The 72,089-nt window shown below is 37.4% G+C and overlaps 3 protein-coding genes across 6 annotated transcripts in view; all 3 read left to right on the top strand.

Annotated features, from left to right (window-relative positions):
• LOC121375885 overlaps positions 1-3,813 on the top strand; it is a 6,027-nt gene extending 2,214 nt beyond the window's left edge. The window contains exon 4 of the mRNA XM_041503571.1: positions 59-3,813. Coding sequence (XP_041359505.1) covers positions 59-293 — 235 coding nt within the window. The 3' untranslated portion in view covers positions 294-3,813. The remainder of the gene's footprint in view (positions 1-58) is intronic.
• An 11,743-nt stretch (positions 3,814-15,556) lies between these two features.
• On the top strand, positions 15,557-45,022 carry LOC121374222. Of its 3 annotated transcripts, XM_041501219.1 has the most exons (12): positions 15,557-15,640; positions 19,740-20,413; positions 21,688-25,029; positions 28,360-28,605; positions 29,612-29,985; positions 31,897-32,124; positions 35,746-35,970; positions 36,961-37,158; positions 37,503-37,582; positions 37,983-40,944; positions 42,611-42,722; positions 43,453-45,022. In XM_041501219.1, the coding sequence occupies exons 2-12, from the start codon at positions 19,747-19,749 to the stop codon at positions 43,848-43,850; spliced, it is 8,832 nt and encodes a 2,943-aa protein (XP_041357153.1). In that variant the 5' UTR covers positions 15,557-15,640; positions 19,740-19,746; the 3' UTR covers positions 43,851-45,022. The 3 variants fall into 3 exon arrangements, with proteins under 3 accessions (XP_041357153.1, XP_041357154.1, XP_041357155.1); XM_041501220.1 differs by lacking the exon at positions 31,897-32,124; XM_041501221.1 differs by lacking the exon at positions 42,611-42,722 and having other exon boundaries at positions 43,453-43,647.
• An 11,949-nt stretch (positions 45,023-56,971) lies between these two features.
• The window catches only part of LOC121375347 (serine/threonine-protein kinase DCLK1-like), a 29,789-nt gene continuing 14,671 nt past the window's right edge, over positions 56,972-72,089 (top strand). The window contains exons 1-3 of one of the 2 annotated variants that reach the window (XM_041502758.1): positions 56,972-57,385; positions 69,992-70,716; positions 71,985-72,081. In XM_041502758.1, coding sequence (XP_041358692.1) covers positions 70,003-70,716; positions 71,985-72,081 — 811 coding nt within the window. In that variant the 5' untranslated portion in view covers positions 56,972-57,385; positions 69,992-70,002. Of the gene's footprint in view, positions 57,386-57,638; positions 57,970-69,991; positions 70,717-71,984; positions 72,082-72,089 lie in introns of those variants that run through there. The other variant, XM_041502757.1, reaches the window with a different exon arrangement.

Below are 72,089 nucleotides of genomic sequence, written 5' to 3'. Positions count from 1 at the left end.
ATCATCGTCATCGTCATTATCATCATTATTATTATAATTATTATTATTTCATTTTCAGCGTCTCTATCGCAAGATATCAATGTGAGACCCAGGTATATTCGTTCTGTGACCAACAAGCAGGGGAGATAATGAGGAACTTCTTTTACGCCGGACTGCCTGGTCGGTGTCGTCAAAGTACGGGAGTTGTCTCCCGTTACACGCAGATGTGGGGAGGCGCAACTGTCTCACAACTAGCCATCAGTCTGATTTCTCTCCCAGTCTTAGTGATGTTCAAGCACGTACTAGGCTTATAACCAAACACAAAGACTGTGTGTTATAGTTACATTTTAAAATAAACGATTAATACACTATTGTTGGATAATTCAGATGTAGTATAGGGCTGTCATGTTTACAAATGTCCCTGTCGTTTACATTGTACTTATTTATTATCAGATACGATTCCGTTTAAACTACCCAACGAGCAATAACTGACGTAGCCAGTAAGGGGGAGAGGGTAGGATAAGGTTATGCCCCCAATCACATTATTTTCTCCACCACTTTTTTTTATTTGTCTATTGCTCGAGATTGATAGACGGTTTGGTTGCGTCCCCCCCCCCCCCCCCTTTTCCCCGCAATGAATGTGAATGCCCTCAGTATAAAATCCTGACATCGCCTTTGCAAGTAATTATTATAGTTTTCAAAATAATATAGGAAAGCTTGATAGATAGTATGTATTTTTAAAAACAAACTCGCGAATGTATTTAATTAACTATGAGGAGGTGCAGGCGAAAAAGTGACAGAAATTGGAAGCCCGAATCACCTCTGAAGATAATACACTGGCCTAGCCAGCTGAAAATTCATTTATTATGTAGTTGTCGGACCCTCCCCAACAGTTGCTGTTACCTTCCTTATGGTGTCTTTGCTCACAAAAAACGATGTCATGTACGTGGGTAAACGCGGGTAAACGTAACGGCTCTGACGAAGAAATAGAAAACACACCACCTACTGAAACTGGTACACGTACTGTACAAAACTAGGTGGTAGAGTATGATGAATAAGATATTGGGAATACCATAATATAACGAGAGGACATTCGTCAGATTTAATACATGAGTATTCAAACTTCCTGTACAAGGATTTTGCACGAGTGTAATTGCGTTATGGCGTATAATACATAAACACGATATACATGAACTACACAATGTGGAATCTTATAAATGGAAGTTTAGTGTACATGTACTATATGTATGGGGGTGTTTTATTATTAAAAAATAATATTGTTCTTATTTATTTGTATTGCTGCCTGTACATTCCTGCATTCATACAATGCATTAGCCAGGATGCCAAAATACAGGAAGTATTTCAAGAAAAGTAAAAGAATATTGGAAACACAATTGGACACCTTTTTAGAAATTACCAATGTTAGAAATAGAGAAGTTAAGAATGCTTTAGTAACAACAATTCGGCGCCTTTATAACAGGACTTAGTAACGGATGTATATAACAATCATCACATTCTACTTATTGTCATGGTATAGACTACTCAAATATGACAAAATTAAACTGAAACAAATTATTGTGATAGCATGGTTCTTGATTAATGTCAATGGATCTTTCTACATTGACGTTAGGAGGGTGGCAATATTGCAATTTTTTTTCACAGTTAAATGATCTTGTTAAGAGCGTGTAGTGCTAATTTAAATTTCCAGAAATACTCATTTTTACTAAACCGATGTTATGAAGCAAACATATATATCAGTACATCATCAATAGCATCAACGTCAAATTATTAATGCTGATGTGTTTTTGAGATAGTATTATTGATACTACAGTTAGAACAGTATACATCATTTATTAATTAGTATTATAGTTTTATTTAATATTTTATAATGTTTCATTTCTATCATAAATACCTGTATATAACAACGTTCATATATTATTTTGTTCATTGACAGTTACGTTATTAATATACGTGTATATTCTATTGGCCACTCTTTTTTTTCGGTAATTAGGGTATTTTATTTGTAAATGATTTCGTGTAAATATGCAACTATATGTTTATCGCCCTTTTGTTTTTAGTACTTGGGTTAGTGTAGTAAGAAGCAAACAAGTATAGTTTTAAAATATTACGACCTTTTCATAATAATTTTCTGCATAACACCATATAATATGGTTTATTTTTGTATCCTTCAATTTCATATTATCGAAATGTGTCAATAGTTTTAATGACTGTGTAGAATTCACAATTGAAAGAATACTTTGGAGTGTTAGACCCATGTTCATCAAAGAAAATGCAGAAATGAATGTTTTTAATGCAGGTGCGGATCCGAAGGACGCTCGTCCTCAATTTGTTTGCCAACGTAAAAAAGAAGCAAAAAGAAAGCATGTTTAAACACCTCTTACCATGTCCAACGCCCTCTCATCCACCCCTCTCCCATTTCACTAACCCATAGATCCGCGCCTGTAATCGTTTTTTTTTCTTCGTTTTTTTGTAGCGGTTTCATATGTTATTGATACCGGGTCCGGAAGGCTGTAATCTACTCATAGAAAACAAAAAGCGTGGCCCCCACTCGACAAGTTTTTCATGCATAGATTATTAAACTGCCAGTTACCAAGGTTTTCCTTGCATGTTACAAAGCAGGTTACCTTTGTACATCATGCACTTTTATTTAACATTATTATTTAAAATATCACTATGCGTTTTTCATTGGTTTTTCATAAACGATAGGTCTGCGGTAACGTTTTACTACTGACAAATTAATAAAGTTTGTTTTATGGGTGGTGGCTGCGGGAGGGGGATGGTAAAAAGATTGCTTCTAACTCAAAATGTGATTATTTATGGAAAAGCCTTGATGTATTCACACATCACGATACTCATTTTGACATACAGACACATGCGCGGATGCACGCGCGCACGCACACACTAAATCGAAAACTATATCTTGGCTAATATGACAAACCAACATCGTCGTTACAACGATAATCCATATTCGTGTAGAAGTATACAGATACTGAACATACGACCTTCACAAAGATACTGCAGATAGTACTCAATACAGTTTACTTATTTCACATAACACTTTAGAATATTAAATGAGACCTTCTGTGATGGTTGACGTTATAGTACAGACATATTTTTATTTTAAAATATTTGTATTCTGGTCACTATTGCATCCAAATAGATCTTGCTCTTATGTTCATATCAGATGGTCAGAAACTACTTGTAATTACCTGTATCTGGCGCATCAAAAACGTGCATTACTGTAACGTCAGTAAATGGTCACCAAAAACCATTTATGGTAGTCTGGTGTACTTTCATTGCAGTAAATGGTAGCTTATATGAAACTAACAACAAGAGATCCTTGAATACAATAGTGAACAAAATACAGGCATTTAAAGTTTTAAACATTTGGCTGCAACTGTAACACCAATCACTGTGGTATTGCCCAAATTATACATTCAGTAGAATACAAATATTGACTATTATCTGTAATGATGATGATAATTTATTTATCTGCACGTACTGATCTTAACTTGAGGTATTTTATATTGCATGGTAAACTGTTTCCACAATATCACTCCACAACAGGGGCGTGCGCAGGAAACTTTTGCAGGGTGGGGTCGAGGTGTCTGGCGAAGCCCGACACCGCGAGCGGCGCAGGCGCGAAGCCCGTGGCGGGGGGTCTGGCCCCTTCTAGGGCTATTCTGAGGTGTTTTCTGCTGGCTAGCCGAGCTGCTTTCTGACCACATTCACAGGAATGTAAAAAATCGGGATATGAAAAAAAAATTCGCCTTCAAACACCTGCATAATGTATTAAATCACTTTTGTTTCGTCTTCTGTTGTTTTTGGTTTCTTTTTGGTTTCTTTTTTTATTTCTGTTAACATTTTTGTACAAAGATAACTTTTCTAAGAGATAGAGACATACACATACACAGAGGGAGGGAGGGGGAGAGAGAGAAAGAGAGAGAGAGAGAGGGGGGAGGGAAATAAGGAAGGAATATTTTCTTTAACGACGCACAACACAATTTAAAAACTCATTATATGGCGTTGGACATTTTGTTAAGGACCATACAGATAAAGAAAACAAATCCGCAGCCGTCACGCAATGGGCTAGCTACTCTTTCTGATCAAGGTCAAGGTCAAGGTCAAAGGGTTTTACGTGCACGTTCAGAGCAAGCTGTTGTAGCGCACGCCTGTCGTGGGCACAGTTGCCGGCCTTGGCCGGCCTCTCTGTCCAAGACAGGAAAGTTTCTGATCAACAGCAAGGGATCTTTTATATGCAGCATCCCACAAACAGGACATTCGATACCATATTATGTAGCTTTGTTACACCAGTTGTAGAAAACTGGCTGGATCGAGAAATCTGACAAGTGCTTTACCACTGGGCTACGACATGCCCGGTACCACTGATAAAGCCTTTGTGAAAATGATACCCATACCCGAGTTCAGGTTGCTGCTAGGAGAGATACTTCAGAACCAAATCCACCAACATTAGATCCAACTAAATATCTTTGATAACGAAAAGTGACTTCTAAATCTCTTACACCAACGTTCGTCCCTTATATCTCGCTGGCCTCGAAGGAATTGCTGCAATTGATAAGATGATCCTGTGACGGTGAATCTTCATGCAAAAAAACACATTTGTTTTGTGTTGCAAGAGTTCCAATGTGGCATGTAGGCCAACAGTTTTCTGCGTTTAGTATTTGAACGTGACCAGAATTGCTCCAATGACCGAATCATGCAAGTTCAGCTGTCAGAAACAGGATAAGGATGAAGAAGAATGAGTCAAATATATGTGCAAGACAACTGAAATATACTGTATTTAAATACTCAAAATAAACTGTAATAGTTTGTAACTAATACATTTATCATTTGGTTGCGCTAACAGAGAGACCACTGAAATAGTCACATCACAAGATTCTTTTTGGCAATATATAGTATCATATTATTTAATATATATCTCAATGCTTCAAATAATTCTTGAATTAAATTCTTTATTGTTTAAAACATACAAAAATATATCTAATTCGTGCGTCTGTCATATTTGGTTACAGAGATACAGCACTTTGGTTATTTTTACACTTCTCGCTTGATGCGCGGTCGGTCTGGGATCGATACCCGTCGGTGGGTCCATTGAGCTATTTCTCGCTCCAGTCAGTGCACCACTGCTGGTATATCAAAGGCCATGGTATGTGCTATCCTGTCTGTGGGATGGTTCATATAAAAGAACCCTTGCTACTAATGGAAAAAATGTAGCGGGTTTTCTCTCTAAGATTATATGTCAAAATAACCAACTGTTTTACATTCTATAGCCGATGATTAATAAATCAATGTGCTCTAGTGGTGTCGTTAAACAAAACAAACTTTCGTTTACCTAATGATCCTGGCGTCTTGCTGTCTTTACTTAAATACATCTATATTCATTGTGTTTTATCTTTTATCCTTAATACCATCACATGCTGATTGGTGTGGATGGGGTTGGAGGAGGCAAAGGAAGCTATGGGTGCCCATCCCTTTTTAACAGACACTATATAATATTTCTTATGAAACAAACACTTATTCCTATCTCATGGTCCATTCCTTGACGTGGTGAGATAGCTTACATGTCTCAATAACTCTGAGAGCTATGCCAGCTGGAGCATCAGCTCCTGGTAGGGTCACCCAAGCTGGACTGGTCAAAGGGTAGAGACTAGACTAATATGGACCGGAAAGACAGAGGATGTGAGTCAAGAAAGACAACTGTCTAGGAGAAGCAAACTCCAAAATCAAAACTGGGCTAGAGAGACTCAGAATTCTAGTAAAGAAACTCTCCGGAGATGGAAAACTCCAAACTCAAACCAAGTCCACTGAAGTCAGAGTACAGAAACTATGAATAAGCATTAGCGTGGAAACCGAAAGGAAATGTCTGTACATGCACCAAGATCTATGGTCATCATCAGACATTTATTCCGTATGAAATATAGTGTAATAAAATTTCGTATCCTCTTTCAAGCTCACTGAACATTGCGCACCTCACCTTTAAAATTCTGATTAAGTCCTTGATATCATAAAATCGTATAATGCATGCATTTGTTGTTCCTTTATTCAATGAATAATGCACATAATGTATATATTTTCCTAAATTAAGTATATATACATATACATACATATACACATACATACATACATACATACATACATACATTAGGTAACATATAACCAGCATTAATGCAAAACTATTATTACTCGGGGTATAAATATATATGTAGGCCTATAGCCTACACAATGTAAAGCGTTGTGGTGGAATACTGAAGAAATTTGATGATATTCGTATCTGACAATATATCTAAAAATAACTGGAAATAATACAAATGCGATATCAAACAACAAAATTTACTTTCAATGTAAACTGCTGAAAATAAAATCGAATGAAAGGTTATTCAATTATAGCCGACCTAATAGAAGCCAACACGATGTGGCATTAATTTGTCTATGTATTTGGTGGTGGAGCATTTATTTTATAATTTAATGTAGGCTATTACCAAAATGTAATACCTGTTTAGACAAACAGTGTTTTATTATTAAAGTGTTAATTCACGTGTTTGTAATAAAAATGAATGAATGAATGAATGAAAAAGAAAATTAATGAAGTATCTGCTATTGCACTAGTACTGATGTACTAGTATATAAACGAATGAAAGTCGATACAAAAATCAGCGGATCCAGGGGCAATCTGATTAAAATTAGTTCTTCTGCAGTAATAAACTCTAGATTGTATACTAGTATAAACAGATTTCATGGCTATACCATCCCGGTTGTTTTTTTTTGTCTTGAAACGAATTTTATATAAAATTTTAATTTAAAAATAGTTTCCGGCATACTTCGTAATTCACCCGAATCATTTCGTATACCCTCGGCATAATCCCAAATGTTTTCAAATTCTTTTCAAATCACTGGCATGATTTTGCAAGTAAGGTTTTGATTGGTCGCATGAAAGGTCAACTGAACATGAGCTCCAAAGGGCTGCTGTTAGTGGAGCTAATTTTAATTAGATTGATCCAGGGTAGACATGAGGGATGCGTCCCCCCCCCCCCCAAAATAAGACGTTCAAGTGCCCTTTTTGTTTGTATAAAAATTGTTCTGCATGTAGGCCTAAGTATTTTTAGCTGCATGAAGTTAAGTTGTACTTGTATGCGCAATGGCTTGCAGATGTGTCTGTGTTTCTGATTCTCAATGGAGTTCAGTGTTCATCACATTGTCTAACGCGAGTAATGAGCGCCTTAACTGTGCGTGATCAAAGTTGCATAATGATAGCCTAATAGTTTTTGCTTTAAAATTGTATAGATCTTCAAATTTACTAATTAACAATAGGCTCTGTCATCTTTATGTATTTCTGCACTACCAAAACCGAGCCATCCTTATAATAGTGCCCTTTAAAGCTATAATTTACATGTGTCCCTTTGTAACGGTTTTTTTTTTAATGTGTAACTGCCCTACCAAGACCGACCCGTCCCTAGAATAGTGCCCTTTAAAGCTATAATTTACAAGTGCCCTTTTGTATTGTTTTTATTAACTGCCCTACCTAGACAGAGCCGTCCCTAGAATAGTGCCCTTTGAAAAAAGTGATCAAAGTAAAATTACAATGAAATATATGAGTCATACTTATATAGGGCCTACGAAGCAAAGTTGATTCTATGGCGCTTTTTTCGGGTCCCCCATCACCCATTATTCCGCCCCTGGTTATATCGATGGCGGTCAACGCTAAAATTCACGATATAATGAATCAAGAGTAACTCTTCTAAATAATAATTTTTGACTTATAAAACTCCAAAAGAGGAACTGATCACCGTCTGAAAATGGGTAATTTTGCTATCAAGATGCCAAGAAAAAACCCAACATTCTTGGGTTATAATACTATGCAAAATAATGCTTAAAATAGTTTTAAAATTATTGTTTAAAAACGGGCCTGCAAACGCATATAATAATCTCTATTAATGTAGCTAGCGGTCCAGAAAATCACAGCTGGTCATTTAGTGTACACTTCGGAGTTCCATTCGTACACTGTGGCCTACCAGTGGCGTAGGAAAGTCCCAAAAAGTGTGTGTGTGTGTGTGGAGGGGGGGGGGGGGGGCACACTTTTATATTTACACTTTTACACTATTATAAAGCAAAATATCTTAAAAGGGGGGCACCTCTTGCGCCCCCTCCCCCCCTCCCCCCTCCCAGCTTCCTACGCCAGTGTACATACACAAACGCATTCATATTATCTTCAAATATTGAAGCTTTTAGTAAGATGCCCTTTTAACGAGTCAATGTTCCCCATTTTTCTTGCCCCCCCCCCCCTAAAATATGTCCTGGATCCGCCCATGAAAACGTATGGTCAAAACCAGTGTTTCGAGGTGTGGTAAATCGTATTCAAACAATTTCACGAGTGGTAATTCATGTTCGGTGCGTGTTCGTTCAACGCTTTTCCGTGTACAATGCGTCGACCTAAATTTCAATTTTCGCACGAGGTCGGCGACCATCCACTTAGGTAATTCGAACCACAGATTCTCTGCTGAAAAAGGAACAACGCCTATATAGTTTTGGAAAATACAACTACTAGTATTTAAATATCGCCGATAAATAAAAGAGTATAGATGGTCTAACCGTCATTTTCCTTGGTTTTCACATCATGTTTGTGACTCATGACGTATTATTACTGGTTCTAGGTTGTACTATACCAAATAAAATCCCATAAGCGACAACGTTAACGTATGTGGTTAAAAGCACTATATCAACCAAACTATCAACCCATACATATCAGTACTACAACCCTCCCTCAAAGTATTAACTGGAAAAAAGTGGAAACTGTCTTGGCTAATTTTCTATTCAATAGGATGTTTTTACAACACATCTAGTTTCACACCAAATTGTAGTACTTAATTTTACAGGTACTCTATATATGTTTGAAGCAAAAGGCTACTTGACATAGTGGTACTAGATGAAACAAAGTTGCACACATTTTGTACCCAGATGAAACTTCTTTTCTTTTTTTTCTTTTTTTTACAACAATTACCACCTATGGCAAGACTTTGACCCAGCCGAATGTTATTTGGTTTAGTACTACCAGGAAGGAAGGAAATGTTTTATATAACAACGCACTTAACACTTTTTATTTACGGTTATTTACGGTTATATGGCGTCGACCACACAGATATTGAGGGAGGAAACCCGCTGTCGCCACTTCATGGGCTACTCTTTTTGATTAGCAGCAAGGGATCTTTTATATGCACCATCCCACAGACAGGATAACACATACCACAGCCTTTGATATACCAGTCGTAGTGCACTGGCTCGGAACGGGAAATAGCCCAATGGGCCCACAGACGCGGATCCAGGGGGGGGTGTCGAGGGGGTCTGGACCCCCCCCCCCCCCCCCCATGCTCGTGACCAGAGAGTTGATCTTGACAACGGGAATATACTTCAAATCCATCTAAAGCTATGTTCAAATATGAAAATTTCCTATCGAGGGGGGGGGGGGGGGCCTTCAAAGGCTCAAGACTGGACCCCCCCCTGCTAAAATTCCAACGGGGATCGATCCCAAACCGACCACGCATCAAGCGAGCGCTGTACCACTGAGCTACGTCCCGCCCCCTAGGGAAGAGGGATTCATCTCAGATCTAAATCCTAATTAATTTAACTCTGCATAGTTTTGTATACCCCCTAAAAAAAAAAAAAAAATAATAATACATAAAAATAATAATATAAAAAAAAAAAAAAAAAAAAAAAAAAAAAAAAAGATTAATAATAATAATAATAAATACAATTTAAAAATTACCCATTTAATTTAAAAGTACCTTTTTCTAGCTGGAGACGACCCGATTTTACTTTTTTACACTTCAGTTATTTTATCCAACGACGTGGTTCAATCCTGCGACACAAGCACATCGACGAGCAGCTTCTCGTTATATGTACGGGATAAAGTCTATGTTCCCTCAGCTAACCCTAACCCTGACCCTGAGGGAACATAGAGCTGAAGAACCCTAACCCTATAACCCCAAGGGAACATAGAGCTAAGGAACCCTAACCCCGAGGGAAGATAGAGCTAAGGAACCCTAACCCTGACACTAACCCTGAGGGGACATAGAGCTAAGGAACCCTAACCCTAACCCCGAGAGAACATAGAGCTGAGGAACCCTAACCCCGAGGGAACATAGAGCTAAGGAACCCTAACCCTGACACTAACCCTGAGGGACATAGAGCTAAGGAACCCTAACCCTAACCCCAAGGGAACATAGAGCTAAGGAACCCTAACCCCGAGGGAACATAGAGCTAAGGAACCCTAACCCTGACACTAACCCTGAGGGGACATAGAGCTAAGGAACCCTAACCCTAACCCCAAGGGAACATAGAGCTAAGGAACCCTAACCCCGAGGGAACATAGAGCTAAGGAACCCTAACCCTGACACTAACCCTGAGGGAACATAGAGCTAAGGAACCCTAACCCTGACACTAAACCTGAGGGGACATAGAGCTGAGGAACCTTAACCCTAACCCTGAGGGAACATAGAGCTGAGGAACCCTAACCTTAACCCTGAGGGAACATAGAGCTGAAGAAGACTAACTCTAACCCTGAGGGAACATAGAGCTGAGGAACCCTAACCCTAATCCTGAGGGAACATAGAGCTGAGGAACCTTAACCCTAACCCTGAGGGAACATAGAGCTGAGGAACCCTAACCTTAACCCTGAGGGAACATAGAGCTGAAGAAGACTAACTCTAACCCTGAGGGAACATAGAGCTGAGGAACCCTAACCCTAACCCTGAAGGAACATAGAGCTTAGCTGATCCCGTATGTACTACCCAGTATGTGGGATGATGCATATAAAAGATCCCTTGCTGCTAATCAAAAAGAGTAGCCCATGGAGTAGCGGGTTTCACCTCTTATTATATGTGTTTTTTAACCATATGTCTGACGCCATATGCCCGTAGATAAAATGTCTTGAGTGAGTCGTTAAACAAGCCATTCATTTCTCTCTTCTTTTTTTCTTTCTTTCTTTCTTTTCTTTTACACTTTTGAAACTTTTGTACTGCTCTGTATAGAACAAAAAAAAACTCTACTCTTCCCAAAAGATATCTTACGATGCAGGGGCGGCACTGGCCGTACCACCTTTTTAATCGGTTATATGTGTTGTATCTGTGAAAATGTCCTTCACAGGTGAATTTGAAAGGAGAGTAACGCAACCTCGAAACGTACTACTATTTTGTTTTACAATGTGCGGGCCCTTTGATGATTCTGTTTGACAAAAAAAATTCTTGTAGTTGCTCATGAATATCAGCATTTAGAAAATTACTTCTTCTACGTTTTGTCAATACGTCAGGTTTAATGACATAATCATGGAATTATTTTATTAAAATCTGAGATCAAACTGTTAGTATCTGAATTTGTTGGGGAATACTATTTTCAAATTCCTTTAAGTCATTATTACATGCACAGTTAAACATGTCTTACTATTAGCCTTTTTTAACATTCCTATGGTAGCTGCTTGACCACGTATATTACATGTATATTATTTCTTCACAGAATCAATAATAGCACTTAAATTATTTTTGAATGCATTGAAAATTATCATTTAATTACACATTATTACAACTTGTCAAATAGTATAAAAGTATATAATTTGTATTCATTACGGCGTATTTTAAACAGACTATATCATGGGCAAATCCAAAAGAGGGGACCAGGGACATTAAAAACATTCAAGTGCACCTTTTTAAAAATAGGCCCTAAATTGTTTTATTTCACTAAGGCCAAACGTTTGTTGAAGCCCCCTTTTTAGGAATTGGCTCAGGCTAAATATTTCCTCCATCTCTCTCCCTCTCTCTTTCTTTTTTCTCTCTCTCTCTCTCTTTCTCTCTTGCTCGTTGTATGTGAGTGAGAGAGAGAGAGAGAGAGAGAGAGAGAGAGAGAGAGAGAGAGAGAATAAATGAATGAATGAATGTTTAACGACACCCCAGCAAGAAAAATACATCGGCTATTTGGTGTCAGACTATGGTAATGCAAACAAATAAGGTTATGATCAACATCAATATAAAAATTCAAGATTTAAATAAAAACAGTGTAAAGAACTGTGCAAAAATACAAATATCACAGATAGATACTGACGTTTACTCAAAATTTCAATTTGTGCTGTATTGGCCATTCTCAAAGAAAATGTTACACCCCTGCACCACGGTGAGGTTACAGCACGCGCAGGGGAGAGAGAAAGATATATATATATATATATAAAAGCGTACAAGAAAGAGGGCATGGGAAGGTAACTATCTCCCTAGTGTTGGGCGGGGCGGGACGTAGTCCAGTGGTATAGCGTTTGCTCGATTTGCGGTCGGTCTGAGATCGATCCCCGTCGGTGGGCCCACTGGGCTATTTCTCGCTCCAGTCAGTGCACCACGACTGGTACATTAAAGGCTAATATGAAATTTTTGTTTAATTCGGGCAAAAAGCAGCCTGCCTCCCCCCCCCCCCCCTACCAAAAATGGGAGCTCGTCAGTAGGCTACGCCTATGGAGAGAGAGAGAGAGAGAGAGAGAGAGAGAGAGAGAGAGAGAGAGAGAGAGAGAGTGTGTGTGTGTGTGTGTGTGTGTGTGTGTGTGTGTGTGTGTGTGTGTGTGTGTGTGTGTGTGTGTAAATAATTATAATAACATGTTGCTCTAATAATGGGTGGTTAAAATTATGGATGTTTTAAAATTATCCAGTCTAAAAACAGTCAGACCAATTTTTTTTTTAAATTAATGAAAGTACAAAAGCATAGGGCCTATATGTATAATACAACCTTTGCAATTAAGAAAATGCCTACGACAAAAGAACAACATGTAGTGGTGGAAAAACTTAATAAAGTCCACAGCAAAAAAAAGAAACAAAAAAAGTGCCGTAAATAATTTAAAATCCCACAGCAATCTCCACGGCATTGTCGATTGCCGTGAGCGGTTGCAGGTCTAGGGTTGATGATATAGTAACACGCGTTATAATCACTGAGGCAACAGTTTTACTTTTGGTAAATTAGTTAGCTTACAGGTGCGCATTTTTATTTCATGTAAAGCGGGGTTCATTGTTTTTGTTCTAGCTACGCAAGGTGACACAACTCGACTGGTTTACTGGGATGGACTGTAGTAACGAATATTAATAGTGTAGGAATGCCAAGCTCCAGTTCTTTTTGAAAAGGTGTGTACCATTTCAAATAATTTGTATTTTCTCCTACTAAGTATAGCTTCTATATCATAACATTTGTTTTTCTTAAATTATGTAGTAGACTATATAGTTTAGGCCTATGGTTGTCTCCTATAAATGTACTTTACAGTACAGACGCCATTTTAAGCAGATATAGGAAGCTTGTTATTGTATGTAGGCTACTATTACTAAATTCATTGTCAGTTTCGTACGTATACTGTTTGTTAAGTATATTAGCATCATGTTTGTAACTACTGGCATTATTTCTCCCTGTAGTTGCACACTACGGTGTCGGTGACTGTTTTTATCAGCAATACGGAGATACGTAACATGTAACAACACATGTGTGCAAGCAGTGAACATATAGAAGGCCTATCATTGTCGGGATAAATCGGTGCGATAGTGTAGCTATTTCTATTGATTTTTTCCTGTGTTCTTGTATTCGTTACTACCTATAAAATTATTCAGATGTTGACATTAATAGTAATACTGCTTGCTTAGATTGTTCGTTTGATGTTGGCTTATTAGAGAACACTAATATTTGATCAAAAATATAGCCAAGATTTCGACAGGTTATTTCTGTTGTTAGGAGTCCATAACGGCTGGCCTACTTAGCGATTTTCTGTCATGTGACACTACACGTGGCTTGGTCTAGGCCCAGTGAATTACCCATACTGCATTACGCCAACACATTTTTATTTTGCAATATGGCGGATATATAGTAAGTTAGACTTTGATAAATAATTTTGGTCTTATTCTTGCTCGTGGTAATTCAGATTTTCACCCGACATCAAAGTTTGATTCATCTATTTATATTCTAAGTATCTGAAATAGACGCGGCTCGCATTTCAGCGCCGTGCGACGAATACTGCTGAAGAATGTTAACGCTATAAGGCAGTGTATAGTGTTGGATAGTCGCTATAGTCTATAAGCGAATAACACTGCCAGTTTGTTTGATGTATGGTTACCAAGTTAGCACACTAGTGTACTTTCGAGGAATATCACCATGTAGTGATCGTTACAAACATCAGACTTAAGGGAACTGACATAGTCACAACTAAGGATAAATGTAACTTTGTGGTTCCGTGTTCCCGCCTTGTGAAGCATTATGTAGTGCGGCGGTCTTCATATAACGGGGATGTGCGCTTGTACGGTTTGGTCGGAATACTCGATTAACGTGAAAAGCGAACACACATTGATTGCAGTACTTATAATGGAATAATTAATATTCATAATGTCGTGTGGGTTATAATGCACGCAATGAAGTTCTGCATACATCTTAAGATAAAAAAAACAAACACATTTTAGGATGTTCGAATTAAATGAATCATTTGATAAATTTTGGAATGACTCAAACTGATCTAATGGAAGGTGGTCAGAATGTCTTGTTTGATAGATGTATTGATTACTTTTATTCTAACATTATACATACAAATTAGATAGCATTGTTTTTGTTTGTTAAACATTAGAACTTGTTAAGTATAAATTATACTTTACTTTAAAAAAACCCAACAACAAAAACCCTAACAAACAATAAAAAGTTAAAGAAACAGGATCAACTACAGGATATTTCCAGGAAGGGGTGCAAAATTAAAAAAGAACACCTGCAGTATTCCAAAGTAGTTGACACTAGTTAACAAGTTGAGGATTTCCACAGTGCCTTAAAATTCGGGCTATGGGTGTAACACATTTAAGTATATATAAAGGCAGCTTCTGTAAAATCATGTTTAAAAACAAACAACAAACCTTGTTAGGCTATAAAACTAAACCGATTAAAACCCTGGCAGGAATGCATTGTTTTGACAATTAAACAGATTTTTATCAAAAGTGGCATTGCCCCAACCCCATCCCTCAAACTATAAAGTACTTTTGGTTTTGGTCAGCTGGAAAAGACCATATAATATTACTGTGCCTGGATTTCTATTTTATTACTGTTTTGATTTGTTTGAAAATCCATGAGTAATATAGCAGACAGAGATTTCGGTGGCTGCTGCGACACCAGTTAACTGCCACCTACCTTTAATGCTTGCAATTATGCATCTCACTGTCTCACATATATTGGGATTCGGCCTACTTTAAAAAAACAACAAAAAAACAACAACATCCTACTTTCAAATGTAATGAACATGTTGTTACTGCCCCACCCTCAAGTTATTTTAGTCTAGGTACAGTCCTGTTTCAAGTGTTTGGTTGGCCAAACTAAAGTAGTGGTGCCTAACAAGCTCTTGCATCCTTCATATTTAATTTAAAAACAAAAACAACTAAGGCATAACATGTATTTGTACCAAATATTTATTGATGTGTATAAAAAAAACCTTTTAAAAGACCAAACCATCATTATGTCATGAGGATATTAACAGTTGTAAACAATAATTTGTTTTGCTTTTCAGATTTTATAAGTTAGTTTGATGATAACACAATGAGGATCTCCTTTTTAGTTTTCCTGTTTGAAATCTTTTTCAACAAGAACTAAGGTAAGTTGCATGTTATCGTAAGTTCAATATATGTTGAATGAATTATATCTTGAGAAAACATATATTGGTTAGATTATCTAGGTGTTAAGTGTAGTCAGTTACAGCTGCATTTCAGAAGGTGATATATTTTCAAGATTACATTGGTTTTCTTTTCTTTTTTTCAAATCTCTTTCATATATATTTTTTAATCTTTAATAAGCTTTGTGATATATAGCATTGGAAAGCTAAAATGTTTATTTTTTTGTATATAGCAGTGCTAGTTCGTGATGGTCAGAAAATTTCGCCAGATTATCTCACAAATGCTAAATCTATAACTATTTTGCAACAAAATAATTATTACACACATTTTTTTCCGCCAAATTAAAATAAAATTCGCCAAAAGTTTCTAAAATTTGCAATTGGCGAATTTGGCGAGTGGCACAGCTAGCCCTGTATTGGGACACTTGTCCAGTGGAATTACTTTGTTTCAAAACTGACCAAACTAACATTTGGTTAAACAGTTCAATAACTATTAACAATAAAGGTAATAATTAATAAACTGAACAATATTTACATGTTTTTATAAATTCTATATGCGCTTAATAAAAACACAGGGCTAGGTGAAAACATAATTCTTTAAATTGTCTTACAGGATCATCAAACTTCATACATGCTAATATAACCTGGGAAGTAATTTGGTCCTCATATAACCTGCTTTTTATGCAAAAGCAAATATATACATGTAGAACAACATTTGTGTCCATCAAATTGTTCATGACCTGCTTTTTATGCAAAACCAAATATACATGTAGAAAGAAACTTTTGTTCCTCAAACTGATTTTCTTTTTAAGACATGACATTTGTGTTATGTAGAGCAAATCTCCATGTTCAAAACATGATTATCAAATTTGATGTAGAACTAACTAGTATGGCACTGCATCTTCAGAAGCCAGTGTTGAATACCATAACTGGGTCACTGTGACCTACTTTTCAAGCAACATGAAGTGAAAGGAAGGACTTGGGTCAGCCATTATCTACTAGTGTACTAGATGCTCTTTGTTAAAAAGTTAACTTTTATTTAATGACACTAGTAGAGCATATTGATTTATTAATCATGATCAGCTGTTGGATAATTGTGACATGTAGTCTTAGAGAAAACTTGCTGCATTTTGTTGTTAGTTGGGAGAGCAAGGTATCTTTTATATGTACTTTCCTACAGACGGACACTATACTGTTTGATGCAGAATCATCAGACTTGGTGTAGGATTATTTTTGCTGTATTAAATTTTTATGAAAATCATACATACATACATTCATTGTGGGTTGGACGCCCCCCCCCCCCCCCCCCCCCCCCCCCCCCCCCCCCCCCCCCCCCCCCCATATAAAATCCTGGTTATCAGTGTTTTTGCCAGAAAGAAATTTTTGGGTATAGCACTATGGAATTGAATGTTTACAATGTGTTATCTGCATGCACCTGCTGTTCCCCCAGAAAGAAAATGGGTTAGGTTTAGGGTTAAGGTATCATACAGTAATGATAAGAGTCATTAATTTTGTCAAATGGTTAACTTAAAAAAAAAAATATCTGCAAAAAAATTTGTGTATGGCACCATACCCGTTTTACCCCGTGGCAGAAATCCTGGCTGTGCCAGTGTGTAGTAATAAGTGTGTGGTAATACTTTCTTTGAAGATAGTGTGACATGCTATAAACAGGTCACAATACTACACATTTTAACATTAATGAATGCAGCCTAGTTTACCATATGCTGCCAGATATAAGATTGCACATTTAATGTAACATTGAAGATCATTTCAGAAAAGAATGGTCATGTATAACATTTTCTGATATGTTTTTAGTGAGAAAGTCATTTTAATGTCTTTGAGTATCACATACAACACTGAAGATTGTTTAAACTGGCGAAGGTTACCATGCTTCAAAATTGATACATAATGACTGTTAGTGAATCAATAAAATGCTACCTTAGTGCAGTATTGTATTCTGTTTTGGGTTTTTTAGTATAAATTGAAAAGGCTAACATGCTATGCATAAATTTTGTTTAATTATATTTTGATCATGGTACTATGGTAATCTACCATTAACATTTGGCAAAAGTAATGTCGATATTTAGTTTCGTTAATGTTCATGTATGATTATGTTTCAATTATTTTTTGGCCCGTCTAGTGTTAATTGTTATATTTTATGATGCATTTGCAAAATTTAATTATAGTGTGGTAAAGTTGGGTTGATGTTTGTTTTCTTTAAAATCTTGAAGCCTTTACTAGATGACTCATATTTACATGTAGTATTTACATTCACCAAGTTAATTAGTTTTTCAGCTGCACACCTAAGACATTAGGCAAAATCCTTACATAAATGACCCCAAGGCAATGTCAAGGTCATTTTGAAGTTGGTTTTGATTGTTTCCAATTAATTGTTGTTGTTGTTTTCAATCATGATTAGGATGTTTTTCATTTCATATTTGATATAAATGCTCAGCAAGTGAATCTTTCAATTATCAAATAATTGATAATCAAAACACAATATGCTGTCTGATAATCAATGGCACAAGCATCTTTTGTCTTCCATTTTAATTCAATCATAGTATGACTTTATGTAATATAAAAATTAGTGACAACTATGTTGACATCAGGACAAACAATATTAAATTATATATCATCAAAGAAAAAAGATTAGTTTAATTTTACATAAAATAAGTTTTGAAGTTCATATATCAGTTAATACAAGTTGTAGAGAACGGCTTGTCAGTTTTTACCATTTTCTTTTGGATTAAAATGTGAGAAGCATATGAATGAATTTCACACCTTGGTATTCTCATATATAGTAAAAGAACAAGATAGATATATTTCATAACAGAAGGAAGTTTGAAACAATTTTAAATTTAACCTGCTAAGGAACACATTGTAATTATTAGTCCTCTACCAGTTTAACCAGAGGGGAATATAGGTCTGTCTGTTCGTCTGTTCCACATATAGTATTCTGGATGCTTTTTTCACAATGCTATGAGATATTGTGTATAGCTTTATCATATACTAGTATGGATCAAGTTTGACTGTCATGACAATTTACCCATTTTTGAGACGTGGCCCCATGAACATAGGAAATATGGAAATTGTTTTCTGGACATGTCTCTCCCTCTTCTCTCCCCCCCCCCCCCCCCCCCCCCCCCCAATGCCTCAAGATATTGAGCTGAAATTTTGTGTATAGCTTTATCATGTACTGTTACATGTATATCAAGGTTGACTTTCTTGACGATTTACCCATTTTGGACAGTTATGCCCCTTTAACTCGGTAGATACAAAAATTTGTTTTCTGAAAAAAAATGTGTGTGCAGTGCCTCATGAAATTGAATTGTGAAAATTTGTTGGGCGCAGTATGAGACATGTATTGTTTGTAACGGTAATAAAAGTAAATATTAGGAAAGATTGTTGGACAAATGCTCTGCCCATTTGTTTAGAAACTGTTAAGCATTTATGTCGTATAATTTATGTTTCATTATTATAATTTTTATGGTGTGTTCATTGTACCAGTTTTATACTATCATAACATCAGTTATTTTAGAACAACACTCTTGCATTTGTCCACTATATTTATTTACATGGCAATATTTTCTATAGTTAATGAGACAGACTTGATGTTGCAATACTTCCTGAGAATCATACCATAATTGGGACACTGGCCTATTTGTTACATTTGAAAATTGATATTTACAGTGATTTTATTAATTAGACATAGTTATATTAAATTATGTAGACATTTTTTTTATTGTAACACACAAACACATAGTGATATCAAATAACTAATATTATATTCCATAAAGAGAATTTTCTTTACCACCTGCCCCCCTCAAAACCCCCCCCCCAAAGCAACAAAAAACAACAATAGTGTGTATGAATATCATGCTAGATGCATAGACATCAGAAGATGCCAGCAAAATCTAGGTATGGGATAGTTATAAATACTCTTTTTCAATGGGAGGGGTCGTGCATATTTTGGCCACCTCAGTTTCAGGTGACTGTGCCCCCAAACCTACCACGTTTGAAAGATGAGACTCTTTAAAATAATAAGAGTCACTAGTTATATATATTTTTTGTTTGCTTTCAGAAATCTTATGGCAAGAACAAAAAGGCAGGTTTTGCTGAATGCAGCTAAGAAACAGCGACGTCATGGCTTGTTGCGAGAAGCTGCTGGTATCATTGACACGCCACAACAATGGGAAACATTGAACCAGGGACGTCAAACCAGTGGATACGATAAAAATGAACTTCACAATACGAGTCCAGTGCTGAGGAAGGCTGAAGGTGTCAAGAGAGATCTGGAGAAATCATTTGGCAGTGAACAGAAGCAGAATGTCTGGGTTAACGAGAGTCCAAAAGATGCCACTCGAAATGAAAGAATTGAAACCATTACCTCATCTTCGTGTTATCCAGAAAAGAAACTTTCCAAGCGTAGACAGTTGGATACATCATATTCCCCATCACTTGGCAGCATCCGACAGCTCAAGTTGACAGCCAGGAAGTCCACACATTGTGAGAAGAAAGCTGAAGCAGAGCAGATCATAGCTGCTTTGATGAACTCTCCCCACAAAACGCCAAACTATTCACCTCAAGATGTATGTCCTTGGACTTTCACAAACTCTAAGGATGTTGGTGATCTCAGTCCAATCTTGCCCATTTCCAGCAGCACTCCAGCCAAGAACACAGCCAGGAAGTCTATGTCTGGATCTGTTGGACCAGTCTTCACCACCAAGCAACGAGCCAGAAAGTCCATTTCTGATTGTGAGAATTTAAAAAAAATAGTCATTCATCATTCTCCATTCTTAAACAAACACAGCTTATGAAGTAGTATTTGCCATAAGTGTTACTTTTAATGAGATGTGGTAACTGTCTTTTTGCGTGTTTATTTTCCATATATTTTTGTTCTACAGCAGGCATTAAAATTAGTCCTAAATAAAATATTTTTCTTACCTACCGAACATATTGTTTTTTTAACATTTAATAGCCAGCAGCTTATATGTCTGGCCAAGTTGGACTGTATTAAGGCAATTATGGCTGTTTACTGCACTGCACTTGCAATATTAATGTAGTATCTTATGATTTAACATTTTACTTTTATTCATGTATTGTGATATGACTTACACTATATATAGACATATTCCATTAACTACTTAGATTGTACAAACATTTTAATTAGCTATTTTCTTTTCATTTTTAATAATAAAAAATGGTTGAAATCATATTCATGATAATTGCTAGGAACACTACACCCATGGTGCCATGTGTCATATTTTGTATAGCCATCACTTCTTTTGATATTATTACTCGTATTTTATGTCTTCTCATAATGTCTTAATGATGTTAGTTTAATTTACACATTGTACTGGATATGTTTCAGTCCTCAAAATTTGTGATAGTAGTTGGCAGCCCCTCAAAAAACTGTTGCAGAATTAATCTGCAACAAAATGTTTATCATGATCTGGCATTTGCAAGATGATCTGAATTTTAAGTGTTCTACTAATGAAGAATAACCTATATGATGGTAGCAGTGATAGAAATAAGCAAAACTGTTCACTAGTCCACCGGACAAGTACATCTAGAAATCTACTTGTCCGGCAATCTTTCACTTGTTCAAATAAATGGTTTGTTTTATACAAGTGCAAGGACAATGTTTTTTACAGCTCAAAATTAAACTGCATTGAACATTTTTACTTGTCCCTAGGAAAACCAATGAGGTAAAATTTGTTTGTCCAAGCACATTTTAACTTGTCAGAACAAATGTACAAGTGCTTATTTTGAACACTGGGTAGTCGATTTCTAATCCAAATGTTACAGTTACCATGAAGTAAAATACCACTGATCAATTATCTGCTTAGATTTAGGTTAAAATAAACTTTCTTTAGTTGAAAACCTTGTTACATAGAGGCTGATCTAAAATTCCTTGGATGAAAAAACATGGAATTGGAAAGAACAATTTGAACTGTGCTTAACAGTTATGGTTAAATGTAGATTGTTATTGTTACCCGTAAAATAACACCATTTAATTTTGTTTTTAGATTCCTCAAGCTTTTTTCATCAAGTGCTGGCTGAGTCAAGTGATATTGATGAGTCTGAATCTGTTTACCTGAAAGTCTTTCCTAGTGTACATGAAGCTGTCCTGACATTGCCTAAGTGTGAAAAACTTCCAGTGGCTCTTGTATGCATAAATGATGTCTTAAGATCTCCAAACAGTCCATCAGGGTCAAGTGTGGTGGAACAACCAAGTTCGCCTAGAAAATCGTCCCCACGAAGGTCAACATCTGCACAGGATGACAGCTGTTCAATACAATTGTTGAAACCAGCAGTAAAAATTAAAACAAAGCATATCCAAAAGAATATTTTTGATCAGTTTGAAAGTGAAATAAAGCGGAGTCCTAAATGTTCAAAGTCAAGAGCTTCTGTTTGTGGATCAAAACTTGGCAGCAGTGATGAACATTCCCCTATTAGTAAAACTGTATGTCTTTCAAAGAAATCTGCAGGGAAGACTGATGTACCAGGTACTCAAACACGGTCACCCAGTCCAAGAAAGGATGTTATTGAGTGTTCAAATAGCCCAAAAGGCGATCATTGTCTCCTTGGTGAAACAGGGAAAACACAAATTTCAAGCAGCTCTACTATTCACTGCTTTTCAGAGGGAAAGGACAGAAAAGGTGATATTAGGCTTGCTTTTGAAAAGATGATCAGAAAGCATTCGAGTAGTCCAAGATGTGATAACAGCTCCAATGTAGATGAAAAGAGTCCAAGGAGGAGATCACCAAGGAGAACAGGGATTGAAAGAGATGGAGCTGCAGTATCATTGCAGCAAGGCAGTGAAAGTGAGTTCTTACAGGCAGAAAACAAAAACAGCAAATCTCCTACGTCTCCTCCTGTGCCTGTAAAGCAGATTCAGTCACCAAGTGATAAGCTCTCACCAGATACCTCAAGGCACAAAGATGAAGCAAATGAACAAATGTGCAAAAACAGTGATTGCAAGCCAGATGGTTGTAGCATGCGCACTGGTAGGAGCAAGAAAAAACTGTCACCATTTAGTAACAAAAATATTACAACAGAAGATTCGTTGAGGACTCCTAAGGAACTTAAATGTCCTGAGCAGTCTAGTACTGAAAATGTTGATGAAGATAATAAGAAATACAGTGGTTGCAAAAACAAATCTGACAAAGATTCAGAAAAATTAAAAAGTAGTGCTAATAACAGTTGTGACAATGTGATGAAGTGTGGTAAATTATTGGACCTCATATCTAGGGTTGGTAGCCGTCTGCAAGACTCTGGTTCAGCTGACTTTCTAAACGAGCTCCCTGACTCTCAAGATGACTCCTCATCCATATCGTTGAACACTAGTGATCTTGTTGAAGAGGAATCCTTGGACACATCAATGGAAATCCAATCCTCGGTGACATCAGATGATCAAACAGTTGATAGTTCAATGTCTGATAGTCGGGTCATTAGTAAGAATTCTTCAACTAGTGAACAGTGTGTTAGGAAAAGTCCAAGGAGAAAGGTCTTTCCAGATGAATGCAACAAAGCTAAATGTGATAGATTAGAAACAGATTCTTCAAAAACTGAAGATCGCATGTTGCAAATATCTGATTACTCTCCAAAATATGTTCTTGACTCTAAGAAATTAAGTAAATGTGATCTGTCTGGGTTACTTCAAGAGAATTGTGATAAAGGAACAAAAGATGGGCTGAAACCCAGTAAAGTTAAGCTGGAAAATGATACTGATGTAGCTTTCAGATGTCATTCAGAATTAAGTCCTAAAGTGAAAAATTCTCAACTGCATGCAGTAAGTGATTCATCCTTTGAAGGTGCTTTTCTGGCATTTACAAAAATAGAAAAAGAGAAGTTTTCACCTAAAATCAATCTAAGAAATTTAGAAAAAACTAAAACTGAGTCATGTCACAAAGAATCGGTGGCAGCGAATTCAGAGTCCAAATCACAAAAGTGGGCTGGATCTGCTAAAACAGTTGAACCATCACCCCTTGATGTACTGTGCAAACCAGAAAAAAGCAATGCTGACAAAAGGTCTGCATTTGTAAGTGATGATCTTGAAAACTTTTTATGTAAGGTCAAGAGTGATTCACTAAATGTGGATCAGACTGGTTTGAAAACAGGACTTGCAGGCATTTCTGATAATACAGATATTGAAGACAAAAATCTGGCAGCCTTTGAACCTGATTTTGATGAAATCGAAGGTGTTCTTTTTCTATCATTTGCCAATGAAGATGCTTTGAAAGCTCACATAGCTGTGGAAAAGAAAAACCATTGGGACAAAGATTGCAATTATTTTTGGGGAATTTCAAGGTATAAAGCATTTGAGAAGCAACGAAGTGAAAATAAATCTTGTGAAAAAAACCCTGTGCTTCGAAACTTGCGTGGAAAGCACATGAAATGGAAAAAATACAGGAGATTGTTACAAAGAGAATTAAATATTTTAAAAAGAAACCAGCTTCAAACTTCTATGAAAAATTATGCTAAAGTGCCAAGCAAGACTTCCGACATAACAAAGATTAAAGGATGGAAGAAGAAGTATGGTGGTAGGAATCATTTTAAGAGCAACATGGGGTTGAACGTGTATGCTTCAGGTAAGATTCACTGGAGGACAGAAGCTCGGCTGTTGCGCAATATGAAAGCTGATGACATCAAAGCTTTGGGCATAGAAATCAAGAAGAAGCGGCGCAAGAATGTTATTTTTACAAACCGGAAACGCACAACAAAAGAGTTTGAAAACAGGTCAGATGATCTGCAGGAGGCTAATGATGATGACATGGTTCTTTGTGAGGTAGAGGATACAGTCTTATCATCTGGACACTCTTCCAGAGGAAGTGACTGTGAATACATATATGAATCCGATCACGCTTTGGAAGATGCCTCAGAGTTTAAAAGACTCGGTGTTGTTAAATCAACATGCATTAGAAAGGATTTTGTCAACCAGTTCCATTGGGATGAGAAAGATGAACAAATTCAGAAAAAGCTGGGAGGTCGTGTGAGAAATAGACAAAAGAAAAATGATCCTCAGGACATGAGAGGAATGTTGGCAGAGTGTGGTGAGACTGCTTTCCCACTTTTATCTGATGTTGCTGATGTTCCAAGGAAAAAGAAAAGACAAAAGTTTATTCCATTTGTAGTTCTGAGTAAGGCAATGGTCAAAGAAGCTGTGAAAGCATTGTTTGGAGAAGCAGTACAACCAAGTCGGAGCACACAGCCTAAAGAATTGAAAACATCATTTGTAAAGAGTGACACTACATCTGGTTCAGACCATGAGACTGTAGCTGGAAATACGTCCATGGAAACGGTGGAAGCTGTAGAATCATCTGATTCCAAAAGTCAAGATCATTCCAAAGATGAATGTGATAAGCCAGGTTTGAATTTTATTCTTTTACTAATTTTCACAATAAAATCTTCATTTAGTCACAGAAAGTATATTCCATGAATCATTTTTAATCATAGAAATCATGATTGAAAAAGTAAAATTCGAAGTTTGTTTTTGTTTACCAAAGATGGAATCGTTGATTGCCATGTATAAAGGTAGATTTTGTTTTATACGAGTAGCACTACTGATAATCTTTGTCAACTTTGTTAAAAGTTATTAATCTTTTAAATTCAAATCCAAAATGGCTGCCATATCCTGATTGGTTGAAAGTGTTAATTTGGGATAATTATGCTGTTTATCCAGATGGTTGCAAGTAGTATGGCTACTATGATTTAAATTCATGATTAAGACAGTTTTAATTCTTGTGCAGAATGTTAAAAGTGACAGGATTCTTTTACATGGTCTTGATAGAATGTTCTTACAGTTTTAGAATAGCTTAGACATTTTCACTCTGGGATCACCCTGTCTGTAGCCAAATTTATAAACAATGTAGTATTTGGCTACTGAAATTTTACTTAAATTAGCCACATATCACAAAAAGAAATTTAGCAAGTTTGTTAAATTTGCTTTTGAAAAATTGTTTCCAGGAAACACTGTCGTTATTATTGAACATTCCCTAAAACATACTTTGTCCACTACCCAAGATTCAGCTGTTTACTACAATCTCAATGTTGCAAGTAAATCTATCCTGCTATTGGATATTACCAAGTTAACGGTTTTTTATTGGATTTGCAGGGCACATATGCAAACCTTGTTGTACAAGTAAGTATCAACTGAGCTGAAAAAACTCATTGTCCTGTTATAATATTCCATAAGTATTTTTAATGTCTACTATGTTAAAGTGAACATTTATATACATCTACCATTTTTGGCTGGCTTGCAACATGCATTGCAGGCCAGTAGAATGACATTTATTGTCTGGGTTTCTAGCTATTCAACCATTTGACTGCCACCACAATACAGGTTTACATTTAGTTTGAGCTTGGTTAAGTCAGGTTGATATTCAGTCGAGTTGCTTTAATTGCCTTTAACTCTTGAATCCTTTCAGTTGTTTACCAAGTCTTTTAAATGCACACAATTGAATTAAATCCTTTGATATGGCTTTTGTATTTGCTATGATTTTCACTTAGCAAGTCTTCAACTACAAATTCCCAGACCCGCAAATGTGACCCATATGGAAAGGTCATGGTCATTTAGATTCAAGGTTAACAGTTTTTGTAATTGCCCTCATCCTGCTGAAGGTCATTTGGAACATGGTTAAAGTTTTTTAAATTGCTTTTGACTCCATACTTTTATGGGATAGATTTTATATATAACTACAAATGTATAACTGTTCATCAGGTAACTCATTCAACTGCACACCAATAAATAAATGTGATTCAGGCAACGGTCAAGGCCATTCACATGTTTGTTAAAAGTTCCTCTAATTGTGTTAACTCTGTTTAAGGATAGTTTTCATATTTTGTATGAGTGTTCAGCATGTGATAATCCTTGTGATAATAACTGCACACCCATTTGGAGCTATAGTTTTTCTGATTGATTTATATCATGGTTTTTTTTTTTTTTTTTTTTTTTAACTATGGCAAGTGATAGTCCTTCAGCTGCATACACCCTTATACCCACACATTTGACTCTAGGCCAAGATCCTGGTCATTTGACTCTAGGCCAAGATCCTGGTCATTTGACTCCAGCCCAAGATCCTGGTCATTTGACTGTAAGCCAAGATTCTGGTCGTTTCTAAGCCAAGATCCTGGTCATTTGACTCAAAGCCAAGGTCCTGGTCATTTGACTCTAGGCCAAGATCCTGGTCACTTGACTCTAGGCCAAGATCCTGGTCATTTGACTCTAGGCCAAGATTCTGGTCGTTTCTAAGCCAAGATCCTGGTCATATGACTCTAAGCCAAGATCCTGGTCGTTTGACTCTAGGCCAAGATCCTGGTCGTTTGACTCTAGGCCAAAATCCTGGTAATTTGACTCTTAAGCCAAGATCCTGGTAATTTGACTCTAGGCCAAGATCCTGGTCGTTTAACTCTAGGCCAAGATCCTGGTCATTTGACACTTGGTCAGGTTTTTTGTTTCGCATTTACAAAGTTTTTAGCTCCATTTCTTACAAACTATAAGCCATAGATCAATGGAACTTGTTTTATAGTTGTTACAATGGATGTTCATCACAGAACATGTGAAAAGAATTAAAAAACTATTAATTAAACATTTTTAATTAAATACTTTTGCATTAGGTTAATCTCAAATGTTTGCATTTAGCAGCGTTTCTCACAAACTACTAAGTCTTATACTGATGAAACTTTTTTAATAGTTGTTTCAATGGATGTTCTACACAATGCATGTGTAAAGATTTAAAAATTAATAAAAAAAATTTGGATGCAATTATCATTGACACCGAATACGTTTATGGTAGGCGAGACATTTAATTTAGTGAAATTCTTATTTAACCTCTTGCTCTTGAATCATTTCAAAGGTAACTTTCTTATTTCATGTACATTTTCAACATACAATAGTCATTAAACTGTACATGTCCATAAATGTAACATCAGGAGGAGGTTAAAATGTGGTATCAAACAGAAAGGATTTTTTTTTTTTTTTTTTTTTTTGAGACGGTTGGAAGCTATATTGTCATTCATTAATTATGTAGTAGGTCTGTGCTGAAGAGGAATTGGGGTTGTAGACTAAAGAATAACCAATTAAAGCTCCCTACTCTTATCTTTTAATTATACACACACACAAACTTTCCAACTCATGATGTGACATACAAGTTTATATTTGCACTGATTTATCTTTTCACTATTCTGTACATAACATGTGACCTATCATGGCTTTGCCATTCTAGTTTATAGAATGATAAAAGTCACAAGCAGAAATATGAGAGAGATATTTGGGAGAAATGTGCTAATCTGAGACCTTTTTTACCATTTATTTCCATCATTCTACCCTCAAAATTCCATGTATAAATGTGTAGTCATTCGTTTGCAACCCTATGTATCTGTTTGGTAGCAATGTTAATATGAATAAATGTTGTTATCCATATTTGGGCATTTTCGTTTAATTGGGCAAAAACTAGCCTCCGTCCCCGCCCCCCTCTCCCCCCTTCAAACATGGGAGTCCGTATAAGAACCTATGATGAAAATTATGAAAGATCTCATTAAACAGTAGTTGCTAATCAATTATCAATTGAATAAAAGTATTACTACTCCAGATTTTGAATACAAAATGTTCCCTGATCATATGCCATGAACAAATCTGCTTGGGTGTGTTACTGCACATTTTTGTTCAAATGAAAATTTAAATACAAGTTTTTCTTTAGGTTGTCGCTATGGCTGCATCTGCCACCTGTGTAACTCCGCTGAGGAGCCGGACGAGACCGAGGTTGAGCCGCGGTCGACGGGCTCCTTGAGGGCGTGTGACAAGGAGTACTGTCGTCTGGGCTGCATCTGTGACAGTCTGGATAACCACAGCACGGATCACTCAAAGAGTCACTGCAGCAAGTCAGAGTGTCAGACCGTTTGTGTGTGTAAACAGAGGGGAAATTTTATGTCACCACACTTAGCAGGTTGGCATGATCTGTGTTTACTATACTTTTTTATTTCCACTGGTTCAGTCAGTTGTAGAATATTATCTAACACTGTGGTGATTGCATATATATGAATTAGGTTGTCATGACCTACATTTAATTGAAAATTAAAAAAATAAAAATTTATTGCTGAGTTAAATCTTATAATATTTACTTTATTTGTGTGTGATTTTGTGGCAAGTAATATTGACTTTTATTATCCACATGGTTTAACATAACCAAGTTAATAAAAATCATATGAAGCACATGTGTAATAACAATTATTATGACCTAATTTGGGGAAACTGACTTCATAAAATGACATTTTCCCATTCCTAGCTCATATGTGAAATATGACGTCATTTTGTCATCACCTTCTAGTGTTGCTTAAACATCGTAAGATAGTCCTTGTTATTCATAAAATAATAACAATAATAATATATATATAATAAAGAAATTATTACACTCGTGTGTGAGTCATACCGATTTTACGAAACTCATGTCATGATTCATATATTACCCTCGCTATCACTTGGGCAAATTACAAAATCCTGACACTCGTTTTGTAAAATAAGTATGACACATAAGCTTGTATAATAATCTATGTTTTTCATACAATAATAATCTTGAAAAGTTCTTCATCACTTCCTTCTGAATCTGAAAGCTGCACCACTAACTACTTTGTGCAGCAGAACCATTCTTGGATATGGTTGTCACTGTGAAAAGTGTTATTAAAACATTATTATGTATTGAGGTTAGTTTTGCATGAAAAATTGACTTTGATCGACTATTGTTTAATTGGTCAAAAAATTATTACTTTGAAATTAGGAGGCTGTTTGAGAAACATAGGTGATTATGTCTGCCAATTGTATTAAAAGCAACAAAAATAGCCAGCTACTAATGAACACTGCAATATGGTGGTCAGGTTGTTGATTTGAAGAATATTATTACACTGTTTATCACAAGGCCAGTCAAACCTTATTTAACATGATGCTTCTATTCTCAGATGAACCTACTGTAATATATGACGAAGCTGATGAAAACAACTTTGAAGATTTACCACCAAGCCTGGACAAACTAGAGTCTATTGACCAGAAAACTTCAGACGAGACAGCTGACAAAAATAAGCAGTCCAAAAAGAAAAAGTGTGACCTTGACCCTGAGTATGTACCTGATGAAGAGTCCCCTGAGAAACCGGTGCCAGTGACTGAGGAGCACAAGAAGAAAACCCGTCTACCGAGAGGAGATCGCTTTGTAAACCTGCCACGGCGGGAGTCTATGCACCGTACATCAAAGAACCTCGACGCTGTGACCAGGAAGGCCATGATGTTGTATGAAATGAGTGAAATATACTGGGAGGCTGGAGAAAGAAAACGAAGGGTTGGTTTACTAATATTAGTCTGATATTTCCTTTAACCAGTATGAGATGTATCAATATTTTGAAGGAAAAAAGTCCGACCCTTGCATAATATAATAGTCTATATTTATCTTAGTTTTTTTTATCAAACGTAGAGGGGAATTTATTTTCTCAGAAACTGATCTCCCACAGACAGTAGCTAAATTTTTTTTTTTTAAATACCCGTTTTATACCACCAGTAAAAGGCATAAATTATTTAAAAAGAAGGAAACAGTTTTGTGTTTTCTGAACTCTATGTAATACTCTGGTGTGGGATCTCTAGGACTGTCAAAATATTTCAATGCAGGGTGATAACTCTACAGAATATTGATAAGAAAGCAGAGCTTATACAATTTTTATAAAATTCACTAGCCCTGGGATTAGTGATTTTAAAATTTAATAGCCACGAGCAAAAATTCACTTTCTTTATTTTAAGTTAATACAATTTTACTAAATAATAGTAATAATCGGATATGTCACCTAAAGAGGCAGATAGAGCTAAAAACACTAACATTGGATGATGGGGGTGGGAGCAGGATATTCCTATTTTTAAAATAGACTGAACTGCAATATTTGACCCAAAAATTCACTAGCTGTCTGTCACAGCAATACTAGTTATTTACTAGCCCAACATTGAATATCACTAGCCATGAGTGTGGGGCTAACATAATCTAGAAGCACTGAACAAAGTTTGAAAACAGATATTGAAGACATTTTAAAGTTAAACAATATTTTTTGTTTATTCTGGACATGTAACAGATTTTAATCCAGTTCATTGAATATTATTAACAGGCTTGCAAGCGGGCCCTTATTTTCCTAATTTTCCTTATTTTTTGACAGCAGCCCTAATATTCCTTATTAAAGCTTCAAAATCCTAAAAAGCCCTAATTTTTTGGTGAAAATCCGAAATTTTGAAATTTTGAATTTTTTGATAAATGCAACATAAAATAAGTGTTGGAATTAATTAAATCTAGCCTTAGTATACTTTCAGATAATGAATATGTTGAATTAATGTATTTCTCAGAAGACATCTTGGTGGTTATCAGCATCATATTCAGCATGGATTTGCACCATATCAGATTACTTTAATCTGGTTGTATTGATATGCTGAATATCGCTGTTGATGACCATTGGCATGATCTTCTGAGTTGGTAATTAGCTTTTGTATTTATGTTCTCCCTGGAGGTGAGTACAGAATGTTTTTCTTTTATATTGATTATTGAATTTCAGTCCTTATTTTTGTCAAAAAATTCCTAAAAATTCCTAAAAATAGCCCTTATTTTTTAAGAATTTTGCCCTAAAAATAGCCCTTATTTTTCACAAAATCTTGCTTGAAAGCCTGTTACAACAAAAGTGGTGATTTGGCAGTTTGAGGATTCAAATAAGTAAGACTTTTTTTTTAAATTAATGTACTACAATATGCTGACATACTGGTTTGGGGATATCGTTAAGCCTTAACTAGAAAGAAATATTATCCATATAGTTCAACATAACCGAGTTAATAATAATCATACGAAGCACATGTGTAATAACAAGTGTAATGACATAATTGTGGGAAGCAAAGTCATAACATGATGTTGTTTCTCCAGTCCTAGCTCAGACTGTACATTTGAAATATGATGTCATTTCGTCATCTCCTTCTAGTTGTGGCTGAAACATTTTGAGTTGGGTCTTGTTATTCATAAAGAAAACAACAATAATAATATGGATAATAAAGAAATTATTACACTCGTGTGTGAGTCGTACTGATTTCATGAAACTTGTGTCAGGATTCATGTATTACCCTCACTCTCGCTCGGGCAATACAAAATATTTGTGTTGTGCCATTAAAAAATTAAAATGTTTAAAGTAAGTCATGTTAATGATTATTATACATAGAGAATGGTTGATTTTAGGCTCGAGAAGATGGTGTGTCCGAGACACACGAATCAAAGACTTCTCAGAAATCTGGGTCATCATTAGTACCTCGTACTGCAGATGTCAGCCAATCATCTACAAAAAATGCAAATTCTACTGAAGAGGAACATTTGCCTGACTCAACTACCACACCATCATCTAGTTCCAAGAGCAAAACTAAATCATCTCCGAACCAAAACAAAATGTCCAAAATATCAAGACGAAAGGTCAGCATATTGTTGTGTGATAAAGTTACAAAATATGACGAACGGTCAGCATATTTTTGTGTGATAAAGTTAACAAATATCAAAACAAAACATCAACATATTTTTGTATAATAAAGTTACTAAATATCAAAACAAAAGGTCAGTATATTGTTGTACAATGTATGGTAATTAAAGTGACAAAATATCAAGATGAAATGTCAACATATTGTATATATGAAAAAGTTACAAAATATCAATATAGAAGGTCAACAATTTGTAACATGATAAAGTTACAGTTAATTGAGAGATATTTAACTGCTTGTTATCACTGATTTTGAGTTCCACATTTTTAATTTGAGTATATTTGAATGAACAAGTTTGGTAGATTTACTTATGTTTGATAGGTAACTTTATGACATAAGTATTTAATAATTGAACCCATATTTGAAGTATTAAATCATATATATATATCTTTTCATATTGTTTCATCAAAATGTAGTGGATTTTCAAATAGACAAAAGCAAAAAAACCCAACAAAAACAGCAATCATAGTGCATGAAATGGAAGCATTTAGATCAGTTATGAATTTGAATTTACTTGTAATAAAACTGACCTCTTATGTCAAATGGTTGGTTAATACAGCTCAGAGCATACTATATTAAAGGAACTAGGAGAATATGAAGTGGTTGTATAAAATAGGTTAATGCTTTAAAGAGGTAACCACTCAGCAAGTTTGATTTTCAATGTTAAACATCTAGGTCATCTGTTTTCATGTTTCTCAGTTAATTTAAATGTGGTAGAGTTACTGCCCTTTAATAAAACAAAATCATTTCAATATAATGGTAGTGTGTTAAGCTGGCTTGATTACGTAGTAATAGAAGTCTGGTTTTGTTGTCAAAGATTTGTGCACACAATGTCAACTGTATTATTCATGCTGGAGGTTGATATGGCAAAATAGATCTTTACAACGCTCGCCTGATGCGGGATTGATCTAGGATTGATTCCCATCGGTGGGTCCATGGGGCTATTTATCATTCCAGCCAGTGCTCCACAACTGTTGTAAGAAAGGCTGTGTTATTTACTATCCAGTTTGTGGGATGGTGCATATAAAAGATCCCTTGCTGCTAATTGAAAAGAGTAGCACATGAAGTGGTGACAATGGGTTTCCTCTCTGAGTATCTGTATGGTCCATAACCATATGTCCGATGCCATATATCCGTAAATAAAATGTGTTGAGTGCGTCGTTAAATAAAACATTTTTTTCCTTCCTTTCCTTCTTATAAAACTTTAATAATCTAGACTCAGGTTTTAAGCTGAGATTCCTTTTATCCGGTTGCGTTTGCGGCTCCGTTTGCAGTGCGGTGTGGTTTAATCAAGCCAACTTGTTCCAGGTGAGAGTGATTCCATTAGTGCGGTCCGTTTGCGTTTAGTTATCCAAAACCGCATGCGCTTATTTCAATCGCTCCGTGGGGCGATTCATCCATTTCGCTGTGCGGTAATTTTAGGGGAATCCCATGTGTAATTTTCCCCCAAACGGAGTCGTAAACAGAGCCGCAAACGCAACCGGACAAAAGGAATCTCAGCTTTAGTAATATCTTGAGATTTTAACATCATGGCAACACGTACAAATTGCATGCATGTGATGTAGTGAGACTTGAATCTACACTAATGTTTTATAAGCATGGGACCAGATTTGTGATTTAAGAAAACAAGTAATTGATAAATAAAATTTGAAATGCATAACGGAAAATTATAATAAATTAATAATTAAAATCTGTATATATTAAATGATTTAATGACCACATCTTGAATTGACCACTGCAGTACATCGCAGGCACATAGAATTGACTGAAGTGTTGATTTCTGCCTGTGGAATATTCTTCCATTCCTGAATGAGTGCTTGACGAAGTTCGTTGACGTTAGCGGGTGGGTTGGGACGACACCTCAATCGTCTGTCCAGACTATCCCAGACATGCTCGATGGGGTTGAGATCAGGACTTTTAGCGGGCCAGTCATCAATGAAATCAATTTTATTTGTCCTAAGAAAATTTACAATGTTTCTAGCTGTATGAGAGGTGGCATTATCATGCTAAAAAATCGAGATGTTAGCGTTGTTATGGAACAGAGGAATGACGTGATGAGCGAGAATGTCATCGCGGTAATGTTGAGCATTTAAATTGCCATCAATAACGACTAGTGGTGAACGATAACCATGGGCAATGGCAGCCCAGACCATGACACAACCCCCACCCTTGAAACGATCTCGTTCAAGAACACAACAGTCAGCATAGCGTTCATTTCTCCTATGGTAGACGCGCACCCTGCCATCACCACGTTGTAAAGAAAATCTGGATTCATCCGAAAAAAAGAACGGTATTCCAGCGTCGCCGTATCCAACGAGTGTGTACACGTGCCCAATTAAGACGATTTAGACGATGACGTTGCGTTAAAATGCATCCGACGGTAAGGATGTCGTGCATGTAAACCGTTCTCCCGCAGACGATTTCGAACAGTTTGGCCATTGATTCGGTTATTTGAAGCCAAGGTGTGTTAGCAGCAGTAGCAATGGCTGTCTGGAATTGATTGTGCAAATGCGTGTTCATGACATAGCAGTCTTGACCACGTGGATGTCCATGACGTGGCAAGTCGTTGGTGCTTCCTGTCGTTCGAAATCTTACGCGAAGATTTCATATCGCTCGACTAGAACTCCCAACCTGCCTTGCAACGTCTTCTGTCGACATGCCAGCATCAAGCATGCCAATCACCCGTTCGTGCAAATTATTGGGTATTCTTGGCATACTAAAAATGCTACAATGTAAAAAAAACGTTAATTTTTTTACCAATTTTGAAGCGTTTTCGTTCACTTGACAACAATGTCAGTAAGACAAGTAAAACAAATTGACCAAATACTACACGGGACATGTCGAACCATGCATGCACGTGCAAATTGAATTTCACATTGTCTACGATTAACAGTGCAAAAATAATCGATAAAATTCATGAATCCTGATAATACAGCTCAAGGCTAATACTACCTATATAATTTCATTACACAATGAATTCTTTAACACAACAAATACTATATGTACAAATCGGAAGTTTCTTTTTTTGTTCAGTATATATATACGGTGTAGGTTTCAGCAAATTCAAAATTGGCATAACCAGAGAAGAGGTTATCCCCCCAAAAATTGCATAATATATTTCGGAATGTATAGCTTTTTTTTTTAAATTGAACACCGAAATAAAAGATTTGCTGTTAGGACTGAATGTTCAGAAAAGATTTCACAGTATTGGTTGCAGGAATGAAATTATCATTGTTCATGCTACATGTGGAGGCTTGCTGTATTCATAGTTCAACCTTTTTTGTTTTTCATTTATGTTGTAATTATTTAAAAGACTCAGTATTATTCATTTTGTTTTATACAAAACATTTGTGTATCACTTTTTCCCAAATCTCCTCACTTCTTCCCAAATTACTTCTCCCAAGTTTTGTTAGTTTAGGTTGATAAAAGGTAAACATCTGTATTTACAAAATTACCTGCTTTATCCACCCATTGATGGTTAAAAATTTATTGTGATGGGATTGCATTTACCATAAAAACCAAACTTCAAAAATATATTAAATCCACTGTTTATTTTTAGAGTCGAAACGACAGTACAAATGAGTTGCCAGATGCTAAATCTTCAAGCAAGCCTGCAGAAACTGGTCCTTCAAAAGATAGTGTTTCGGAAACAGAACAGATGCTGTCAAGTACCGTTCACGTTCAGTCTGATCAGCACTGTCTTGATTCAAACACTGCAACATCAACAAATCCAAAGAACAAAACTAAATCAAGCCCAAACCAAGTCAAGCAATCTAGACATAAGGTTTGCATATATTAATTGTTTTACCCATTCCAACCAGTGCACCACAACTGAACAAAGGTCGTGGTATGTGCTTTCCTGTCTGTGGGGAAGTGCATATAAAAGATCCCTTGCTGCATTAGAAAAAATGTAGCGGGTTTCCTCTGATGACTACGAGTCATAATTACCAAATGTTTGACATCCAATAGCCTATGGTTAATTAATCGATGTGCTCTAGTGGTGTCGTTAAACAAAACAAACTTTTTTTTAATATCACATTGTCCACTTATGTTTGTCGATAGTTTAACTTTGGCATAAAATGTTCATGTTTAGATCATTTTCTCACAAACTATAAATCATTGGTCAATGAAATTTTGTTTATAGTTCCACCTATAAAAGTTTATCACAGTACATCAAAAATGTTTATGGTAGGCAAGACATTTAATTCCACAGAATTCTTCTTGTTCTGGAGAATTTCTTGAATATTGTTGACCAAAGATATCTGAAAGTTTGGGAGCTGGATGGGTATCACCTAAAGATATGCAAGAAACAAAGCAGAAAACTAGGTCAACGTTATGGTGGCCATCTTGAATTAAAATCCATTAAAATAAAAATTTGTAAGTGATTTTATCTTTAAGTGCTATTAAACTTGCAATGAAAAAAATGACTTATGAATGGTGGCCATTTTGGATTTCGCAACACGCATATCTGGAAACTGATAAGCCAATTAAAGTGAAACTTGTTGGGAATGATATGGTAAGGGAGTAAATTCAAAAGCACTGAAAACGTTTGGGATACCTGACAAAAGATGGCCACCTACGAGCAGTTAAAATTGATTGCATGGAACATTATGGATTTCTGTGGCAAAATGTGTGCCTATATTTTGTTTTAGATATGGCCAGTTTATTCCTGCCATTTGTAATTGCATATGATTAAAAATATGGAAAATATTTTGAAGTTATACATGCATTGTAAAAAATCAGTGTTCTCAATTGTAATTCTATTTTGTTGCAGACTCGGGAAGGCAGTACAAAGGAGTCCTTGAATGTTAACTCTGTAACTGATACTTCAAAAGATGACACAACGAAAGTGGATGAATTACCATCAAGTACCACAAATTCTACTGAAGATTGTCCTGTGCCCACAGTATCTACTAGTGTCAACATAAAAACTGAGTCATCTCAGCCAAGCAAAGATTCTGAGATTAGCATTGTAATTATTTCACCTTCAATAATACCGGAAATATACAGATTTGTTACAGCATATTAACATATATGGCTGGCTGAAGGGTGTGAGTGTGTTTCAGTTATATTCAAATTTACCGTGATCTGAGCTTGGGATAAATGCCTTTGTATCCTGATAAAAAGAAGTAATGGATCACACAATCAGTACCATTATCTCAAAAAGGTGCATGATATTCGTTTTGGGGTCACAGTCACATTACAATAAATAACCATTTGCCTTGTGTGCATTTCAGTTCAAACTATCAATACATTTGTCTATTAGGTTATGCAGATTATGTGAATATTGCATAAATAAATTTGTATGTTTTTTAGTTATCTGTGGAACCAATACTAATCAGTGGTGATGATAGTGAAGCTGAGGATGAGACAGTTTCGAAATTAAATTCCCGCAGGTAAGTCATTTATAGTAAGCATTGGGTCCGTCTTTGTTTTTCATAAATAAACATTCATTTAATTCCTGCTGTTTTCATATATAGCTTAATTAGCGGGATGCACCTCTGGTAGAATGCTCATCCGAGGTGTGGTGGGTCATAGGATTGACCATGACTGGTCCATCAAAAAACATGGGTGTACTGTCCTGTCTCCTTTTTAGGAAGGAATGGCAGATGTGGAGGTAGTGAGACTTGCGGCTTACATTAAGAGTTAACAAAATCTGTTGATATGTAGTACAATCTGTATTTTAAAAGATACAATTGGAAAAGAGACATTGCAGCTTTAATATTCCAATTATTTTAGAAATAGTTACGCTTCTTCTCATGTACATCATTGTTTTACCTGGATTTTATTTTCCAGAAGCAGTGAATCTGTGGATGACAAAGCAGATCTTCTGTCACAACTCTGGAATGAAACTAATGTAATAGAAAAGATTAAGAAGCTTACAGAAGATCTGAAACAGAAGAAGAATGAGTTGAAAACGAAAAATATACAGCAACACCCATTGCTGCAGACTCCGATAAATTCTAATGCACCTGTTAAATCATCTTTGCGAGACCCTGTGTTTGAAAGGAGAGTTTATCAGTGGCACACACAAATGGTTTGTTTGAAAGCTAATCCTAAGCCAAAATCAGAAGAAGAACATGGTGATGACAGTCAAGAAGATGAAATAAAGCTGCTTGAGTTTATAGCAAATTGCAACTGGGACAATGCCAAATCTCAGATACTAAGTAGAGTGGCCCAGTGTTTGAACAGAGGCGTATATCCAAACCCCAAGAAGATGATAGTCAGTGACTACTGTGTGGAGATTCTGCCAAAAGCCGATAAACCAGCATGCATACCACCTGAACTACGAGAGAAACTGCCAGACACAATGTTCTCTATTCGTGTGAAAGTTACCAAAAAATCTGATCCTGTGGAGTTCTCACAAATGAAAGGTCTGGCAGGAAAGTCAACATCACTTGTACAGCAGCAGTTGCAGAAATCAAAATGTATGATGGCAAAAATATCTTGTGATTCAGCCTCCAACAGAGTATTTAATAAGATGAATTACAGGCACAAAGAGTTTGAAGTTGCAGTAAAACATCCTTCTTCCATGCCAACAGTTTCTGTTAAACCTTCATGTACTGTCGTGCAATCCACAGAAAAACAGATCACTAAGCCAGAAGACGTTTCAAAACCAAAGGATGGTTTAAGCATGGCACACAAACAGTCTGAGAATAATGTAGGTATTTCTGGACTAAGACAGCTCAATATTTCTCAGTCTGATCTTTCAAATGTCAGTTCTACTGTGTCTCATGGGAAGCTGGTCAAGCTTGGTAGTCAGAAATGTTCTTCAACAAAGAAAAAGAAGAAAAAGCTACCGTTTGAATCAGATGATCTTGGTCAGATTGTCATTGAAAATGCTGAGACGGGGGCAATGAAGCCACTGTTTGGATACAATGATGACTGCACTGTTCAAAAAGACAGAAGAACTAAATCATCTAACAAAAGGAAACGAAAACAAGACATTGCTTGTGTGAAGACTTTTGAATCAGCTGAAGATAATAAAGCAGATGACGATGAATGTTGCATCCTGACTGAATGTGATGATTCACAGTCCTCTAAAAATACTCCAGGCTGCAATGACAATGCTAATCACATCCAGTCAACTTCATTAAAATCTGATGTAGGGAAGAACTTTGTCACCTACTCAATAGAGAATGGTTCGCTTGTTGAAAATAAATCTTTATCTGTGTGTCCTGGAAGAAGTCGTCCCACAACACCTGTTGGGGAGATGACTGTGCCCCAGACTATAAAAGTTACTGTAAATCCAGCAGGTTCAGTTTGCAAAACTGCTAAACAAACTCATGGTGTCCATCCAGGGAAACAGCCTCTTCTGTTACCAGCACCCCTGAAGGGAAGGCAGTTACTCGGTCCATTTTCTAATCTTTCTGATCTAAAATTTATAACTCTTCCTGGAGGCAGGGATCCATCAAAGACATTTCTGCAGCTGGTTTCTACAACTGGTGGTCAACCTCAGCAGTTGAATGGACCAAAACAAAAACAAAATAATTACCATTCAGGAGACTACATTGCAATTCCAGTAACCTTTAAAGATGACAATCTTCAGGCTCTCAACTCTCTTACAGTTTCATCTTGTAATGGTGTGAAAAACAAATTGTTCAATTCAGAAGAAATATCTAGTTCTTGCGATGCCATAGAGGAAAATGCAGATGTTAAAAATTCTGCTAGTGTTCCTCAAAGTGAAACATTACCGACTCAACAGACACCCAAAGACTCACAAAAGCCATCTAAGAAAAAGAATACTAAGAAAAAGAAATTCCAAGAAGTGATGATTGAGAGCACAAACCAGATCGTTTATGTCAAGTCTTGTATCCCAGAAGATAAGAAAGTCAAAAAGAAAAGACCACATGTGAAGGTAACACAAGATGTGCTGGATGACTATATAGATACCATTGCTCAAGTTGCAGCTGTGGGTAAAGTGACTGTAGCTGATGAATCTGTTGATGCAGGTGTTTGTCCTGCTGCTGCTGCTGCTGCTGCTGCTGCAGACCAGACTAATGTTGATGAGTCCAAGGTGACCAATCAGAGTGCTCTGGCAGCTCTGCTTCTCACTGACAATATACCAAGCACATCATCATCCAAACCGTATGCGGCTGCTGTGGCTGAAGGTAATGGTTCGGTTAATCCGGCCAGTACTAACAGTGAAACACTTGATACTACTGGAGTGTGTCATGATGGTGGTAATTTGTGTACAACAGATACTTCAGAAATGTCTCGTGAAAAAACGCAAAGTGATGATTCATCTAAAGATTGCAGTGATGTTTCTAAAAAACATGTTCATGATGAGGCAGTTGTTTCTTCTTCAGATACCTTAGCTCCATGTAATGTTAGCAAAGTGCAAAAACAAGAACCAGTGTTGACACAAAATGTAGAACCTCAAAATCCAGAGACCGTTGTATCCACAGTCTGTGATGTTGAAAACGTTGACCCAAAGGTCATACAGCCAGTACCATGCTCAGAAAAATTATCTTCTATGAATATGAGTGAGACGCAAGCTTCTGACAGTAGTGTGAAAAGAAAGCTTCCGGGAACTGATGTTGAGAACTGTACTCTACTGGCCAAAAGAGCCAAGATAAGGATCAATTCTTCTTCAGATAAACTTTATGACTTGATAGTCAACAAAGTAGCTGGATTTCCATTTCCTGAAGACAGTGAGAGTGAAAATTCCATGTCGGTAGTGGGTGAATCACTGGATGACTGCTGTGAAAGAATGTCTATGCAGATAAACTGCGAAGACAGTTTGGATATCGCTCAGGTGAGGCTAAATTATGGTCGTCGTTTCTCGGGATTAATATTTGTTGTCAGTTACAGTTTTGTTTATGAAGTGTATGCTGTATCTCACGTATATTCAGTAAGCCAATATTCTGGTAAGTATGTTTATTAACTGTAGCAAACGTCTGCATGTGTAATAAAAATATTTCTAGCATCACTGGGTGTGTATTACAAGATGTATTTTTTAAATGGGTTAAAAGCAAATATTGACCAGCCTCGAGTAATGCCGGCAAACATTTCACTAGGGTTCACAAACTATTTGATTGGTTCCCGACGTGGCCATTTGGTTTAACTTGAAGTGCATAAACCAGTCTGGCGGACGTTTTTCTGTTCGGTCTGGCTGAATGTAGCCCAGGATTCTGTCCACAGTGGTTGGTGCTAGTTGGATCTATCTGGCACTTCACAGTTCCACAAAGTAGTGTTGCTAATCAACATTTATAACACTAGTGTTACATAATATCAATTCAGTGTAATGAAGTCATTAATTTTACATTTTGGCATATTATTCTACCACTAACAAATTTTAATTTAGCCTAATAGAAGTTTTTTAATTTTTTTAATCTGACATTAAAAATAACACCTTTAACATCATTTTGGCATGTTATTTTACAAGTAACAAATTTGAATTTAGCTTAAATGAACTTCAAAAAACAATTTAAACATTCTGACATTAAAAATCACATCATTAATAGCATTAGCTATTATTCTCACTACCCTGAGACTAGTTCAACAAGAGTAATTTTTAGCTCCCCTTAGCATGTGAATTTATGTGGTATCAGTATGATAATATCTTAAATGGCTCCCCATAATTTTAAGTTAAGGGAGCAATTTATCACTCCCCTCAATTTTTTTCACTCACTGTGTGAAATTAATGAACATCCCATTTCACTATGCAAACTATACACACATTTAAAATAAATTAATTTGATGCTTCATTTTATTTGGCAACAATTAGCAAAACATTGCACCTCCAAACAACCAATCTTAGTTGAAGCATGGTCCAGTTTATAGAAGTAAACTTGGCTTGATAATGAAACGGTTGGCAAGTGGTGTCGGGTTCACAATAAAATGCCTTGCATACCATCATACAAAAACTTTGGAAAAACAATGTTCCTGAGACTAATAATTATATTGGATATCGAGTCAATAAAAATTGTGCTAATTATTGTTTTACAACTGATATGGATGCATGTATGTTGCTAAGGAATAAGTGATACAATTTGTTAGCCACCATTCATGGTTTTTGTGAATAATCATCTTTGCTATTAGTATTAACAGCTAAATTTAGAGCTTTTATGTCACTATATAATCATCTATGCTAATAACAGCTAATTTCAAAGAATTTGATAGCTTTTAGATCACAATATTGTCAACTTAACAACTAAATTTAACATACTAACATTTGATGGTATTTAGGTCACAATATATAACAGCTAATTTAAAAGTATATGATGGCTGTAGGTCACAATATAATCAACTGCTATTTTAAAACAGCTAATTTTAAAGTATATGATTGCTTTTAGGTCAAACTGTATAATCAACTGTTCTCTGTTAACACCTAAATTCAGAGTGCAGTGCGTGCTCTCTTCTTCTTTGTTTCCACTGTAATGTATGCCCTGTAAAGAAGTGTAATTTTGTTGATGTTGCAGGCTAAATCATCTGTAGGTCTTTCCGCTACCCAGTCTTTGCTCCAACATCAACTGTCAGGTTGCAACAGTCCATTGCAAGGCAAACGTCTTTCGCCCAAGACCCAAACACCACGTAATCTAATATTCAAGTCAAATACATTTTTCAATTGAGTTTTCCTTTTAATAGATAATAATTGTCTTAGGGCAATAACTCGATAGTATTTGCAGACCATAAAGACTTTTTCATGACTAAAAACTGTTGATTTAAAAACAAAATTAGAATGCATTTTAGATTAGAAATATGAGTTGAACCTGATAATAATGTACTAGTGTATACACAAGGCTCGAAATTAACAGGGGCAGGTAGCATATTTATGCCACTCAAAATCCACAATATGCTTATGATAGTCAACTTCACAAGCAGCTTTTGCTTTTCATCTTATTTTTGACAGTATTCCAGATATATTGAGAAGCAGTTATATAAATTTTATGTTTTTTCACTGTGTTTTGTGTCTTCCACATTGCTGTTAAACAACTTTAATTTCTAGGACTGCTTCTTAATTACTTGCATTTGCTTCCATTTTAAAATCTTTGAAGCAGATTGCTGCCACTCCACAAAATTAATTTCGAGTCTTGATATTAGTATTTTAATTTATTCATTATTTTCTAAGATATTTATTACTGATCTACAAACGATTTTCTATAATGTTACAATTATTGTGAGTAATCATAAAAATTAGAAGTATGTAGGTGTAGAGGTGTAATTGCTATAACATTATTTAAGAGTTTAAGAAATTATGACAATAATAAAATAATATTCTAAGATTTCTGTAATCAAGATTGATTTTTTTTTTTTTTCTCAGGAAAAATGCAAGCCACCGATTTGTCTGAGTGCAGGCCTAACAAACAGCTGACAGAAAGATCTTTATACAGTGCTACTCTCAAACCAAAGCGTTCTCTTGAATTAGCTAAAATGCTCTTGGGAGACATCAATCAGAATTTTGAGAGACAGCAGAAGATTTTACAGCAGAACGGCTGTGATGATGCGAGTGAACGGATTCCATCTTCCACTGGCAAGAATGCTTCTTGTTCTTTGCAAGACAAAATCTGTTGCACAAATAAGTTTGATGTTCTTTCAAAAGTGCCTACTGAAACTGACACAAGCACAAGTAAAAGCATTATGGAGAAATCTGCAGAGATGGATGCTGATTCTAAAAACAAAGAAGGTTGTTGTGTTGTAAGCAGCAACGAATTGTCTTAAGTGAAAAACAGTTTCTAACCACTCTCTTGCTGCTGGTCAGCACAAATCTATGCAAATTCTAGAATCAAAAACTGTCTTTATGTGAACGTGGAGATTTTACTAAAGAATACATGGCAAACTTATCATAGTGACGACGGTAATGGTGAAGATTTGTGTTGCCTCAAACACAGACTGATCATTGTGCCTCTCTTAAAAAACGTTGTTAAAACTCAAGTTATCAGTGAAATGCTAAGAAATCAGCATCCCCTTTAGTATTGAAACTCCATCAGCATAATTAAACTAATGATGCATAACAGTACCCAAGTAAATATTAGAAAGACTTGATAAACATTTGAGGTCATCATGTAGTAGAGTTGGTATCTCTGAACTTGATACCTCTTTAATTAAAGTCTGAATCTACTAAGACCATATCAGCTAACAGTGTTTGACTTTTGAAGTGGCAGCGTGCTAGTGACTCCCTATAAGTAACAGACTTGTTAATTCATGAAGATGGTAGTGAATGCAGAATGGAAGTGGTGTGCCTGCTTAATGTGATTATTTTTTTAATGTTTGTCCTACAGTTTGCTCACTGGGAATGGTCAGTTTCGAATGGAGGCTTAAGTGCATTTAATAAATGCTTTGGTGACGTGTGTGCTAGTTAACTGTTATGGATGAGTGATTTCTTAGAAAAGCAGTCACATTTGTTATGTGTTTGTTTTTGTTTTGTGTGTTTCGTTTTGTTTAGTTTCTTTGTATTTTTCTTTCTGACATTTTCTTTCCTAAGTCTTCATATATGCCAAGTAGGTGTAATATTTTACCAAGCTACGAGTTGATATTAATTTGAACTGTGCGTCACTTCTCAGGGATGATGTTTTGTGTGCTTTCTTGTGTAAAATGTCCACTTTTGATTGCCACATACTGAAAGCACAGGGTGTTTATGTTTTGTTGCTTTATTAATTCCTTTTGACTGTGATATTTATGCCAACGAAACCTCAGAAGGTTCAAGATATGAGACATCTGAAATTCCAGTTTAAAACAAACACCATCACTTCAAGTGCATAGACCATTCCCCTTGTGTTAGATATAAAGACTGACCGACAGATGTCTTCTTGGACTATGAGTGTATTGTTTATTCTAGCAGGAACAGGATATATTCATTGCTGTCAAAATGTAAATAAAGTGAAAACAAATAATATTTTTTTCAGTTTTTGGAAATGTGGATTGATAATTTGTGGCTCAGTTCTGTTTCATTTGTCAGGAATTCTTCTACAGTGTTCTTTGAAATAAGTATAAGTTACTGTGTACTGAGTGACAGTCAAATCTGCTTCTGACTGGATATTTTTCGAAACTTAAAATCTAACAGGAATCGCCATCAAAATCTTTGCATTATAGTGAAATGTAATTGAAGATGCATTCCTACTAGCCATAACTAGTGTTTTGTCATGTAGATTGACATATACTAAACCAGAAATCCTTCAAACTATAAAGTTCTTTTGGAATTACAAATGTACATCTTATTTTTCAATTACTGTTAAAAACTAATCAGCGTATGTTATTACGGCAGTCTAGTTTATGGCGAGAGTATTCTTATATTGTATGTGACGTCTGTAACTACTCTGAATACGAATTAGGCCTACACAATATCTGGAATTCCTTGGGGGATATACACGGCATTGATTCCTATCAATAAAATGGCTGTGCTTTTAACAAACATGATCCAGAAAACGGATCATTTGGATATGGTGTAGGTAATGGGGCCCATGCCGGAATAAAGAATCGACAGTTTAGCAGTATGGTGAGGAGAGCAAATGCGTGGTTCTGGGTAATTTGCGTGTGGTTTGGAGATTTGATTGTCAATGAAAATTAACCGGTTTAATTTATTTTTCTATACTATAAAGTAATATGGTACGTCTGTTAAAATGAAAACATGTTTTGTTATTGCTCTTTTTCAGCCTAAAGAACTATCCAGTGCTGGGGGGGGGGGGGGGGGGGGGGGGGGGGGGGTTTTATCCAGAACGGTGAAGGTTACATGTACTTGTAACTCGATGGTTGATGGTTGTTGCAGAATCGTAAAAAAAAATTGGCTTATTGCGAGCGACATCTGTATTTAGGCTGTAGTAACGATTGCTGGAGAATAAGAAGGGGGCGCGAGGTACAAGCCAGATTTTTATCTTTATTTATATGGAGAAGAACCGGGGAAAAAGCCTGTTAATTTTCATCATCAGGTAGGGGGCATTAATCCCGGGTATATGGGCATGCGTATATCTGACATTCTTTCCGGTGGTTCTTTATTCAGAGCAAACGGTGGTTCCTTGAGAACATTTGCAACTGGAATGAGTGGGTATCTTGCAGGCGTGTATATAATAATTTTATATATATAATAATACGAAGTTTTCTGTCGTAGAAAGCAGCAGCGATGGGGTTTTAAAAATATATATTTATTTGTGTGTGTGTGTGTGTGTGTGTGTGTGTGTGCCCCCCCCCCCCAAAGTTTTGGCACCTTCCTACGCCCGTGGGAAGGTCGAGTCGTGTTCCCTCGGAAATTATATTGAAAAAAAAGAAGCTTGCCTGAGTAGGGGATTTCAATCCCTGAAAGCCTCGTCCTGCACAATCTCCTGGCCCGAGGGGTGTGTGTGTGTGTTTGTGTTTGTGAGAGAGAGTGTTTAGTTAATTAGCACGTGGCTATGAATAGTCTAATGTTGTATTTGCGTCACTTTGTCGACTTAGGGGGGGGGGGGGGGGGAAGTCAGCTGCGCCATATATAGAGAATAATACATGAGTGGCCGTTAAATACCATTTATCTCGCAATGAGTTGTTTTAAAATGTATGTAACGAGCGAAAGCGAGTTTGATACGTTTTCAAACAACCAGACGAGATAAATGGCATCTAACGGACACGAATGTATTATTTTATTTCTTACATTTCCTTAAAAACCAGGTTTTAAGCAAATTTTAACATCTTTTTCCACTAAAAGTTATTTGCAGCCGTTGCACTTGTAGCTAACTTACGCGTGACAGACCCATGATTGTCAGGTTAACTATACGTCACAATGTAATCGATTTACATCTTGTAGTTTTTTTATTGGATGTATCGCAGTGGTGCCCTGGTCATTACCTTGGAGCAGCCAGTCGTATGTCTTGAAATTGTTAACACACGTACATGTGCACGTACACGTCCATAATTTTCAACATTTTCACGAGCGTATAAACCGTACATGGGGTTGGGGTGGGGGGTTAAGGGGCCAACGTACACTTTTTTTTTTTTATACCAACCCATGACGACTGGACTATACCCTAGTCTGATTCTCTCTCGTTCAGACGGATCCCACTTCTCAAGATCTGTATTTCAGCACAGCACTACACCTTCAACGTCTATTGACTGTCAATCTAGTGGTTTTCTTGACTGGATGCAACCCATCTCGTTCCTACAAACTGCGCCCTAACGGCCTTAATGAGGCCACTCACGTGGATATATAGATCGGACCTTAAACTTTTAGACGTTCGTTCAAAAGTTTATGTCGAAATTACTTCTTTCTGGGTTTTTTAATATTAAATAGTCCGATCCTCTCTTCTTTCTCTTATTTATTTTTGGACTGTCCTTCTAAAATGCTCCAAATTCTATAATTATTCGACCGAGCAGTATAAATGGACACTAAGTTTAGTTAATCTACAAACTTGCAACACATTTGGATAAGATTATAGTAGAGAGGAGCTAAAGTTTGTGATGTTTAAACATGGAAATACCGTCAAAAAATAACTAGAGATGTCTCGATAACCATTATTTCTCAGACGTGCGTTTTTAGAATTATCAAATTTTTTGGGGTTTTACTAAAACCTGGATGACTACATCCCAGATGACAACCACTTTAGGTATACAAAAGTGAATATTCTAAATAATAAAATGTAATTTAAATTATCAAAAATCGCTTTAATAGTGAAAATTGCGTCGTAGTGTTTAACAACAGGTTTTCCACTGAGCTACGATCCGGCCCCTTGTTAATGGGGCGACAGACAAACAAACAATGTGGTTTGAAAAACAAAGGGGCGTGCTTGGAGAGAGCATAATCCCCCTCCCCACTCCCCAGGCAACGCTAATGTTGGCTCCTTAGGTACGGTTTGAAGCAACTCTGGAATCAAAAACGTTTTGTACTGATCATTTATGTAGTATTCTCTGTTTATCCAAGAACAGTCTACAGTGGCCACGATTTAAACGCTTGGTGAAAATGCTATTAATCTATAATTATATAAATAGTATAACAAAAAGAATACCTCTTTTAAGAGTGGATATTTGAAAACATAAGACACACCTGGATAGGTCGGTAGTATAACACATGAATTAACAAAAAGGAAATGTCGATATTTAATTAAAATAACTTTATTGAAATCCAACAGTTAAAGCTCCTATATCCGGTTTCCATGTTATAATGTCGAATACTAATGCAAAATAGCGGACCCTACACTGCAGTTTTATTACACTCGTCCGTCTTCGCTGTCAGCGGATATCGTCAAAAACCTACTATTCAATTCGCAAGACGTAAAAGTACACTTACGCCTTCGGACTATTGAACCTTCAGACCACTGAAGCTTCGGACTATAGAGCGTTCCCCCCTTTAATAAATACATTGATAAAGAGTAACCAGTCGGGGACTGGGCCCCCCCCCCCCCTCCCCCACCCCATAATGCCTGAAGCTATTGAACTAAAATTTTGTCTTTAGATTCATCACGTAGAACTAGAAATCAATTTGACTTTATATTATGGAAACTTATTCAAGGGCCACACATATCAAAAATGAAATGTATTCATATTTACCAGAGTTATGGCTCTTGAACATAGATTTGTTGGGCCTGGAAGGGGACATTAAATTGTATTGCTTTAATTATAAGCGTACGAGACGAGGGAAGGGGACAACTGTCCCCCACCCCCCGGTGCTGGAGAAAATATTCAAATTCGAGCAAAAACGATAGAGCTATTCGGGCAAACTGAGCTTGCTAGAAACCTTTTCACCATGTATTTTCATTATTCTACCCACAATATTAGTTGTAAACACTGTAACAATGCGCAGTGATTCGTTTGCAACCATATATAACTGTTTATCAGAAATGTTAATATTAATAAATGTTGTTATCCGGATTGGGGCATTTTCATTTAATTTTGGCAAAAATCAGCCTCCCCCCACCACCCCCACCACCCTTACAGCAATGGGGGCCCGTACGCCTTTGGCTTTAGCAGTCCTCTCTGATTAGTTGTTATACATGTATTTCCATATGGTAAATATATTTTTTCCGAATATGTTAATTACAAGAAAAATTAAACTGCAACTACATAAACTTGGATCTGATTTATATTATGGAGGTGTATAAACCAGGATTTTGTCTTGAATAGGATTAAGAAAAATGGGAAGGGGCCACAATACCCTCCCTCGTTTACTACGGGCTTGCATACATACATACATAGATACTTAGCATTATCATATTATTAGCAATTTAGATTAATTTAACCCGTGTCTTTTGTTGGAGATTTAGACGATTCGTATATTTGATATATATGTTGTAATTCTATAGTTGTCGTTTTTGGACATGAATACGTCTCGTGCTTGATGTTTATAATGGACGTTAAGTCGCTTTAATGTCATCAACAATCATTACAATCTTTGTTGGCAGGGCATAGGTGAGTAACACAGGGGCGGATACAGTTTAGTGAAAGGGGATGGGGCTGGGCGTGTCGCCATGATTCCTCCATATCCGCCACTGAAACCCAATGTATTTTGTGTTGGGGGGGGGGGGGGGTCCCAGGGGTGATGTGAAATCCCGGTGCTCCTATCCTTTTTCTCGTTTGGTTTTCATATGGTTTCTTTCCAACTTTATTTCTCGCTCTGCCAGTGCACCATGACTGGTACACCAAAGGCCGTGAAATGTGCTATCCTGTCTATGGGATGGTGCATATAAAAAATCTCTTGCTGCTAATCGAAAAGAATAGCCCGTGAAGTGGCGACAGCGGGTTTTCTCCCTCAATATCTTAACCATATAACCGTAAATAAAATGTGTTGAGTGCGTCGTTAAACCTGGCAGCTACTATTGTTGAACGTCTTTCACCATCCACATCTCTTGTCTGTTCATCCAATATAGTTGATTGTCTTCGTGGCCGTATGACCGGTCGTGGCAGGCCATCGGTCTACAGGCTGGTAGGTACTGGGTTCGGATCCCAGTGGAGGCATGGGATTTTTAATCCAGATACCGACTCCAAACCCTGAGTGAGTGCTCCGCAAGGCTCAATGGGTAGGTGTAAACCACTTGCACCGACCAGTGATCCATAACTGGTTCAACAAAGGCCATGGTTTGTGCTATCCTGCCTGTGGGAAGCGCAAATAAAAGATCCCTTGCTGCTAATCGGAAGAGTAGCCCATGTAGTGGCGACAGCGGGTTTCCTCTTAGAATCTATGTGGTCCTTAACCATATGTCTGACGCCATATAACCGTAAATAAAATGTGTTGAGTGCGTCGTTAAATAAAACATTTCTTTCTTTCGTGGCCGTATGTTCAACAAACCCGCCTTTCCTCGTCGGTTTTTGCTGTGAACATAATCTATCCACGATGTGAGTGTTCAATGGTAGTGTGACGGAACATGCTCTTAATTTTGTTTTCGCCTGTGGCGATATTGTTTTAGAGGGCCGTGTGCAGTCTCAATATGCACTTAAGCCCAGGTGGAACTTGTTACGTAATACCTTCGCGCGACTGTCGTCGAGCTTTTTCTAATACACACCCAGTCCAGATGTGGAGGCCATGTGGTCAGTAGTTACGTAATACCTCTGCGCGACCATGGAATCTCTAGCGAACTGGCGACAGTAAGTCTGACCATCTAAGAAAAATATGCCGGCGTGGTCTCTCTGGAAATATCACTTGATAGGGGGAGGACCGCGATGTACCCCCAGGCGATATTGGGTTTTATAATAAATAGCTAGGGTTTTAAAGATATCGGGGAGAAACATATTGGAAGGCTTCCAGGGAATGTTCGTCCGTTTGGACTTGGTAAATATCATTTCTGCTCTGTTGTATAACCTTGATGTGATTGATGTGACTTTAAATATTTTAATACTGTATTATACCAATATTATTTAGACGGTGCTGCCGGTCATCTGACGCAGTATACTGTAGGCTCACTGTTATAAATAATTATTAAGGCTTAGCCAGTCATCCTAGAGGACCTAGGTAAACTGTAGTTTATTGTCTTTATTGTGATAGGTACCAGTATTAAGTCTGTATTACAAGGTTATTGAATGAGTAGTTAAGAATAGAGTTGTAATTCCTTTATTAATTAAGTTCCCCTGGAAGCGTTTCTCAATTATCACGCGTGTGGGTGTTGTGTCACGGTGAAGTGATTAGCATATTGTGTAAACTAGACACCTAGAGATTAACTAATTAAGTGATCAGTTCTGGGTTGTTATTATTTGTGTTGTTAATTAACTACTACGAAAGTACATTTGTCAGCGTAGGTTAATACAGATTCCAAAGTGTATTGTGTTTTTGTTGTGTTTTCTAGTGAACTAAACGTGCTATAATAATATATACTTTATATAAGATCTTATCTCTGATCATACCTAGACGAGCCAGCGGGTATAACTGCCTGTTACAGAGAGATCTAATAGATGTACAGTTAGGAGAGAGATTTGGACAATCGTGTTTCATTCAGTTACGGGTATTATAGGATCCCCGTGACAGGAGTGAAAATTGGGGCGCTCGTCCCGGATCTGAAACGGGACATGCATATTTAAAAAAAAGTATTGTTTGTAAATGGGGGGCTTTATAAATTATTTTTAAAATAACTAGAAGTAGCAACGTTGTTCACTAGAAAATTAATTAATACTAAGTGCGTCATATCTAAACATGGAAAAGAATTTGCTGGATAGGCCTACGCTCAGTGTAGTGGAGATTAAGCGAGCACGTAAGGCCGAGTTAGTTGAAATCGCGAGTGAGCGAGAAATTGATTTAACATCAGCTAAAACCTTAGGAGATATAAGGACAATTATTATCCAGGAAGTTTTTGGTGATAGTCCTGTTATGGAAGACAGTGAGATTGTTCCAGAGATAGAGATAAATGAGTTAAGTGTGGAACAACAATTAGCTTTTAAAAAGCTTGAGTACGAAAGAAGAACGTGCATTAGATAGAGAGAGAGAGAGAGAGAGAGAGAGAGAGAGAGAGAGAGAGAGAGAGAGAGAGAGAGAGAGAGAGAGAGAGAGAGAGAGAGAGAGAGAGAGAGAGAGAGGATAGAGGGATGGAGAAGATAGAGATAGAGAATTCCAGTTAGCAAAACTAAAGGTGGAACATGAGTTAAAGTTGAATACTGAAGAAGTTAGACGTGAGGCAGGAAATGGTTTTAACATGTCGGAGGCTTATAGATCAGTACCTGTATTTGATGACCAGGAGGTAGATATGTTCTTCCAACTTTTTGAACGGGCAGCTAAATTGGCCGCAGTCTAAGTGGACATTGTTAGCCGTGTCTAAGTTTAAGGGGAAGGCTAGTGTAGCTTATAATTCAATGAGTGATGAGCGAGCAAGTCAGTACGACCTAGTTATGGCGACAGTGTTGAGGGCGTATGAATTACGACCTGAGGATTATCGTTTACGGTATAGCGAGTTGAGAAAAACGCAGGGTCAGTCTTATAGTGAGTTTGTGGCTAAGAAGGCAGGGATGTTTGATAAATAGGTGGTGTCTCATCAGGTAGAGTCATATACCGAGTTACGGGAGTTGTTGATCTTACAGGACATTAAAAATGGATTACCAGGTAGCTTACGTATTCATTTAGAGGATCGTGATGTCAAAAAGATAGAGGAGGCAGGCATAGTGTCAGATGATTACGTGTTAATACACAAAGCTCAGGCAGTACAGGGTAGCTCTTTACAACAGGGTGATAAGAAGAAATTTCAGCCAGGTTTTTCCCGGGAAAGTAACTATCGGGGAGAGTCATCTAGTTGGTCAGCTAGTCAGGCAAGGAATGCACCTGGTGGGCAAAGTAAGGATAGGCCTGCATTATCAGCCAATGCACGAACTTTTCGTCCACATTGCAGTTACTGTAAAAAGGATAACCACCTGGTTGGGGACTGTTTTAAAAGGAAACGCGATAATGCGCAAGTGGTCGGTTTAGTGAGGTCAACTCCGTTAGCGAGAGAGTTAATGGTTAGTCCCATGGCAGAGAAAGTAAACCCGTATGTGTCCACTGGTATGGTTTGTGATGTGAAACAAGAATTGAGCCCTAAGGCAATATCAATCTATCGAGATACCGGCTGTAGTCAGTCACTGATCACGTCGGAGTGTTTAGCTGGTATTAAGAATTCAGATACAGGACGTAGTTTGGCCTTAACCTCAGTTACTGGAGAAAAAATGGTTGTCCGGTTACATAACGTTTTCTTGTGTTCGAAGTTTGTGACGGGACCAGTCATTATGGGTGTTGTAAAGGACTTGCCTGTTGAAAACATAGGAGTTTTGGTGGGTAATGATTTGACTAGTCAGTGTTGTCAGCCGAAATGTGACCAATTGTTAATTAAAGACAGCACTTTACCAATAGAAGAGAGTGAGGTTGATGAGATTAGATATCCTGCGTGTGTAAAGACTAGGGCTATGGCCAGAAGGGTAACACGAGACCTAGAGGATATTTGTGATTTGTCTGATACGTGCGTGAGCCATGAAATTGGAGTGGATGAGGTTATGAGTAAAATGGTAGATAGGTCAACTGACGAACCAAATGTGGTGGAACCTGTTGATCTCCCGCAGAGGGTAAATGAACCAGTTGTGTTTGATAGAGGGGACTTACCTTGTAATAGACGAGTTAGTTCTAGAGCAGGGGGCTGATCCAAATTTGTTGGCAGCTCGCACTACCTTGTTAACTGTGGACAAGGGAGTATTAATGAATAAGAGAGTTAGAGATAGAAAGGATAGGAAGCAACTGAGCCATGCTCAGAGCAAAATAAAATCAGTGTTTGATAGGAAGGCTAGGAGTCGGGAATTTAAACCAGGGGATAAAGTGCTGCTGTACCTTCCCATTAAACGGGGTTCATTACAGAACAGGTATTTCGGGCCCTATGTTGTGCACAAACGGGTTAATGAGACAGGGTATGTGATAAACACTCCTGATAGGGTTAGGAAAAGTAGGTATTGCCACATCAATTTGCTAAAAGGCTATTTTGACAGACTGCCGATAGTTCCAGAGTTATCGGTCCAAATTGAGAGTCACTCAATTTCCTGTGATGACGTCAAGACTGCAGAGATCAAATTAACCAACAGCCAGATTCTAGCAGACTTGAACCCCCGGCGAGAAAAATTGATTACGCTGATACAAGACAATGTTTCCACTTGTCAGGACCTTCCAACGGTTACCAATACCGTAAGCCAGGATGTGCGCTTGGAACCCAATGCTACACCGATTCGACAGCATGCCTATCGGAGAAAACCTGGAAAACGTGCGACACTGAAAAGGAAGGAAACGAAGTTCCAGTGGTCAGATGATTGCGAGAAGTCATTCAACCGTCTCAAGCAGATGCGCTCCTCGTCTCCCGTGATGGCAGCACCAGACTACCGAGTGCCTTTCAAGCTAGCTGTGGATGCCAGTGACGTGGGAGCTGGAGCTGTGCTGTTCCAAGAAGACGAAAATGGACTGGACCATCCTGTAAGTTTCTTCTCCAAAAAGTTTGACAAACACCAGGTGAACTATTCCACTATAGAGAAGGAAGCTTTGGCCATGGTACAAGCTCTGAAGCATTTTCAGATCTACGTGAAATCGGCAGTGCATCAAGTGGTGGTCTTTACTGATCATAATTCGCTTACTTTCATTCACAGAATGAAAGCCACCAACCAGAGAGTTTTGAGATGGACTCTTCTTCTGCAAGAATTCCCAATTACCATTGAACATATCAAGGGCACATCCAATGTAATCGCTGATGCCCTGTCCCGAAGTTGAACGTTATGATAATGTGTTGACATTCTTGATTTCTGTTTTGTTTTTATATATTTTATTTGTATACCAGGGAGTCAGAGACTCAGAGTGATTACTGGTAGTCACCTTATTACATGTGTTATAAATGCCCGGATGCGTCGGTTAACGCACTTTTTGTTTTAATGTAGTATATTTCCCTATTCCTAGAGTAGAGGAAATATCCTTTTTGAGGTGGGGGTGTGTGACGGAACATGCTCTTAATTTTGTTTTCGCCTGTGGCGATATTAATTGTTTTAGAGGGCCGTGTGCAGTCTCAATATGCACTTAAGCCCAGGTGGAACTTATTACGTAATACCTTCGCGCGACTGTCGTCGAGCTTTTTCTAATACACACCCAGTCCAGGTGTGGAGGCCATGTGGTCAGTAGTTACGTAATACCTCCGCGCGACCATGGAATCTCTAGCGAACTGGCGACAGTAAGTCTGACCATCTAAGAAAAATATGCCGGCGTGGTCTCTCTGGAAATATCACTTGATAGGGGGAGGACCGCGATGTACCCCCAGGCGATATTGGGTTTTATAATAAATAGCTAGGGTTTTAAAGATATCGGGGAGAAACATATTGGAAGGCTTCCAGGGAATGTTCGTCCGTTTGGACTTGGTAAATATCATTTCTGCTCTGTTGTATAACCTTGATGTGATTGATGTGACTTTAAATATTTTAATACTGTATTATACCAATATTATTTAGACGGTGCTGCCGGTCATCTGACGCAGTATACTGTAGGCTCACTGTTATAAATAATTATTAAGGCTTAGCCAGTCATCCTAGAGGACCTAGGTAAACTGTAGGTTATTGTCTTTATTGTGATAGGTACCAGTATTAAGTCTGTATTACAAGGTTATTGAATGAGTAGTTAGGGTTAATTAAAAATTAACCAGTTAGGAATATAGCTGTAATTCCTTTATTAATTAAGTTCCCCTGGAAGCGTTTCTCAATTATCACACGTTACTGAATGAGTAGTAAGGTTTAATTAAAAATTAACCAGTTAGGAATAGAGTTGTAATTCCTTTATTAATTAAGTTCCCCTGGAAGCGTTTCTCAATTATCACACGTGTGGGTGTTGTGTCACGGTGAAGTGATTAGCATATTGTGTAAACTAGACACCTAGAGATGAATTAATTAAGTGATCAGTTCTGGGTTGTTATTATTTGTGTTGTTAATTAACTACTGCGCAGTACATTTGTCAGCGTAGGTTAATACAGATTCCAAAGTGTATTGTGTTTTTGTTGTGTTTTCTAGTGAACTAATCGTGCTATAATAATATATACTTTATATAAGATCTTATCTCTGATCATACCTAAACGAGCCAGCGGGTATAACTGCCTGTTACAGAGAGATCTAATAGATGTACAGTTAGGAGAGATATTTGGACAATCGTGTTTCATTCAGTTACGGGTATTATAGGATCCCCGTGACAGGTAGCATTAGGTTTTTTGTAACCACCTATTATATTCCCCGTCGATGGGCCCATTGGGCTATTTTTCTTCCAACCAGTGCACAGCGATTGGTATATTAAAGGCCGTGGTATATTCTATCCTATCATACAAACGTGGCATGTTTCCTCTCTAAGACTGTCAGAATTATCTCGTTCCAGCCAGTACACCATAACTGGCATATCAAAGGCCGTGGCATGTACTACCCTGTCTGTGGGATGGTGCATATAAAAGATCCATTGCTGCTAATCGAAACGAGTAGCCTATGAAGTGACGACAACGGGTTTCCTCACTCAATATCTGTGTTGTCCTTAACCATAATATGTATGACGCCATATAACCGTAAATAAAATGTGTTGAGTACGTCGTTAAATAAAACATTTCCTTCAAGTCAAAATTACCAAATGTTTGATATCCAATAGCCGATGATTAATAAATCAATTTGCTCTAGTGGTGTCGTTAAGCAAAAAAACAAACACCTACTAAACTGCTCTACTAATGGCGATCGTTATCTAGTGTCATGGGCCAGACATCTTACTTAAAGTTATGCGTGGGTCTCGTTCGGTTTTCTCGTTTTATATGATTCGAAGCGCATGGGGCGAGGAAGTGTATTTCATTGTGTGAAACGGCAAACGTAATGCGGGTAGACGTGAATACCCGTGATAAGTCTTTAAACTGATTGTTAAAAATCACAAGCTGGAAATATCTTCATATCGATATCATCTACGACTGGTCATAAACGGATATAATATGTATTATATTATACCTCGAACATACCCGCTCCTTTGTCGGTAAGCCGAAGGTGTTCTATTCACTGCCACTACAAAATCATTTCGCTGTGTGTAGTTCTCTAATGAAACCGAATGCTATTGTTTGCCTTTTCGTACGAGCACCCGTGTCAATGGTTGTTCAATCAATTTTGCATTGGTCCGGTCACGTTAGATTTAACTTGTTTAGCCACTCCATTCAGCCGCCGTTTAGAACATGCCGTGTCTGCTATTTTAAGAGAGAGACCCATAATTTATGAAAATTAACAATCGATTCCTCTTTCAAGCTGGTGAGTCAGTGTCACTAGAACTTCACCCGTTGCCAACACAGCACCAACTTGAATCAACTTGCGCCATTCCCTTCTACCAGGTGAGTAGTACTGGAAGCATATTGCATGTGTCATTTTTGCATTGTAACTCCTGTACAGGCAGTGTAATTCCTTCATATCTCCTTGTTATAAGCCCGCTAGCTTTCGATCAAATGCCGGACGGCATATTGCGGTAATCGCTTTACTAGCTGTATTATGCCTTGCGAGTTGCATAACGCGATCGCCTTTTGTGGCTATTTGCGACTAAAAAACAGTGCTCCACTATTCTCTCCACTCTGCGCGACCCAACCTGCCGAATATTACTGCATGTGATATCGGTGGCACTGATTGCCGATATCAGCTGTGTGGTATTGATTGTGCAAATATCTGAGTGGCCAGGTTTTGTGATGGCTTCTACGACGACCAGCCCCCAGAGCTCGGTTACTCATGTACATGAATCATTTGTCTTGCGAATAATGGTAATCAGCAAGCCACTGCTGCAGTATTTGTAAATGAGGCATTGTTTGGCGTCGCTGAATGGGATCTGCGCCGGAAAGACTGTCGTTTTAGCGAATATTCTGTATTCCAAAGACTTCCTATTTGTGTATTCTTGATAACAAAACGGAGTGTTGGGTTTTGTGAAAAGGTAATTATATTTTAATATAATACTTTCCCCTTTGTAGCCTGTTTAGTGGAGATAACATATAAATATCATAAATTATTACTCGATTACGTCATACGTTTCAATTTTATTTCTGTTTCCCAATGGAATTCTTGTTATCATATGGTGTCTATTGTTTGCTTTCATCTCTGTCTGGCTTTCTGTTTGTCTGTCTGTCTCTGTCTCTCTGTCTGTCTGTCTCTGTCTGTCTCTCTCTGTCTCTCTCTCTCTCTCTCTCTCTCTCTCTCTCTCTCTCTCGCTTCCCCTCGTGTCTCTGTACATGTATCTGTGTGTCTGTCTCTTTTTCTCTTTCTCCCTCTCTCCTCATCCTCTCTGTCCCATCCTCCCCAATGTCTCTCTACCTGTCTCTTTCTCGGTCTGTCTCTTTAACATCCAATAGCCGATGGTAAATAAATCAACGTGTTCTAATGGTGTCGTTAAATAAAACAAACGTTTTAACTGTATCTCTCTCTCTCTCTCTCTCTCTCTCTCTCTCTCTCTCTCTCTCTCTCTCTCTCTCTCTCTCTCTCTCGTTCGTTAAGTAAGTAAAATTCTGAAATGAAAGTTCATCTGTCTGTCTGACACTCTATAGCCAATGTGTATTTTTTTGTGCTGGGGTGTCGTTAAATGGCATTCGTTCATTCATTACTACTTCTGATCTCTAGAAAGACTGATGGGTTACTGTTATGGGATTGTCACCTGGCTATTGATGGTACTATTTTGTTGTATACTCTGTGTACATCATCAATCGGTGAAAATTTTAACGTACATGTAATTGCTCTAATGGGACAGTTTCGTATTACATTTTGTTTTTCTCCCTCTTTTTTTAATCTTCTTCTTTTTTTTTTATACGCCCTGCTTTGACGAGTTGTATTATATGTTACGGCGTTATCCGTCCGTTTCTGGAATATATTTTCCTTATCAATTCATATAGGATCATCAGACCTTGCGTGCAAGTACAACTTAGGATGGCGGTGTGTCGCGTACCATAATTAGGTGACCGCGACCTACTTTTAACGCACATTAAAAGGACAATATCTTCCTTATCAATTCATATAGGATTATCAAACCTTGCATGCAAGTACAACTTGGGATGGCGGTATGTTGCGTAACACAACTAGGTCACTGTGACATACGTTTGTCCGTACTTGTGTATGTATGTATATGTATGTATGTATGTATGTATATATATATATATATATATATGCAAAACTATGGTGATCATAATAATAAGCAGTTATAGGCTGCAAGAATTGTGGTGATTATGAGAGTAAGTTATAAAATCTCAACAAGCCCGTAAGAACCGACATTTGAGGACCAAAATATGCTTCTTTTGTTTTCTTCTTTTTAAGTTTTTTTTTTATGCTCTATATAAATAAAGATTGGCTTGTGACCCCTCACTAGATATTGTACCCCACACACACACTTCAAATATCGTTCCCATGAGCCTGATCAGGTTTACGTTCGCAGAACCTAGAACTTGAAACATGCTATCATAAAATGACATCACACCAGAACCCACCTAAGCCCACCTTACCAATCGTCACGCTACGAACAAATCAGTTTGAAATACGCGATAACATCAGTGCACTATTCGACAGTTGTGTGCACACATTCCATGGATCAAGAGCTTAAAACACCGACGTCGGGCGATTAAGCTAAAGCCGATTTCAAGCGTGATCAAAATCTGATCGTTAACATAAAATGACAGGCAGGTTTTGTAACTGCGAACAGAAAGTGCACATACTATTAAAGAGAAGTTAGGGCGGAACGACTTCATTAACAATCTGATTGATATGAAATCTTACGGGTTACTGTGTGCATGTGTTACTAAAGAGAAAGTTATGACGGTATCGAACTGATATGAGATCTTACGGGTCACTCTTATCTTTAGATAGGTCTATACATCTGCAGATCTGACCAAAGCCGGTGTCGCGTATTCAGATGACCTGTCGTTTAACTAGTCTTCAGGTTTCCATCTCAGCAGCTCTGACCAAAGCCGGTGTCACGTATTCAGATGACCTGTCGTTTAACTAGTCTTCAGGTTTCCATCTCAGCAGATCTGACGAAAGCTGGTGTCACGTATTCACATGACCTGTCGTTTGACTAGTCTTTAGGTTTCCATTAGCAGATCTGACCAAAGCCGGTGTCACGTGACCTGTCGTTTGACTAGTCTTTAGGTTTCCATCAGCAGATCTGACCAAAGCTGGTGTCACGTATTCACATGACCTTTCGTTTGACTAGTCTTTAGGTTTCCATCAGCAGATTTGACCAAAGCCGGAGTCACGTATTCAGATGACCTGTCGTTTAACTAGTCTTCAGGTTTCCATCTCAGCAGCTCTGACCAAAGCCGGTGTCACGTATTCAGATGACCTGTCGTTTAACTAGTCTTCAGGTTTCCATCTCAGCAGATCTGACCAAAGCCGGTGTCACGTATTCACATGACCTGTCGTTTGACTAGTCTTCAGGTTTCCATCTCAGCAGATGTGACCAAAGCCGGTGTCACGTATTCACATGACCTGTCGTTTGACTAGTCTTCAGGTTTCCATCTCAGCAGATTTGACCAAAGCCGGTGTCACGTATTCACATGACCTGTCGTTTGACTAGTCTTCAGGTTTCCATCTCAGCAGATTTGACCAAAGCCGGTGTCACGTATTCACATGACCTTTCGTTTGACTAGTCTTTAGGTTTCCATCAGCAGATTTGACCAAAGCCGGTGACACGTATTCAGATGACCTTTCGTTTGACTAGTCTTTAGGTTTCCATTAGCAGATCTGACCAAAGCCGGTGTCACGTGATCTGTCGTTTGACTAGTCTCTAGGTTTCCACCAGCAGATCTGACCAAAGCTGGTGTCACGTATTCACATGACCTGTCGTTTGACTAGTCTTTAGGTTTCCATCAGCAGATTTGACCAAAGCCGGTGACACGTATTCAGATGACCTGTCGTTTAACTAGTCTTCAGGTTTCCATCTCAGCAGATCTGACCAAAGCCGGTGTCACGTATTCACATGACCTGTCGTTTGACTAGTCTTTAGGTTTCCATCAGCAGATCTGACCAAAGCTGGTGTCACGTATTCAGATGACCTTTCGTTTGACTAGTCTGACAAGGCAATCAAAAAGGTTGCCAGTATACCTAAAGGGGCTGTGCAACAATTATATAACGCAAAACGCCATTTTGTTTTGTAACGCCTACCCCTCGACCTGTTTTATAAGGGGCCATTCAAATATTACGTAATGTTCGAATGTATGGGTGGGTGTAGGTTAGCAACGCCAGACCACCTTGTTCCATCTGGCATGTTACATTTATGGCTTCTCAGTGCCTTGCGGTATATATTGAAGTATTAGTTCACAACATTTTTGACTTAATAATATGTAATACAATACCGTATTATGAACTTTTCGTACGTCTATAATTCTTTTTGGTAAAACTGAACAACTGATATCATCACTGTTTAAGAGTAATCTTTTAAAAGAAAAATAATATACTGGTCTACAGAACCGACAACCACTCGCATCCAGGTAATAAAATTATTGAAAAACATAAACAAAAATAAAATCCAGAATAAAAATAAAAGAATAATAGAAATAAACATCCAATAAAAAGCCATCCTTCCAACCACCACAACTAAAGCAACAACAACAACAACACACACACACACACACACACACACACACACACACACACACACACACACAACACACACACACACACACACACACACACACACACACGATAAACCAGAACTTGAACGTTTCATTCACTTTGGTGTTCGTTGGTAAAAAAAAAAAAAAAACCGCCAACTATAGAGCAACTTTTTAGCTGACTTCTGACTTTTTTGTGCATAAAATAATTTTCACAAGTTGACTGAATTTTATCTGAAGTACTGAAAAATGACCTTTATTATATTTAATTACTGTATTATATTATACTGTATTATATTTAATTACTGTATTGAGTTTTGAATCAATAACTTTAAAAAATGTTTTATTAAAATTTTATTAAATGGCAGCTGCTGATCCAGAAACTCCATTGGGGGGGGGGGGGGGGGGGGGGGTGACATTTGGCCGAAAGCCACAAACGTTCCCGAAGGATTCCTACGTAAAAAAATAAATGAAAAAATAAAATAGAAAAGTAACTGTTTCAAAATTATGGGTTGGAGGGTGGGCTCTGCACCACCACCACCACCCCCTCTTAGATCCGCCACTGATGACTTCGTAGCGTAACAGTTTGGTCTCACATACCAATTACAAATAACACAGTCTTGTCTCGAGAACCCGCAGATGTAACACTTCCTGTGTAAGACTGTCTGTGTTAGTGTGTTGAATCAATATCGGGTCTGGATTACTTAATATGGCTGATCAATAACTCGTGTCACGAGATCTGTCGGTATCAAGACCGGTGTTTCAAATATTCCTACCCTCCGTGGACGGACTATTAGCCTAAGTCAGTATTTCCATATCACTTATATAACCTAAAGTCATTATTTCCATATTTTTATTTCCACAGACCAATCTGTGATTACAGATTTGTGCATTTATACGTCTGGAAATAGAAGAGACTGCAATCAATCTAATTAAAATTATCTCCACTGTTACATGTGGATCTAACACCAGCCAGTTGGAGCTCATGTCCACCAATCAAAACCTTACTTGCAGAATCCTGCCAGTGATTTAAAAATAATTAGAAAACATTCCGAATTATCCTGAGGGTATACGACATGTTTCGTGTGAATTACGAATGCCTTAAAACATGTTTTATCTTATAAAATAAATAATTTGTAATGTAAAACTGAAGACTGATTTAGTTAGGGTTTTTTTTAAGTTAGGGTTTTTTTTATAAATAAATAAATAATTTTTAATGTAAAATTGAAGACTGATAACCCACCCCGTACGTATTGGTATGGTTCGCTGTACTGCGGCCACTAAAATAGACTCGCCCGATATTTTTAGAATTTGTATGCTCCCAAATAACGTTATAAAAGGCGAAGTGTGATTGGTCAATATTTAAATTATTATTTACGGACGAAATGTTACCTGGACATTGGGGACTACGCAGTGTTGTTAGCAATCCGATTAAAATTAGTTCTACTGGTCTAAATAAGGCATTCGTAATTCACATGAAACATATCGTATACCCTCAGAATAATTCGGAATGTTTTCAAATTATTTTTAAATCACTGGCAGGATTCTGCAAGTAAGGTTTTGATTGGTGGACATGAGCTCCAACTGGCTGGTGTTAGATCCACATGTAATAGTGGAGATAATTTTAATTAGATTGGACTGCAATGTGGGGTTACTGATATGTTAATATTTATATAATGGTGTATGAGAGACAATATATTTAAATCACAATAACAGCTTTTATATATGCACTTATTATGTACGATCAACAAAGAAGTGAACATGTTTTATTGTCTGAAGTTGTACAGTCAAACGTATGGGTATCAGCAATCTAAGGTCCAAAACACGCCGAAGCTGAGTCCGGGTTTGACGAGTGTGGCAAACACTTGCGGCAGTTAATTGTGACGTCTGGATCTGTAATTGTTACGTGTTATCAATATACATACATATCAACTGCGTTCATATATTTAGATATATTTTCTTCCATAAACATCAGCAATATTTTTGAGAATTCCACATTGATTAATATGTATTTTTCCTATGAAAAATGAATGAGTAAGGTTCGAACGTTGTGCATCTGACAGTATGGCAGTGTTAAAATATAGTGCATGTTCCCCTCTGGTCTTTTCCCAGATTTATAGTACGCACCAGCACAGACGCGGTGTGTTTTGTCACTTTCGACTCCGATCGTTACTTGAATCATACTCGCCAAGCCCACATGCAGACTCAGCTCCGGTGTGTTTTGGGCCTAAGGTAGTACACATGTATTTAAAAAAAGTTTAAACTGATTAATAATACCCACTTTTCACTATATTAGATGATTTAGGAGAACGGTAAATTTAAGACAGGATGGCGAGATGTAGTCCAATGGTAAAACGCTCGCCTGATGAGCGGTCGGTCTAGGATCGATCCTAGTCGGTAGACCCACTGGGCTATTTCTTGTTCTAGCTGTCTGGGATAATGCACATTAAAAAAAATCCATTTCTACCAATGGGGAAATGTAGCTGGGTTCCTCTTTAAGACTATGTTAGAATTACCAAATGTTTCACAGCTAATAGTCGATGATTAATAAATCAATGTGCTCTAGTGGTGTCGTGAAACAAAACAAACATTGTCATCAGCATATATGTATATAGCTTAGTTCTGTGAGCTTGTTAACCAGTTTTGAAAAAGGCGTATGTCGAAAATGTAATACATTACCTGCTTCTCTTCACCATACTATTATTAACCGTTACAGACAAGCAAAATAAATTACATGTACGCCAACCACATAGTGTTTGAACTTTAATTATAAACACTCATCAAAATTAATAAATTCCCAGGACAGCGTACTTTAATCCTAATCGGATATGATTACACACGGCACGTATACCACGACGCTCCCTATTACCATGCCACGCCGCTTCCTATTACCATGCCACGCCGCTCACTTATTACCATGCCACGCCGCTCCCTATTACCATGCCACGCCGCTCCCTATTACCATGCCACGCCGCTCACTTATTACCATGTCACGCCCCTCCCTATTACCATGCCACCACACTCTCTATTACCTATGCCGCGCCGCTCCATATTACCATGCCACGCCGCTCCATATTACCATGTTATGTCATATTACGTCGCATGTTTGACTAGTGTTTTTTCTAATCCGTGAATATTCATGTCATCACCATTGTGTGGATATGACATAAAAACATTGCTAATACTGAAAGTTCAAAATGTGAACTTTTTAAATCAGATATTTGTGAATGTTTTATATACTAATGACTATATTTTATTTTTGGCAATATGTCAGAACATGCGCATGGCCAGACATTAACTGTCAAAAGGACTCGATAGTAATGATTTGACGAATGTTGTTCTGTCATTTTAAAAAAAGAAGTGTATTCTGAATGGCTTATTGTATTATTACAACTTCCACTGTACTGAATACTTTGTTCAGAATACAGCTTAGAGTATTAATGGCGGTAATGTTATTCACACAGTTCAGTAATTGTTCGGCAGCTCTGCACGCGGTGATGAATGACTGATTTCAACAATGCGAATCTCATGTTGACAAACTGTGAAAATGTCAATAATCACTGACAGACATGGAAAGACACAACGCGATTACGTGGGGATCTGTGGCGAGTGACTGGGCTGTAGGGCAGTGCCGGATTTATAAGGGGGCAAAGGGGGTAATTGCCTCGGGGCCCCCCTGCCAGAAGGGCTCCCAGACTAAGGATTTCCTTTATTAAAAAAATGTAATAATTATAAAATTAGTTTTTTTATTTTTATTTGTCATGTAATTTAATTTCTATGTTGAGGGGCCCCCGAACCTGAAGTGCCCCCCCCCCCCCCCCCCCCCCCCCCCCCCCCCCCCCCCCCCCCCCGAAATGTCTAAATCCAGCCCTGCTGTAGGGTGTGTTGTAGAAGCTGGGTTCATTGACTCGTTCAATCAAGATTCAAAATATCTGTCTAGGGCACATCGTCCACGATCTCCAGGAAACGTGTCTATGACAGAGGGTTGGCGAGGGGACTTCACGACTGCCTATCGATTACCGGCCATGATGCAATTGTGATAATGTCATCAGAGTTCAGGACAGTATGTGAAGTGGGGTTGGAGACGGTCTAGACCGTGCCGAGAGAGGTTTTTACTGGGGTTCCGGTCATGCTACCCCTGAATATATATTTAAAAAATTAAAATTCTCTTTGAACAAAGGGGTTTCGAACCCCGAGCCACGCCACCCTCCGCCCACACACGCCTGGATTTAAGACATGTAATCAGTTCTCATCCAAGTATAGGCTCATATTTCAAATGAACAGCTCTGTTGGAAAGTACAAGTCCACTTCTCCGACATCTAACCTCATAAAAATAAAAAATAAAAATTCTGGAAAGACAGCCCAGGTCAGTGTACTTGAAATGGAAATGGAAATACCAATCAATAATATTAAAACAGAGAATGAATGATTGGTTTACTGACATCCCAGCACATACTTTATGAACGGTGATTTTGTGTCAGACATAATGTGGTAATTTTGCGACTTGGTCTAGAGAGAAGGATACTTGTAGCCACATTATATAGTTAATAGATCGCTTTATATGCAGTCGCCCCCAGACAGGACAACATGATATGTTATATACGAAGAAATTTGATATATGCTACAGTTATGAATAGAAACCTGACATAATTTACAAGTTAACGTGAAGCCTTTATTTCGTTTTATGGTAGAGCATTTTTTGACGTGCAAAATGTAGTCTAAAATTAAACAAACCCGGATGAATACTTGAGGGTTTTCTTTTTCTCATTATAAGTAATGATTCATTGGTGATGATTCATTGGTGCATTAAAAGCTAAATTATTTGTTATACATCCTGTGAAAAAACGAGAAGTTTAATATACGCTTTGAATTATTTTCGTAAGGCTATCTTCTGGCTGTGAGTTTCTTAACTCAAGTTTAAGACCAGGTTGTGTGTTGAAATTACTCTTCTTTTTTAACGAAATATATTCCGTCCTTGATTTACACTTAAAGGGACATTCCTCAGTCTGCTGCACTGTTTTACGATGTTATCGACTAATAAAATATTTCTACGATTAAACTTACATATTAAATATATTTTCTTGTTTAGAATATCAGTGGCTGTAAATTTAAACATGTTTCTGATCGTTCTAATATTTATACTAGGTTAATTTTCATTATATTTCCTAAAAAATATTTTTTCGTACGTACAAAATTAATTCAAGTTTGGGCTTCTTACAAATATTAAGACGACCAGAAACACATTGAATATACAGACACTAATATTCTAAACAATGAATGAATGAATGAATGAATGTTTGTTTAACGACACCCCAGCACAAAAATACATATCGTCTATTGGGTGTCACAAATGGTAAGTATATGAACATATTTAAATATTCTAAACAAGAAAAGAAAATATATTTAATATGTAAGTTTAATCGTAGAAATATTTTATTAGTCGGAAACATTTTACAATGCAGCAAACTCGGGAATGTCCCTTTAAGTACTGTGTTCTCAAGATACTTTTTGTTACTCTTAGCCTAAAGCCAGATATTCGATATTAATCATTGGTTGGTTTTGAATGATTGTTACAATCCCCATTAGTTGTAATTTAATTAGTAGTTTTTTCCTCTTTTTGCTTCTTTTTTTATGGGTGGTCATTTGATTCTATGACAAATGTTAATACTAAAATGAATATGAAGCCATCTAATCATTAAAAATAGAGATATTGGAGCCAGATGATTGCATTTGTCAGCAATAGAGGCTGCCGGTTCTTTTCGTGTTAATGTCTTTTGTTAGCTGCATTCCATCATATGCTATCGTGATCTGGAAATGTATTTTTAATCCCGTTAAATTAGAAACAGCATTATTTTATGTTTTCCTTCAGAGAAGCATCTGAATATTTATTCACATCAATTATTTGATGTTAATTCTAACATTTGCTATGCGTCAAACCAATTCCTAACGAATGTCCCTGGCGAGATGCTCTGACATTTTCAAAACCCAAGTTCTAAGGAACGCGGCTCCTGCTATTGCCATTAATGAATTTACCCAAAGCTAAAGAGCTATACTCGTTATTATCTGTAACCCGAGAAACTGCTGTTAAACCAGACCGCTGAAGAGTAATGGTTTATCTGTAATGCGGCAACCCGATGTTCACCTAGCAACATTAGCATTTGACCAAACTTGATAAAAATCAATATTTTGAAAGGTTTTTGTTTGTGTTTTATTCCACCTTGGTCACTTGAGAGTGTGGTCGTTCACAGAACAGCTGTGGGCGTATTAACGATTATAATTCCAAGGGATGTGTTCCTTCGAGCCCGATCCGTGATGATGACGCGCTCTATTCACGTGTGACTAACGATCTACGTCCATTGGTGAGTCGTGCACATTACTCCACGACTGGTATATCAAAGACTGTTGAATGTGCTCTTTTATCTTTGATAAGTATGTATATAAAATATATTTTGTTCTAACTGTGGTAGTATGTACAAGTATATAGAATATCTGTTGTTTTGAACTGGGTGTGGCCAGGATGGACTTTCTTCTCTATGACTCTAGACCAAATGTAACAGTTATCATGATTAACTACTGATTAAAGAAGCTGCCGAGTTGGATGGAGCAGAATCCATCACACTGGCCTAACGTAGGTCGAAGACACCTGATAAATCATCCACACATACACACCTACATATGTCGTCTACACAACACATAGTGAGACTGGGTCTTAGTCTTGTGTCTATAACGCTTGGGAGCGGGACGTAGCCCAGTGGTAAAGTGCTCGCTTGATGCGCGGTCGGTCTAGGATTGATCCCCGTCGATGGGCCTATTGGGCTATTTTTCATTCCAACCAGTACATCACGACTAGTATAGCAAAGGTTGTGGTATGTGCTATCCTGTCTGTGGGGTGATGCATATAAAGGATCCCTTGCTACTAATGGAAAAATGTAGCGGGTTTCCAAATGTTTGACATTCAATAGTCAATCTAGTAAATCAATATGCTCTAGTGGTGTCGTTAAACAAAACAAACTGTATACCTATAACGCTTGTTCTGTGAATATACATATAGGTTGACAATTACATCGAAGCTCCTTAGATCTCAATATACGCCATAGTTATCTTTACAAAAAAAAGAAAAAAAAGAATCATCCATGTACATTCAGCTGTAGTGGTGGCGTCACACAGGGAATACCATGATGCCACGGTTTTACAGGCCAGTTTTAATATTTGAAGTTGGGGAACGTTTTAAAATCGATGGATGGACATCCCACGTGATTTTCTAGCATTAGGGAGAACAAAATAACAATATATTGTATGATGTCTTGCTGTTTTAAAAGCTAAGTTCATTATATGTATTGTCGTCCTTGGAGGAAGGGGCTTAGCCCCTTCACTTCCCCTGGTTTTTACGGGCCTGTTTTAGTTATGGCCATGGTGTGGGGATGATGTCAGTGAACCTTTGCCACATGCCCTTCCGCCACGAAAGAATCGTCCGAGAGGAAATCGGTTGGCGAAATAAGCTGTGCACCACCTATGTGAAAATGCCCATGTCGCTAAGGGATTACCCAGACATGAGTGCACCTGTCTACCTAGTTAAACCCTAAGATTTGACAGCTATCATATGTCAAACAGCTAATCCCAACAACTCTTATAATCACATCTTCCAGGTGCAAAGGATTTTTTTTTATCCTACCTTGACATGTAGCAATCTTTTAACAGGCAATGATAAAAGAAATGTTTTTTTTTTAACGAAATTCTAGACATTGTGTTACATCTATTGTTCATCACTTAATTGTTTGCATTTTGCAAGGTTGACACCAAATAGCCGATGTATTTTTCGTGCTGTGGTGTCGCTAAACATTCGTTCATTCATTCATTCATTCATTCATTCATTCAATATCTATGGCAAAGGTTGTCTGTTGTCTAAAGAACATGTTTTGGGTAAAATATCTAATTATTATTAGATGTTATAAATCTGGTCTGAAGTATGATAGACGAAACCCGCTATCAGCAGATACGCTACCAGCAACTGACCATCAACTGGGATGTTAGTTGTGGAACACTTTCATAAGGTATCACTTCCTGCTAAGCTCATTAATTGATGAAGGGAAGGAAAAATACTAAACTGAGTAAATACATGCACATATCATAGCCGTACTTAGCCTCAAATAACCAGGGTAGTAAATAGAGACCAAAATGGCATTTTCTCAATATGTTTTAGGAGGAAGGGGTTGATTACCATCCCTACTAAATAAGGTTCTGCGAGTAAGTTAGACTTTTATTTTTATTTGTAGCTAGCATCATCATCATCGGGGTACTATTTGAGCATTTTCTCAGTATTTTTCACTACCCCCTACTAGATACTCTTCTTATTTTCATTCCTAGCTAGCAGCATCATGGGCGAGGTGATAGACGACCATTTCGCAGTGTGTAGCTACGACGACAAAACACGAGCATCCAATCGGAACAGTAGATCGAGGCCAAGAAGTCCGACATCGCACAGTGAACACGGGATTTCCATACGACAGAGCATTCTTAAGTATTCAGAGGAGAAGCGGGCGAAGAAAGTCAGGTTCTACAGAAATGGCGACAGGTTCTTCAAAGGAATGGTGTACGCAGTATCACCCGAACGGTTTCGGACTTTCGAATCTCTTCTGTCGGACCTGACGCTGAGTCCGCTGTGTAACAAGGACGTTCTTCCGAAAGGCGTGCGTCACATATTCACGGTAGATGGCGCCAGGAGCATCAGCTCCTTGGATGACCTTGTAGAAGGAGAAAGCTACGTCTGCGCTTCCACGACCCTCTTCAAGAAAATGGATTACTCCAACACGCCAGCTTCTCCCAACTGGAACGCCAACATCAAGGGCCGCTCTGAATCTCAGGAGCGAGTTTCGCCGTTGTCCAAAGATTCCGAAGATGACACAAAGAGCTTCATAAGACCCAAATTGGTGACAATTATCAGAAACGGCTCCAAGCCTAGGAAGGCGGTCAGAGTCTTGCTGAACAGAAAGACAGCTCATTCGTTTGACCAGGTTATGTCTGATATAACAGATGCTATTAAAATGGACAGTGGTACTGTGAAGAAAATTTACACTTTAGATGGACAACAGGTGAGACTTTTAACTACGGTTCACATTTCTTTTAGGTGAGACTATGCGATCTTATACATTTGAGAACAATGCATCAAATGCAACCATGATTCCAATTCTAAACTGCTTTATCGTGCCAATGTCTATTTGAGAACAATGCATCAAATGCAACCATGCCAATGTCTATTGAAGGTTTAGGCATGTCCACTATCGGTCAAGACTCTGGCATGGCCAGTGACACAACAACCATGGTGTTTACACGCGTAGGTGATAACCAAACTCTAGAATAGAACGCATGAATTCCCATCCATTGGCTGGCGATAGTCGGTTTCCATGGGCACGGCCATATCAACAATATGTGTTGGTCTCATAGCACAGGACAGTATCAGTTTTGCGTGTGTTTATCGACAATTACATAAAGAGCGCGATAAATATCGTATACCCGGTAGCATACTTTAGTTCACAATCTCTTAGCTTACTGTCTGTGTAAATATGTCCTGGTGCACTGGAAAATACATTTGTTTTCTCACAAGCTACGCCTACATTAAAAGTCGATCCCTTCGTAAGTTTATAACTCGACTACATATTTACAATAAAGGTCTACATGTCTAAGTGATGTCTTATCCAAATCTGTGCAAGTTATTCCATGTATGTAGCAAAGCCTACGGTACTTAGATATTTTATTGTATATGGAGAAAGTAGTTCATTTTTTTAATGCGTTAGATTTTGAAACGTTTGAATAGTAATACAACGATTACTAATGCAATTGGCAGATACGTGTAGTGCATATTTAATTAAATAACGGAGTTGATGTGCCACTTGTGACCTGAAACCGCACATTATATTACCCGAAAGAGTGAATATTCTCAGAAATTATTAAACAGAGGGGTTGCATACAAAATACAAAAACGAATCTTAGTGTATTTTGCATATCTAAGCAATGTCTTATTCCAGTTTGTGTACATTTTTCCATATACAACAAGCCTACGATACTTAGATATTTGATAGATATTTGATTGCATTTGTAGAAAGGTGTTTATTTTTAAACGTGTTAGATTTTGAAACTTTTGGACAGTATTTATGATTACTAATACCATTGGCACATACGTGAGGTAAATATTTAATTAAATAATGGAGTTCATGTGTCATTTGTGAATTGAAACCGCACATTATATTCTCAGAACTGATTAAATACAGAGGGGTCGCGATAATACAAAAAAAGAAAGTCAATGTATTTTACATGTAGTTGATGTTGAAGCCATTTTCATTAAACACTGAATTATTTGCAGGTAGCAACTCTGGCAGATTTTTTCAAAGAGGACACAATGTTTGTGGCGTATGGGCAGGAGAAAGTAAATATGGACGACTTTGACATCTGTGAAAATGGTAAGACC

This window comes from Gigantopelta aegis, chromosome 6 (assembly GCF_016097555.1).
Source record: "Gigantopelta aegis isolate Gae_Host chromosome 6, Gae_host_genome, whole genome shotgun sequence".
NCBI classification, from domain to species: domain Eukaryota; kingdom Metazoa; phylum Mollusca; class Gastropoda; order Neomphalida; family Peltospiridae; genus Gigantopelta; species Gigantopelta aegis.
Note: the sequence above shows the minus strand (reverse complement) of the source record. Positions and strands in the feature narration are given on the sequence as shown.

Excerpts from the sequence above, each read along its gene's own strand:
- LOC121374222 (XM_041501219.1), top strand. The coding sequence starts at position 19,747 with ATGGCAAGAACAAAAAGGCAGGTTTTGCTGAATGCAGCTAAGAAACAG. Across the intron at positions 29,986-31,896 it reads CTGGAGAAAGAAAACGAAGG|GCTCGAGAAGATGGTGTGTC; the intron begins GTTGGTTTACTA and ends GGTTGATTTTAG. Across the intron at positions 32,125-35,745 it reads CCAAAATATCAAGACGAAAG|AGTCGAAACGACAGTACAAA; the intron begins GTCAGCATATTG and ends GTTTATTTTTAG.